Source organism: Diadema setosum, chromosome 17 (genome assembly GCF_964275005.1).
Source record: "Diadema setosum chromosome 17, eeDiaSeto1, whole genome shotgun sequence".
NCBI classification, from domain to species: Eukaryota; Metazoa; Echinodermata; class Echinoidea; order Diadematoida; family Diadematidae; genus Diadema; species Diadema setosum.
In genome coordinates this window covers 21,364,633-21,436,721 of record NC_092701.1, presented here as the reverse complement: position 1 = coordinate 21,436,721, position 72,089 = coordinate 21,364,633, and the positions used below count along the sequence as shown (strand labels likewise).

The 72,089-nt window shown below is 37.9% G+C and overlaps 2 protein-coding genes across 2 annotated transcripts in view; both read right to left on the bottom strand.

Moving 5' to 3' along the window:
- The window catches only part of LOC140240525 (A disintegrin and metalloproteinase with thrombospondin motifs 19-like), a 19,872-nt gene extending 13,600 nt beyond the window's left edge, over positions 1-6,272 (bottom strand). Inside the window, exons 1-5 of the mRNA XM_072320291.1 lie at positions 6,201-6,272; positions 5,548-5,629; positions 3,391-3,500; positions 2,605-2,694; positions 579-694 (exon numbers count right to left, since the gene is read on the bottom strand). Coding sequence (XP_072176392.1) covers positions 579-694; positions 2,605-2,694; positions 3,391-3,500; positions 5,548-5,629; positions 6,201-6,272 — 470 coding nt within the window. The remainder of the gene's footprint in view (positions 1-578; positions 695-2,604; positions 2,695-3,390; positions 3,501-5,547; positions 5,630-6,200) is intronic.
- A 19,831-nt stretch (positions 6,273-26,103) lies between these two features.
- Positions 26,104-65,875, bottom strand: LOC140240923 (cholesterol 7-desaturase nvd-like). Its single transcript, XM_072320695.1, has 7 exons — positions 65,413-65,875; positions 33,795-33,986; positions 30,061-30,245; positions 28,952-29,046; positions 27,851-27,998; positions 26,895-27,068; positions 26,104-26,278 (listed from the first exon to the last, which is right to left on the bottom strand). Exons 1-7 carry the CDS (start codon positions 65,873-65,875, stop codon positions 26,117-26,119), a joined length of 1,419 nt encoding a protein of 472 aa, XP_072176796.1. The 3' UTR covers positions 26,104-26,116.
- Between the last annotated feature and the right edge of the window lie 6,214 nt (positions 65,876-72,089).

The window sequence follows — 72,089 nt, the reverse complement described above, 5'->3', positions numbered from 1 at the left end:
TTATTTTCGGATCAACGAGCAACTAAGTGTGTGTTACGAAGCGAGAAACTTTCAGAAAAACGAACCTTATTTCAATTTGGGATTAAAGGGATGGTACAGTATTGGTGGAGATGAGAATTGGGCTTTAAACTTTTTGCGAGATACCAAGAAAGATATGATACAGTATACAGAGCATACCATTCTAAGAGGAATTCAAAGTTTATTTGATGAATATCGGGTTTGGAATGACTGAAACATCCAAAAACAAAATAAAACAAAGCGATGTAATAAAGTGTGGGTCCCATACTTTATTAGAATCGCTCTTTTTTTTTGGATATCGCAGCCATTTCAAAACTAATTTTCATCAAATAAACGTTGAATTCCTCACAGAATTGCATGCTCTTTCATATTTAATAAGGGATTTCTCATTATCTCACCAAAAATGTTAGAAACTCAAACCAAAACTATTCAATCCCTTTAACTAACCTTCGGAATAACGAACATCAGTCAAACAATATATATATATATATATATATATATATATATATATATATATATATATATATATATATATATATATATAATATAAATAAGTATACCTTGTGACTAGTATGGCTGCATCGTAACTGAGATCGCTGGAAACCTTAAACAGTTTCTGCCAGGAACAAAACTTTCGGAGAGCCATAACTGCATTAGAAGTATTCGGCAGTTCACCCTGAAGACATGATGACGATGACGATCATGATCATGATAAGAATAATAGTATAATGAGAACGAAAATAGTTATGATAGTAATGATGATGATGATAATAATAATAATAATAATAATGATACATGTAATAATAACAATAACAATGATAATAATAATGATGATAATAATAATAATAATAATAATAATAATAATAATAATAATAATAATGATAAATACGTTCCCCACATAAGCCCCATCGCAGTTACGGCTGATGCTTTTTAGTTCTACCAACCCATAGGCAATATGGGAAATTATTATCTATGTTTCATTTATTCAGTTGATTAATTGATATGAATATATATTGGATTTGGTGAGCAAGACTTTTTCTCTAGTATGATAGGGCCTATATAACTATTCCGATCAACAATCTTCAAGCTTCACCTTTTAGTTGGTCACCCATCTACATTCCCCAAATTATTTGTCACTGAATTGTTTCACTTCTTGAATTGCTTTCTAAAGTACAGTGCACCTTGCTTTTTGGATTACTTATGTTGACATTTCTTTTACATTGTGCGCTGTATAATAATAATGTGTCATTGATTATGTTGAAATTGAGGAAAATAAACCTCAACTTAAACTTGATTCGAACTTGAACTTGATACACAAGACGATATTAAATTTACTTGGTGGGTATGCAAACGAAAAACATGCTCTAAGTTTGTTTTTTTATTTTTTTATTGAGGTAATACTAAATTTTATTCACGCCACAAACATTGAATGTAGAGATGAAATTTCGTTGTTTCCAAAACGTTGCTGGTTACCAAGATGTGTTTTTTCAACATGTATAGCAGGTACAGAATTTTGCAATGTTTGTGAAAACACGAGCCATCTTCAAGAAATTCCACTGAGAGAAAGAAGACACAGATCTGCAGGTACCTAAACTTTGTTTTAAGATAATGTCAGTACAATAATCCTTGTCGGACTATTTACACCAAATTACACTGAATCTCCGGTCTTTTAGTAATCTTTCTTACTTTTCTCCTTGCATGTTTCACGCTGATCAAATGATTTTAGACCATTCAAAATTGTAAAAATCAATGTATAGATACAGCGCTCTCTAACAGTCAACACAGATGGAAAATAGTCTGCATATCGTAGAACTTTACACAACTCTCTTATGAAATCCGTTTCTTTTCATCATTGTCATTACCAATGGTATTATATCTATGCTTCGTAAAACGTCGATAGTTAAAGATATAAGATAGTGTGATAAAAAGAGTAAAATATTACGAGTTCAACAGTAAAAATTTGAGTGAAATTGGATAGAAAATAAGGAAGTTATGACATTTTGAAGTTTTGCTAATTTCTGGAAAACAGCTCTTGTACAGTGGATATGAATATGCAAATGAGCTCGGTGAGCTAACCATGTCATAACCTCACAATTTTCCATTGATCGTTGTACAAAAAAAAAGAAAGAAAAAAAATTGCTTAAAAAATCAGAAAGTCTGATACATGATGTTATTCATGGGTGAATAACTTCAGAATAATGATCGGTTAGATATACCAGGATTTGAGCCTCGGGCATAATTGCGTTTGAATGAAAAAACGGGAAATTTCAAAATTTTATGTAGGGCCTATACAAACTATAATGGCAAGTTGTGAGGGGATGACGTAATCAATTTGCCATATTCATATTGACCGTTCAAGAACGGTTTCTTGATAAATTAGCGAAACTTCAAAATGTCATAACTTATTTATTTTACATCCGATTTCAGTCAAACTTTTACCGTTGACTTCGTAATATTTTACTCTTTCTTATCAGACTAACTTTTATTAGGAGAAGCTATTTTACAGTATAGCGTTTAACAGTGTCGTGGTATATCTAACAATGCAGTACAGTACTAATCGAAGACAATTAGAAGTTTTGTTCCTACATGCAGGTCGCGCTGGACAATTATCAGTTTCTTCACGCTGAGAGTTATATTGACCCCTAGGTTCTTGACGTCGCTCCACAACCCCGCTGCCTGATGGTTGAAACAAAAAAAAAAGGATCTTTTAGAAGGACAAAATTTGCGCTCGATATTGCTCTTTTAATATTGCAATCATGATGAAATGATACAATGGAAGAAACATTGTATACGTTGCCGATGAACGAAGATATTATGGCAGAAGAGTCATCAAAATCGGACATATGACATCAAAAAGTTTTGGAAGGTAACTGAACACAACTATACATGTATAGGAAACAAACTCCAGTGTCGGTCGCACCTTGCGCCTGACAGTGCCTGATTTCTTGAATTGCGGTTCATCGTAATGTTTCTTAATAGCAGCAGGTCCATGTTATGGAGTTAATTGCAACCGATAGTTGCGAATAGTAGCAAAAATACATCGCATGCCATGCATGTGAGACAATTTTGTGTCTTGGATCAATATAATCTTATATGACATTCTTTTGCGCTTGTTATTGTGTTCCAGTACAGCTATGAGGCTTCATCTGGTGTCATTTCGGAACAATGTCTGCCAGATGGTGTCTTGAAACTTGTTTGGAACAAAATAATTTATATGCATATGATATTAATGTCTATGCATATAATGATATGTGTTCATCGTCATTACGAAGTCACAGATGTGGAGTAATCATGATCTTATGCATGGTATTACATTGCAGGATAATATACTCGAGATATAACCATTAGCTTTATAAAAACGTGAGTTCTTGCCTGATTCAGGGCGTTCGTGATGTAGTCCGCCGTGCCGTTACCATGGTAACGGCATACGTCGGAATGTACGATTATCAGCAGTTCCACAAACTTCGGCGGTAGGACTTCACCTAAAATGACAGCATGGAGGCATATATGCGTGATCACAGGAAAATGTGCTGGGGTTATTTAAACGCTCCAAGTTACGGATGTGTAATGGCAAAAACTCCCCCGTTTTTTTTTCTCTCTTTATTATAAGGTAGACCCCTGGATGAATTTGACTCAAAAGCAGGCTATATGTCTATCTTTCGTCAGAAATTGGAAGGTTGCTGTCCAGACTATAGGAAGGAGAATGAAATTTTATCAATAAAAGTTCAATAATCAAATTGTGATAGAGAAACAAAAACTTTTTGGTGAAGATTCCAAGTAATTGATCCTTTTATAAACTGTATAGCTTATATTATTCTCAACCATTACTTAGCTGCGAACATGAATAAATAAATATATAAATATATAAATAGATAAAGGAAAATAGATAACAAATAAACAAAAAACGAATGATATATATATATATATATATATATATATATATATATATATATATATATAGTGAAAGAAATCAGACTTGCAGCCTTCATCAGGATGTAAACCGTGTATGAATTGATGTGATGTCCTGCATCCCAGCAAAGAGCTCATCTTCTGTATTTGGCTATTAGGTCCTGTGTGGTCAAGGCTGAGTGTTCTGCTACGAGTCTGAAGTCAAGGAGTTTCACTACATGCTATAATGCACACAATGAGGCACCACGTACGTATATATATATATATCAGCAAAAAAAAAAGAGAAAAAAAAAAGAGAAGAAAGTAAAAACTTTTTCCAGTTAAGATTTTTCGTAGAAGATTTTGATAAAAATCATTGTGTCATATACATGTACCATATTAAAGATTATTTAATGGGCTATTAACCTGGCAGGTTTATACAAAGGGAAACTTTATACGCATGACTTGAGTGAACACATTCGTTTTTTTCCTCCAAGGCAGAAAAGGTAAAAATTGCAGAAATTGACATATTGGAATTCATTTGCAAATGCCCTCCAAGATAGCAATGATAACAAAAAGATCAATTTAACGCAATGAGAGACATGAATAAAATAGCAGAAATAAGTTTCCGTTCCCTCATTTCTCTTTACATTCTAAAACAAAAATAGTGGGGAAACTGAAGGTGGAACATAAGAGAATTTTCTATCAATTCAAACTTTCAATGACATATGACATAGGGCATGTAGGGAGTAAGCCGCAAAGGTGATAATATCGACAGAATTTCTTCATTTCACCTTTTAATTAGGAAATTTAAGAATGCATGAGACAAAATGATTCAAGAACCAAATACTATTTCCACTTTTCTTAATTTGGAATAACATTTCAAATATAACCTTCTTTGTTATCATCACTTTTTCTCTCATGTCTTTTCACTATGGATTTGACAAAGATTCTTCAATTTCATCCATTTTTTTTTTGCCTTTCTTTATCTTTGGAGCGTTACATTGTGTTGAATTTGTCTTTTGTTATCATTGTTATATGGAAGAGCAGTGCACGCTTACAACTTGTCCATTTTTTTCAATTTTTACTTTTGTGCCTTGGAAGAGAAAAATGAATGTGTTCACTCATGCGTAAAGTTTCCCTTTTGAATGACCTACTATGTTGATAGCCAATTAAATTACTTTTAATATGGTATATCAAACACCATTATTAGCCAAAATAGTCTATAGGAAAAATAAACTTGAAAAAATGTTTACTTTCTTTTTTTTTTTTTTGCTGAGTATATGTATATATGTATTATATATATATATATATACATATATATATATACATATATATATATATATATATATACATATGTATATATATATATATATATATATATATATGTATATATAAAGGCGCCAAATAAATCATTTTTCAATGGATTTAGCGCCTTTTGGAAGCAAGCCCTTCATATATATATATATATATATATATATATATATATATATATAACATTATACATACATAGCATATAAAGACAGATAGACCAAGGGAATGGAAGAGAGAGACAGCGAGACAGACAGACGGACATGCATTACAGTCGAAAACATCAAAACGACACAAAGTAACTAACCTGCCACCGAGACGGCAACTCACCTGCTACTGGTGGCGGAATTGCGTGATGGCTTGGCTTCCGTCTGGTGTGCTCCCCTTGCCCCTTCTTTAGGGATATGTTATACTGAAAATCAAATAAAGCAGATGCGGTCAAGATTTGACAACTGTTTATATTGTAGGACTGATTTTCCCTAACTTCCCTAATTCCAAGTTATTTTTGTACGTCATTCAAAGCAGCGTCAAGCTGAAACATGAAAATTGCCTTGTAATTCGAGATGCTGACTTGATGTTCCTTCTTCTTTCTATTCTTACCAAAAGCAATAGAAAATGTGGCTGATTTTCATTGAATTAGAGACATGATGTTAGCAAGTAGCACTTTCCCAAGCATCATCAAGACTTTTAAGGTTACGACTCTCCTTAGTTACTACGCTGAGAGGTACTCAGCTGTATAGAGGACCGTGTTCTAAAATTTTCGGTAATCCCACTCAAATTTACACCTCAGTGTTTGTTCTGTGAACATCAACATGGTCAAGGAGACATCAAGTTTTCAGTCATAACCTCATTTTTCGCATTGATTAAGGAATCAGAACTGAAACTGAATCTTTAATCACAGTGGGCCGCACATTTTGTCATTCAAAAAACTCAATGATAATATGACGCTGTCTTTGATGTGAGGACGCGTGTAAGCTTCTTACCAATTCTCCTTCGGGGATTGCTAGCATTGAGAGAAACAGAACAATGATTTCAGTTGGCAGCAGACGTCTCATGGTGTCAACAAACTTTTCTCATCCGTCGCAAACAACCGTCCGCAGAATAGAGGACTATTACAATGAAAAATCCGTCATTAATCCGTCTTTTCGTTTTTCTTTTCCTCTCACCTCCCTGATCTGACATCGGACGCGTCGCGATTTGCGCACTTCTCTATTTGGAGGACGTACCGTCTGGAAATCCGTCGCAGCATTACAGGGATGCCGCTCAGTTTATAGCAAGGTTCAGGTCTTTAAACTAACCTGTATAGGGATTACTCCCACGACAATATATCCTTGAAAAACTTTGCAATTAGATCGTTGCGTGGGCAAAGATCTTGGTCGAAGTTCTGGCGCTTATATAGAGTAGAAATGGTCGTGGCGAGTGGGCAAGTGTTAGGGTCATAATAATAATGGACATCTCGACCATGTCGACGGATCCGATGCCAAAGGGAAGACGGGACAAATCCCGTCCAGTTGATGATGTCCTCACCAGGTCGTGCTGAATCTCATCACTACCAGATTCCACTCAAGAAGCAGCGATATTGCTGTCTCGCGCAACAATGTTTTGATGTGACTGGCAAACAAAAACAGAAACAAAATCCTCCTTCACGAACAAGATGTAAGATGCAGACAGGTCTTGTGGAAGTGACCGCGTCAGTATGCGATGAGGTTTAAAGGTACCTGAAATTGAGATGAGAAGGAGAGGGGTGCGATCATTGAAAGAAGGAATTGTCGGTGACGTAATGTACAAAAGCTTAAAAAATGGACGACAGTGAAAAATCAGACACCCACAGCACACAAGTCGGTCTTGTTGGCCAATCCATGACAAAAAGATACCAGCACAGCACTGCAGCTCTATAGCGTGTTTTGCTCGACAGAGAGCCCCTGCGTCCACATCTGGGTTTAGCGCTCCGCGAACTCTGTAGCTGACATGATGGAAAATCCTTTCAATAAATCCTAACGCTATATCACGTAAATTTCCATCATATTATTTTGTAGTCCTTTATTGATAAAGAAACCACTAAGATACCCCCCCCGCAAAAAACAACAACAAAAACACCAAAACCAAAGACAGAAACTAAAGGAAGGAGACGAAGATAAAAAACCCCAAGTTTTTATAGGAACCTTCTGAATTAATAAAATCCATTTTTCATGGAGAAGTCGTTCACGGCTCTCTCGCGGCCTATGATAATTCTTTAAGTTTGTGGTGGTAAAAAAAGTGAGTCATACTCAACTAAAGAGAGAGGGCGAGAGAGGGAGGAGATGCAGGGAGAGAAAGTGAGAGATGGATAGATAGAAAGATTGATGGAGAGAGAGAGAGGGAGAGATGATGGCGACAAGAGACTTGAAAGAGAGGGTGGAGAGAGAAGCGGGAATGACGTTCACTCGCTTTTCCTCTGCATTAAACATCACTGTTTCGCCGTGATTTTTTAGCCAATCATCCCCCGGAGGCACTCGCGAGAATGAATAACTTTTCCCGCGCGAATATACTTGAGTCGAGCGTCGGTTCAACCATAGGGATAACAGGGAGAATATTATGCACCCGTTATTTTCCCGGTTCTACTGAGTTCTGCGTTCTCCCAGTCGTTTCTGCTGACGGTGATTTTTGTTTTGTTTTGTTTTTCTCTTTGTTGTCGATGCTGCGGTCATTCTTCAAATAATCATATTGTTTACATAATCGAGCAATTCAGGTTGCGCAAACAGATGCAGGCAACATATCGTTGATCTGAGCCCATAATGAGGCAAGCCGTATTCAAAAAGAGTCCAGCTTTGGATATTAATAAGACAATTATGTCCATAGACAGGTGCAGGAAATGACTGTGATCAGGGCCGACGCAACGGGGTGGGGGGGGGGGGGGGGGGTGGGGGCACTTTTTTAGCAGAAAATATAGGGTCTCACCCTTTTGTCCACCTCCCCCACACTTTTCTTTTGCAGAAAATATAAGGTCTGACTTTTTGCTTGTCATTCGATGTTGGTAGAGATTTAAATTGACAGCCCAAAGTACAAAGACTGTCTTCTTTTTCTTGGCTTGTCATTCGATTTAGTATAGACGAGTGACATCCAAAACGGTAAATACCTCTTTTTTTTTCATAATGTCGGCCCCCAAACAAACGAAAACACCTAGCGCCGGCCCTGGTGACGTCCACAGAAGTTTTTACCTAATTTCTCTCTTTATGTGCTTGAAATTTTCGATGATCAGTGGAATTACGAAACATTCTTGTATTGCTGTCATCAGCTCTGTTTATATTTCCGTAGTGTCTCGTCAGAAATCACCCGCTCGATTCGATAGTTATAGGACAAGTTTACCATTGAGAATCGGGGTCGCGATTTTTCAACACAGTTTTCCGTCAATATTTATTAATTTCTTATAAAATCATGTTTAGACACTTTGTTCTGTAGAGGTCGCCACAAGCATATACAACGTCAGTAAAAAGCATGGACTGTTTCTGATTTTTTTTTCTGTTTGATTTTGTCTTTGTTTTCACGATATTGTCTCCTGTGGTCGATAATTCTTACGAGACAAGATCAAATGCAGTTCATGTCGTATATCTTGGATGAGAGTGGTGTTGGGGTTGAGTACTTAATGGGGAAATTCTGTCCAAATAAGCGTTAGTCTGATAAGAAAGAGTAAAATATTACGAGTTTAACGGTATAATTTTGATCGAAATCGGGTGGAAAATAAGGAAGTAATGACATTTTGAAGTTTCGCTAATTTTTCAGGAAGCAATATGAATATGCTAATGACAAAGTGAGCATTTGATTGTCATACCCTCACAACTTGCCATATATTTTGTACATAAATTGTTGAAATTTCCAGTTTTTGATTCAAAGACAATTATGCCCGAGGCTCAAACCCTGTTACACATAACTGATCACTGTTCTGAAGTTATTCAACCAGGAAATACATCATGTTTCAGAATGAATGAATTTTGAATGACGGAAACATTGAATTTTCATCATTTTTTTTACACGATCGATGGAAAATTGTGAGGTTACGACATGGTCAGCTCACTCTTTTGCATATTCATATCCACTGTATACAAGAGCTGTTTTGCAGAAATTAGCAAAGCTTCAATATTTCGTAACTTCGTAACGATTTCAGTCAAATCCGTTTAATTCGTAAGATTTTACTCTTTTTATCAGACCAACTTATCTTTGGACTGGATTTCCCCTTTAAGATATTTTCGTTGTGTTTTTAATGATGATTTTTTTTTTTTTTTTTAATCCGTAACCTAAACGAAAAGGTCGGGTCTAAAAACTTTGTTACAACAATTGGATCTTGGTTTGCGATTTTAAGCTCTAGAATTCTGCAACTGGTAAATCGAATGGACTATCCAGAATCCAGGAAATGACGCCCTTAAAGGGGATGGCTATGCTGATCAGTGGGAATCAGTGGGAATGCTGGAGGATTATTGTTCCAATCCTCGTGGGATTCATTGAAGAGTACATTATATATCAATTGTTGTGTGAAACTTATTTGCTTCAGAATGGTCTCATGTTCAAGTAATGTGCAGTTTAATGTTTCAAGGTTAGCATGCCTGTACAGTGACGGGGCCTTAAACTGCACGTATACTTGAATATGAGACCATTCTGAAGCAAATAATTTTCACACAACAATAGATATACATTGTATAATGTACTCTTAAATGAATCCCACAAGGATTGGAACGATCATCCCCCAGAATTCCCACTGATTCCCACTGATCAGTTACTAGACATCCCCTTCAATGATGATCTTTGGTCACTCTATGATGATCTGCAAAAAGTGAACATAGGTATAATGCCATATAAACCTGTGCGACGCTGTCTGGCTGCTCTCGAATGTTCAAACGGGTGCACCTCTTGACACCCGCCGACACCCACGAACCATACTGCCCACAAGTCATACAGCCCACGAGTTCGACACTAAGCAAACAAGGCCCACGAGACCGACACATAAGCCCCGTGTTGTAATGTCGAACTCGTGGGCTGTTTTACCTAGTATCAAACTCATGGGCTGTATGACTCATGGACCTTTTTTTTTTTTTTTTTTTTTTTCAATGTCGAACTAGTGGGCTGTATGACTCGTGGGTGTCGGTCTTGAGGGGTAACCTCTGTTCAAAGAGGCCATACTTTTGCAATGAATTAAGATGTATTTCAACATTTTCAGAATTAATTTGGAAGTCTCGATTCGATATCATTGCGTATCACATAAAAGTTGAAACACCCACCTTAAATATTACGGAAATTTGCAAAGCAAAATAAACATGCTGTACAACGTATACTGATGGACGCTGTCTTTGCCCCTGTGTCCGATCTCGATCCGAACTTAAACTTTCACCCTAAACTTAGAAAAAATCTACTTCATAAAGCAGAATTGTTTTGAACATTGTGTTAATTTTTTTTTTCTCCAGCGATCAAAGAAGTGGCATCCGTACTGCCCTGTGACATAAAATTTGTCATGCTCCCCAGCATTTGGTGCTTGGTCAAATGTAGTTGAGATTGAAAGGACACATCAGCCGAACAAGACCGAAATGAGGGAAACGGCTCTTTTGTCAGTGACGATACATGATTACACAATGATTGTCGTCAATGTTCAGACATCATCGAATGAACTCCCTGAAATGCACGTAATCGGCGGTGATTATGATGGGTATGTGATCAAGGAAAGACCTTCGTTCTTACAGTCCATTTGTAGGCGTGATAAGAGTATTACCATTGTGTCGGTATGCTGAGTCAGGGAGGTGAGACGTCTCTGTACCTCCCTGGGATTAGACGAGAAAGCCACGTATCTTTTTTGTGTCATAAGCTGACGCGGGCGTTTAAATGTCTCGACAGCAATTTGAATTCACCTCACTAATATATTTTTGTTTTGATTATCCTTTACAGTTGGAGGCGTATCCTTTTTTTTTTCCTTCAAGGAAATGTATTGATTATAAACAATAAATTGAATGTGAAAGATTTTTCGCTCCCGATAACCCACTGAAAGTATACATTAATAGACCCAATGCAAAAATATTTTGAAGCCAGTAGAATTCTATACCAATGACAAATGATCATCAGACTCACCGGTAGCACAGAAATGTGTTTTCCATGTTTGGAATGAGATGTAAAAGTTGCTGTCCATCTTGGAACTCTTACACAATTCCCACCTTCTGATCTGAGTTGTACATTCTTGTGGGCATGTTGTCAACAGTTTATAGACCCTACAGCTGCTTGTACAACACATGAGTCTTAAAACGAAGCACAAACGTGTATAGGGTGTGCAGTGAATGGGGTGGCGTATACAGTACGTGTACCCTTTGCGTACAGTTTGTAGTTATTCAGTCGTGACAACGATATGAAATACTTCGTATTATGAATCACATTTTTTTTTTCTCCCACAGAGTGACGTCACTGTGTAAATGGATGGAGTTGTTCACACCAGGGAGGTGAAACGAACACCTCCTTGATGTACAGACGCAGGTTCATGCATCAATAGGCCTTGTAATTTTCCACACACGCTGTAACGCAAATGATTCACGTTGGAAAAAGGCCGCAGGATACAGTATCACAGCAAACATGGATTTATATATATATATATATATATATATATATATATATATATATATATATATATATATATATATATATATACTATATATATATATACTATATATATATATACTATATATATATATACTCCTAGATGGGTCATTTGGAAGACATTTCCATTTGTTTTATATGCAAATTTATTAGATACATGTTCAATGGCAGTTTACGCAATGGAGACACGAAAATTGTCTCCTTAATGACCAGTTGTCTCCCTAATGAAGACACTTCCCCCCAATATGTCTCCCTAAGGTGCCAACTGATATATATATACATATATGTATATATATATATATATATATATATATATATATATATATATATATATATACATATATGTATATATATATTTAAATATATATATATATATATAAATATATATATATATGTATATATATATATATATATATATATATGTATATATATACATATATGTATATATATATATATAAATATATATATATATATATTTATATATATATATATTTATATATATATATATATATATATATATATATATATATATATATATATATAAATATATATACATATTATATTTTTTTCAATTTTTTTTCGCAATGCTTACATTCTATAGGAACACGATAACTACTGGAAGTTGCATTCCATGTTATCTGCCATCGGTTATAGGCACTATATCGGTATGGATTAATTTCCCAGCTCGGCGTTGTCTTGTATCTTGAATAAGGGTTGCATTATTTTTTCCCCGCTTGACATGATTGCATGTACGATAAAGTAAGTTTATCGTGATAGGTCATTTGTGTTAATGTTTGATTTGGACCTAAAACAGGCAATGGCTGTCATGCAGGCACACACGATGCTGGACTTTTGTTGTTGTTGCTTTTATTATTATCATCATCATTATTATTATTATTATTATTATTATTATTATTATTATTATTATTATTATTATTGCTGTTGTTGTTATCATTGTTGTTGAATTAGTATGTATCGTGTTTTTTTTTTTTTAGTTTTTTAAAACAAGAAAAGAACCCCCTGAAAATGAATGCCACCATGCTCCCTATACCGACATTACCCTTGCTCTAATTTGCCTGTCTCTTTCTTACAGGTTCCACTTGTCTGCATAATACTTTACCTATCAAGGCCTATACGTTAAAGGGATTGTATTTTTTTTTGGTTGAGATGGGAATTCAGGTTAAACTTTTTTATGACATCATTTGAAACTCCTTGCATGAAACTTAAAAGAGCACGCAATTCGAAGAGTAACTCATTATTTGACAAAAGTCGGTTTGGCAATGGCTGAGCTATCCAGAAACAAAAAGGTCCACATTGGATCACAATGTTTTAATGTGATTTTTTTTTCTTTCATATTTCACCAATTTCGAACCCGATTTTCCTCAAACAAGCTGTCAACTTCTCCCCTTGAATTGTATCCTCTGTAATAACCATTTCATATAAATGGTTTCTAACTATCTTGTAAAAGAATTTAAAACCTGAATCCCTATTTCAACCAAAACTATACCATCCCTTTAATGATTGTTATCATTGTTAGAGAGACAGATAGAAGCATAGACAAATAGGGAGAAAAAGAATCACAATTCCTTTTTTTTTATATTAAAACCTCTGAAGAGAGTTTACAAAAGCACCAAAGACATGCCTCATAGCAACTTCTTCAACTTCAAATCTCTCCCTCTCTCTCCAACTTTCTCTGTATCTATTCCAGCTTTCTTTCTTTAATTCTTTTTTTTCCCTCTCTCTCTGCAGGGGCGGATCCAGGATTTACACTACAGGGGAGACGCCTTCACAAAATTAAAGGGGGTGCGAGAGCCCCCTTTTTTTCTTTATATTTTTTTCTTTGTTTTTAACAAAAAAATAAAGAGGGGGGCGTGCGCCCCCTCTGGAAAAATGCTGGATCCGCCACTGCTCTGTATTTATCCACCCATACTACTATCTATTTACCACTATTTCTCTCTTTGTAGGTATCACAGTCTTTTCAGATTTCAAAGACTCAGCCCACTCTCTCGCAATCTATTTCACCTATCTTTCTTTATATCTCTCTCACTCCTCATCTCTCCATTGAGAATATAGTTTGTGCTCTCTTCTCTTAATCGCCTCCTCTCTCTCCCTCTCTCTCTCACTCTATATATCCACCTATCTTATCTATTTCATCTACTTCATCTATTTGTCTGTTTATCTATCCATCCATCTATCTATTTTATCTTATCTATCTATTCATCTATCTATCTATCTTATCTTTCTATCTATCTTATCTATCTTATCTTATTTATCTATCTATCTACCTACCATATTTTTCTATTTTTCAACCTCTAGTTCTCTCTTTGTTGGTATCTAAGTCATTGCAAGTTTCAAAGACATGTTTCACTCTAGAGCATAATACACAGTATGCAAATGAATGAGACAATCTATCTCTCTATATTATCTATCTATCTATCTATCTTATCTATCTATCTATTTTTCAACCTCTAGTTCTCTCTTTGTAGGTATCTAAGTCATTGCAAGTTTCAAAGACATGTTACACAGTTACACAAGTTACACATGTTACACAAGGCATAATACACAGTATGCAAATGAACGAGACAATCTATCTATCCATCTATCTATCTATCCTATCTATCCATCTATCTATCTATCTATCCTATCTATCTATCCATCTATCTATCTTATCTATCTGTCTATCTATCTATCTATCTATCTATCTGTCTGTCTGTCTGTCTATCTATCTATCTATCTATCTATCTATCTATCTATCTATCTATCTATCTATCTATCTAATCTATCTATCTATCTATCTATCTATCTATCTATCTATCTATCTATCTATCTATCTATCTATCTATCCATCAACCTCTTTGTTTGTATCACAGCCATTGCAGATTTTCAAGACATGTTTCACTCTAAAGAACATAATACACAGTATGCAAATGAAGGAGACAAAATGCTATATAGAATCTAGTGGTCACACAAAAATTGAAATCAATTTTAATGAAATCAAAAGAAATGCAACAGGAAAATAAGCTCTCACAAAGTCATTGGCATTGTAAGCCTAAGCAATGTGGAGGTTGGTGAAAAGGGCATTGAAACTCAATTACGAAAATACTGATGTAGAGTGTATCAATGTGCATACAACCAAAATAGGATATATCTCCTTTACCATATACATATACATGTATCTCGCTGCAAACATACACCAGCATTGGTATATGAATACATACATACTGGTATACTTCCTGGTATACCTGGCCATAGAACAGGTACTTGGCAGCAATATATAACACGCGCTGTCTCCCACAATCTCAGTAGAGTGAGAATGAAATACATATCTCTATGTAATTATCAATACTGGGAGCTTTTTTGTGGGTCAGAAAATAAGTCTATAAAATGTCAAACAGAATTAAAGGTCCAGTTTACCTTTGGGAGCAGTGATTTAAAAAATGTTCAAGATATCACATTTGATGCATATGTGTAGGTCTGTTGCATCATAAAACATCCTACCATATGAAATATTTGCAATAAAACCTAAAATATAAGGAGATATCAGGGTTTTTCTCCATAAACCGTAACTGTACACGGTTTAGTCTGGAAACATTTTTATTATAACTATTGTTCACATTTTGTGTATTTAACAACACTTAACATCGGTTATACGGATTCAAATTTCGACAGTGGTTGTTTCTATCCCTAACTCACATTTTAGAACTATTTCAAAGCACTAATGCTTTCATCTGCAAATGGTAAATTATGCCTTTAATTGCATTTTACATCCTATGAACAAATGTTACCTGAAGTCATGTAAAAAAAAAAGTAAAAAAAAAGTAAAAAAAAACCCCAAACGAAAACAACAACTGAGAAACAAATATGAAAGAGAGAATGAAATAAGTATTTGTCTTTTCATGCCAATAGGTCCTACTGCAGTTCCCACATAAGAGCCTGTTCACATATTATAATCATGTACAATAAATGAATATTTGTTTGTGAACTGGTGTTCAATGACACATGTGACGCCAATCAACATGAAACAGATAATGCTAGTGATTATATAACATAATCCGAACTTGTTAAATACACATTATTTCATTGGAAGAGGCATTTTTTCCCCCTGGTTTTGTGTTGTTTGTTTTATTTTACTTTCTTCCTTAAATAGAAATGCATGTCTTTGTTTTCTTTGTTTTATTGTAGTGTTATTCAATGTACTTAATATAACTTATAAAGTCACAGTGACAAGAGAAGCAAACCGCTTTACCCCTCATCTGGAATAAAGTTAAAACTTTATCAAAGTTTCTTCATGATGTCAAGGCACAACTCTTAATTACATACAGTACTGTCAGACACACCTAAATTCACATTCCTGATGACATTTAGTCAGGAAATTACATTTTACAGGCAAATTCTTACAGATTTTGCTAATTCCAGCAAAGAATGAAATATAAATTGCTGCACTCCTAGAATGCATGATCCCTACTTGCTTTCAACTACTGCACACAAGGGCTGAACATACACTAAGTAATACATTTAATACATTCATGACATTAAGTCATAACTAATCATTGTAGGACACACAAAAATTTGCCATCCTAATCATTCACGACTTTGTAGCTTGCCAATCCACATACTTCTAAAACACATCTCATCCACATCTTATTGCCCAAAAAGAAAAAAAAATAGCAAAATGCAAAAAATAGTAATAAGACAACAATGAATGAATTACTTGTGAAAGACTAAACCCTCTACATGTACATTAAAGTTCAATGACAACCCATGTTAAAAAGGTCATAAATATCCCACTGCCAAGCCTATGAACGCCTCAAAAAAAGGGACACAAGAGGGTTGTGACGTTATTGCTCTAAGGCCACGGTGAGAATGTTCAAGGTCACGTCTATCTACACATACACTTGCTACAGGAACTGTGAAAACATAATAAGAGAATCATCACAAAGTGACCTTTGTACCATTTTGACCCATTTTCAAGTAAGTCCATCATCAGAGAGAGCAACTATTTTTTTTCAGTGATAACTCACTTTTAACATAAGAAGAAATATTCTTAAGGTTATGATTAAATATATAACTTGTATTTTCTTATACTTTCCCCCCTTTTTTAGCACCTTCAATTGCAAATACACGTAAGGTATTTCAACTTGACAAGAATAGTGTTAGCTTGTTTTTCAATAAAACTCCATTCTACAGTGTGTCTGAGTCAGTAGTGTGATCATCCCATACAATCTCTTTCCTGGTGGATATCTGTCTTATATCCATATAGTTTTGTTATCTCCTTAACCTATTTTTCTATGACATGTTCACAATTAAAATGTGTTCTCCATTTCACATCTTGTGGCTTACAGAAATTTACCAAATATACCATGCAAAATATAAGATTGTTCACCACAATTTGCTTCTCTTCTTTTATAAGAACATGAGAATTTCACATTGAAAAATTATCACTCCCTTCAAGTAGGTGGGTGCAATATCACAATCAAGACATTTTCTTGTCTTCTTTTCAGGTGATACTGGGACAAATATTTCTTTCAGTCTCCAATCCACTCCAGTTTACACAACACAGAATCAGGGGAGGAGAGTACACTGTACTAAAAATAAACTTGCAAACTTCGGATATGTGGGGGTACATGGTGTGAACTTTGACCATGCTAGATCACTAATTAGACTTCTCTTTTAAACAGACTGTGAGTATTTGGGGGGGGGGCAACTATAGGAAAGATTATGAGAGAGAGAGAGGTAAAAAAGAAAATAAGACATTTGGAGATGGGGAGGATGTGTGGAAAGGACTGTTAACCCAGTCAAGGTGATAGGATTTAATTACCTGGTACTTCACTCTTGTTCTTAAGACCCCAACCAGGACTTCATTCAGATCTAGTTCTGAACTATTGAATACCTAGGTTATCACAGGTAGGAAAAGAAATCAGGTAACTCAACAAAATATATTGTCATGCAAGCATTGCGTAACATAGTACTACGAGAGAATACGGTCTAAAAACGGCTGAGAATTTGAAGGTGCCATAAAAAAGCTAACATTTACAGAACGATGACTGACAAGATGAATAGTAACATCTCAAAGAAATTCAAAAACCCATTTGCATGGCAAGCTGTCACATAATGCTGGGTCACTTTACAATATGAAACATGACAATGTTAAAACACTGTGGAATGCCAATAAATCACGCTGTGGTTTGTTGGAATATTTCCAATATCAAAGACTTGAACTGCATGAGCGCAGACGCACATGAGAAATATCATGATAAGATATACAGCTTCTTTGGCACGCACACAGAAAATACACCGTGGTCTAACGTAGAGATCTATTTTATCTCAAAATAGAACAAGTGGTGCAGTCTGTCTGATAAGTATACTATCTTACGCAAACAAGCGGATGTCTTGGTACAACTTGCGTGCATCTCGGCATATGTCCCACACAAATCTGCTCCTACAGAAAAAAAAAAACGCCAAAAAAACTAAAACAACTGCCATAAACATTTTGCCATCACTGGCATACACTGGGCTGTCAACACTCATTCATCAAAGTCAGGTTGTTATTCCACAGAGCCATAGGAGAGACATTGGCATGTTGCCTGCATCTATATGGGCAGACTTGACTCCCTGAATCCGGGAGATTTCTCACCTAGACATGGAAGAGATATGAGCGAGCTTCAGATCTGCAATGCAAGCATATATACATATATATACAATATATATGTATATAATGGTCTTCTGCACATGCGTGAGACAGCCGTTTCCGTTGTCCAACCCAGGAGGCTGCATCGTCTCAGCGTTCCCGTCGCAGATCTGAAAATTGCTAGTGCATAACTGCAGGGGAATCTTCCAACGTAGAACCAGGGAGACTGGGCATATTATGTGCTCTGCTCTTGCACTGATCAAGGCTATTGCAACCATGCACCAAATAGTGATGCATAGTTCATTGCAATTAGTACACTGTGCAAGAGAAGTCCTGTTAACTTTAACAGTCTTCATTTTTTTTTTTTTTTAAATATTTTTTAGCATTTAAAGAATAAATCTAAATTTCATGACTGCAGAGAAATCAGAGGAACAGGTCAGTGAAGCGTCACGTCTAATGACTTTGAGCCTTTTACACAGCAGATCAACACCTTGAGTACTTGTCTGATTTTAACTTTCTCTGTAAATTCACTCCGGCAACAGTCTGAGCCCATCTCTTTCATTCCAATGAATCTAATTCTTCGAGGCAAATACCCCCTTTTGCACATCTTTCAACTCTTGACCCTTGCGTTTTAAAGCAACTTCGCTGAATATAAAGCTGCAATCTAGCCATGGCCCATTTGTTACCATATTTCTACTCATGAGATCGTACAAAGCACTACATCCTTTATATTTCCAACAAAGATTGCTTGCTATTAAACAAGAATGAAAGAAAATGTGGAAAAGACACCCTCAGGCTAACCCTTCAGAAAAACAGAATGTCACTTGTATCCCTGTAGAAAATCTTTATAGTGAGGTGGAATGCTATTACGTATGTTTTAAAGCTTGCAAAGGCCAGGAAAGGCTTTACTGAAAAAATAGTAAGCATGGAATGCATGAAAGATAACAACAAGGAGTGACTGTCTTCAAAGTAGAGAAATCACAGAATTTAACGGTACTGGACAGCAAATTAAAAGGGGGGGGGGGGGAAAGGTCGGCTCACCCTTTCTCCATTACAAAGCTTCAGACTAAAGCTCTTGATTGCACTAATACTAACTACACGATACATATTGACATAAAGAATCTTATTTTCCATTTTGCTAAGTTTTCAAATGAGGAAGAAAATATGTACATCATGTCCTCATTACGCAAACATTTTCCATTCAAGGCATTTTGCATTGCAAGACGAAAACTGATCTCTGAAACACTTTGCTACATTTTTTTTTTTCTCCTAAAAGGTGCAAGTGGCTGTCACCATAATACTTAATGATATTGCATCATGCTGTCAAATTGGTAATGTACAGATATTTGGTACTCAAAAACTGGTATCTGCCTAGAGTATCCCTGGTTGTAAACAATAAATAAACAACAAATTTTATCGAGTCTTGTATGCAAGAGAAAAATTTACCATCTTTTATGTTCCTGCAAAGCATCGCCTCTGAAGCATCATTGGCTCATTACAATTCTTGCTTTGTCAACATCACCTACGTGCAGAATTTCAGCTTCCCGTGTCTCTTGCGTCAGTTACTACATCCATATCACGCTCATTATCTGTTCTCGCACTTTGAACTTGAAGTTTGATTGACAAGGCCTTGAATATTTTCAGTGGCACAGCAAACAATTGTGACCTATTACTCGGCTGTCATTCACTCTTTAATCTTATCTATTCTTAATAGCTCCAATTAATTAAGTTTACTTTACAAATATCAAACTTCCCACTTCACTATTTAGTCTACTCACACACTCACCTCTCTTGAAACAAAAAAAAAAAAAAACATTAACGGTATGAAAATAAGGTTCAAGTTTGATGAGAGAGTCAGCTACCATAGGCCGTTTCTGTAATTTATTATAACTTATGGAAAATTCTAGTAACAAAGAATTTCATGTACCTGCTCCCTTCAATTAAGTTCTATAAGCAGGAATTTGCTTAGTTGTTGCTAGGTAGGGCAAACTGCTGGCAAGCGTTGTGGTTGGTATTAAGGGCAACTTTTGCGAACAAAGCATGCATAAAATCCGAATACATTACAGAACTGGTCCACTGGAGTTAGACCATTCCAAATCAATCATGTGCCCACATGGAATAATGCAAACATGATCTTCTTATTGACAGAATGGGTGCAAAATGGAGCATAAATTACGTATGCCATTAACCGTCTCTCAAGCAAATTACAGGATGATTCAAACTATTCACTGATGCTTTCTTTCACTAACTTGGAAGATAAATCTTCAAAAGAAATATGTGCGAAATAACAACTGTAGTTTGGTGTCACAAACCAATTCAGTTTGATCAGTCTTTAACCAGGGCTCGACACTAACGGTGGCCCGGGGCCACCAAAAACGCATAAGCAGGCACAAACAGATTCCGCGACTTCAATAAATTGCCCTTCACATATTTCCAAACGCTTTCAACTGGGTTAGCTACTACTGTTGGTGAACATTTTAAAGAATTCCTTGTTTTGTGTCCAAGTCCTTCATTTGCCACAGGCAAAGGATCTTGTGTGTGTGTGTGTGTGTGTGTGTGTGTGTCCAGTTAAGATTATACTGCAACACATGAACTGAACTGAATATTGTGATGGGTCTACTCTGTGAGCTGTATAGGAAGTAGGCCTATCGAAGGCTAACAAATGGTTTTGAACAATGCACCATCTCACAATCATTGAGAATGAGAGAAAATGTGTTATATCACAGAGCAAGAATATGGTATAATCAAAACTAAAATTGTTGTTCCTTGGGGAGTTGCCCTAAGTAACTAAAAGACCTTAACCCCCCCCCCCCCCTCTTGTTCCACTGCCAACACATTCTGGACATACAGGTTGCTGTATTTCTACTGGGGGGTGATACTAGATTCAAAATGATTCATTACACTTACTTCATTACCCCCACATACATCACTCCCTTGTACGATGAGGTCATGCACAGTTGAAACTATTACGTGCAGGGTGATATGGCACGTAACTTGGCAAACATTTCAACTATGATAAGTGATAAGGATACCTGCTTGCAAAAACGTAGCAATGACAAAATAATCACCATCTGCTGTGGCATTTCTACTCCTTGCCCAATTCTGTCGCTGTGTTAAAAACAACTTTGACGGCATCGCGGCTTTGATTATCAAATGCGCAAATGCAGTCGCTCGACTGCGATATCTCTGGGCGGCATGTTCATGCTGTGCACATATTGGAAGCAGGTCGCCTATCTTCACCTGCCTTGGTTTCATCCGTCTGTATCTTTTGGGGCAAGTGGCACTTGTCTTGTCTTGTGTGTGTGTGTGTGTGTGTGTGTGTGTGTGTGTGTGCGTGCGTGCGCGTGTTCGTGTTTCAAACGATAATCTGTAGCACTTTTTTGTTTTTGGTGCCTCAATTACATACACAGAAACCACCCAACACCAAACTTCGGTCATATATATACATCAAAAGCTCTCTTCTACATCATGTTTTGTTTTTTTTTAGATTCAAATGTGTATGAATGTGTGCATGCATGTACACTATGTATTATATCCATAGCCTACACAGAAATATGAAAACATGTGTCACAAAACCAACAAAAAGTCCCACGCCCAAATTCACGCTAGGACTCAAAATGGGTAAATTCTGTCAACTTTTCAGTCTTTAGTTGTTTTTTTTTTTTCATATTTTCTGAAAGAGCAATTCTTCTTCAAGATAAATCTATAGTTTGGAAGGTAAAAGCAAATATGAAAGGTAAATTCTGCTATTTTAGGAGTTTTTCTAATAAAACAATTTTTTGGTAGAATAATGTGATTTGGTATGTCTTTGAACTCCCTTTTCATTTCCTAGAAACTCTTTACACACTTCCCACTCGACTAACTTTTGAAAGGACGATGCTAGTGCTTTGTAAGTTAGTATTTTGTCATGAATAGAAAGGAAATGCATTATATAGAGTGCAAAACTTCAGCTTAATCTGATACTCTCTTCATTGAGGTTGCTGTGGAATTTTACATCTTATTGTTGTTGTCACTGTTGTTGTTTTTATTGTCCCATTCATTGCACAGAACACAGCACGGTGAGTTTGAATACTTTAAATAGACCCTAAGCTTCAAAGGATGTGCAAAATATCAGCTTAATCTGTTAAGCCCTCGTGATTTCTATTGAATTTTACGTCCTATTTTTCATCCAACTCACCGCAAAGAACACACCATGGTGAAATTGAATAGACCCTAAGCTTCACAGCCCCCTATTTTTTTTCAGTGAAATCACTTTTCCAACACGTGCACTTTCTTTTGGGTTACAGGGAAGCTCATTTGTACTGAGTTATATACATAATTTGAAAGCTAAGAGTCTGCTCTTGCAGAATCTGTCCTGCACTAAAAGCCCATGTCTGGTACCTTTTGGTGTCTTGTGACGCAGGGGCACACATATCATGGAATCATGGAGGTAGCTCCATGCACATATGTTACAATCAAGCACGAGATACCAAGGTAGTTTGACCAGTTCCACATGGGTGGGTATTATGAAAGCAGGCTTAGAACAGGAAGAAGAAGAAGAAGAAGAAGATCCTATAGCTGCATCCTTGACCTTATGCCATTTATTGTCTCGCCCAGACCACCCACATTCCTCCACAAATCCAAACTGCATGCCAGGCCTAAAGTCAAACCAAGGGAATACGACATGCATTCTCTTTCCAGAGCCTCACTTGCAAAGAAAAATATATCCACTGCCAAGAGATCTGCGACGGGTGCAAATCGTATCACCAAGACTCAAATTGGAAGTAAAAATATGAATAAATGAATAAGTAAATTGCAAATGCATCAATTTCCACTGCATCTCATTTTTACTGCAACTGATTGACCAAGTAGTGCTCCTCATTAACGTAAATGAGACTTAAATCTCATTCTTCCGAACTTTCATAAACATATCCATGGCAACATAGGAGGATGAGGCAATCTTCAAAGACTTCCGGTCGAAAAAAATTGAGACACTGCATACGACGTGCTACATTCACGATCAAAATGTACATGTTCTATACATGTACATCAAGTGCTGTTATTGTGGCAATTACAGTAGCAGATGGCTTCAATCTCCAGGGCACATGATTGAAAACCTGCGTTTATGATACACCAAACAAGAAGAGTTCTTAATGAAATGCCACTTCACCCTGACCTTGACCTCTAAATGTTTTACGATCAAAGTTTACCCTAGATTTCGCAAAAGAAAAGAGAACATTCCCCAGGATTTGGGTGAAGTCATTTTTGGTGCACTCACATCGTCAGTGAAACCACAATATCTTGTGCAGTATTTCATATAATCTGCTATATAGGACATTTTAGAGTGCATTAAAAATACGATAAAGCATATCATTGCCTGCTTGATTTTCACTCTGCAATATGACAGCATATTCAATGAAACGCATAGACAAATCTGTTAATTCCCCATAGGCTACCATTGTCAGTGGCTGTGCAATAATACACCGTATTCTGTCTCGTCTGTTGCGCGGGCGCTTGCTGACTGTGCGAATCGTAAGTGTGCAAACTCTTGTTGCAATTCACAAGTGCAAGTCACTCCTTTTCTTTTCAGCGCAGAGTCGACTTCAAAGTTTAGTAGAAGTACAGTACTTTTTTAGTTCATGATTTCTCTAGATTATTATAAAAAATGATAATATAATATTTATATGTTGGATGGCTTTAATCTACAGGATACCAGGGAATATTGAACTCATAAGGGCCAATATTGCACTCATCTTTGATTCACGCAATATTGGCCATAGCTCGTGCACTATTGCCTGGTACCTCACACATGCCATCAAATACTGTATAAGCCATATATTTCGCGAGTCTAGATTTTCGTGAATCGAGACTTCCCGACGATTTCGCGAGTGGTTAAATTCGCGATCGTGGAGTCCTGTCCTGAACAGAGAAATGTGTAAGCGTACATCACGGTCATATCAGGATCAGAGTCAATATTTTCGCATGTTTTTTAATTTTGCGAATAGCAGCTAACTCATGTAAAATACAGTATGATATAAAATACGAATTCATTTACCCAGTGAAATACAATGTGAAATACGGTGGTGGCAATTCAAACTTCACATGAAATGCGCAAAGCAAGATGTAAATGGGAATCACGTGGCAAAATACTGCAAATCATTTGGTGGTGTCAGAGATTCTCATGTGACCCCACAAATTTTGTGTCCTTTCCCGTTGCAGATTTATGTGCTTGCACAATTCTTTTACCAGAAATATTGAGGCATTACATGAATGAGAACAGTATCACATCAAATACTGAATGGTATCTAAATCTGTGACCTTGATTTGTTTTTTTTTTTTTTGCCAGTGAGGATAGTGCAGACAAATTACTTCAGTATTTAATACCACAGCAAATTCACATGTGAATGCTATGCTCCAAGAACAGTGCAATCTGTGATGACTTGGTCTCATACATTCCATTTCTCATCCGAGACGGAATCCTTCAAATTTAATTATGTACAGACAAAAAAGACATACAAGTGGACAGAGATGGGGGTAAAAATAGAAAGACTTCATATGCCTATTGCTCCATCGCACACACACTTTCATCACCAATCTCTATATGGAATGAACACAAATTATCCAAAAAACTGAAACCATTACAGATCAAGATAATGCCCTTCCCCTTATCTTCTTTGTTTGATTTTTTTTCCTTCATATGTAGCTTATATTACTATTCCTATATCTCACACTCTACATTTACTTTGCATTATATAAATATATATATATATATATATATATTCTCATCACTAATAAATATTCCATGTGCGCTCACAAATCATGTGCCATCTCATGTTACAAATCACTGGAGTTTAAGCCATACCATTGCAAATGGCCCATGCCCCTCTCATAAAAAGTTTTCACAAGTTGTTTGCCTCAGTGGCACTGTCATTCAAATCAGGGTTTTGATTTAGAAAAAAAAAAATTACTTCCTTGTGTGCTAATTTCCCTTGGATGTGAAAATATTACACAAAACTTTGGTATCAAATCACATCAAACACATAATTAAAAAAGAAGAAGAAAAACTTAACATATCTATCAAACATTTCAAAAATCAAAGCAAGCCTAAAAGTATCATAATATGCACATCACACTGTGACTACTTTTTCTTCTTTTAATCTAATTTATCACTTTCCTAACAAACACATGGTAAAAATTCTATTGTTCTAATTAAAAATTTATGCACGGCAAAGAATTCCAAAGATGAACAAAAATGCATCAAAAATTCACTTCCATTTTCCATACTTGCAAAAACATTAACATTGTCCTGTGCTTTTTCTTTTTTTTACATGTATTTATTTTATTCTATTTCTTTCTTTTTTAAACTGAAGCTACGATTCTTCTGAGGTTGAGAGGTGGGAGAAATACTTAGAGATATACACAAGCATCCTTCATCAGCAAATCACTGTCAAAAAAATCTTCATTCACTCGACCACAACTCTTGGCTAAGTCTGGGACAACATCCTGATGGGAAAAGGTGAAGAAAAAAAAATCACACTTTCCCTTTGTGTCTTGCAAACTATGACACATATAAAATGCACTGACACATCTCGCTGAGTGCAACTCTCTGAAGATTGTCAGGACGCTTGAGCTCCCCCTCCCCCTCCCCCTACTGCTCCACCCACCCAGATCCCGACAGTCATGACAGGACTACCAGTCCAGTGTCGGCTTCTGGTCATTGAACCGTGGGGTGTGCTCCGAGAAGAACTGCGCGTACCAGCGCCGGTGCTTGCCAATGAGCCTGTCCTGGGCGACCAGAACTGGCTTGTTGAGGTAGGTCTTGTGGTTCCAAATCGTGATGTCACGCTCAAACTGGAATACAAACGGATCACAAATAACATGAGTCACGTGGTATGAGCGCCCTCTTCTGACGTATCTAGCAAATGGAGCACTAGGAAACAAGATGATGAAACTTTGCAAAAAACCAGGGATTTTTCACTACTGTCACCTTAAGAGATGTACCACGAGGGATTTGAGAGTGTCGCACCAACATGCTGGAATTCGTGTGCAACATCCTCAAAAGTGAGCAAAAAAAGCTATGCACCATTCTTGAGAATTGGCGACACGCTCAAAATAAAATGCATCGAACATAACATGTGCAAATTTTGACAAACATCACACTATCAAGAAATTTGTGCGCAAAACGTGAGACAGAGCATCGAAAGCAAGCAACACAATCAGTATGAAGTCACCAAATATTGCACCCTACGAGCTCATTAAGTGCACTCCATGCAAATAATTTCTCCAGTCTTCTCACAGTCACAGCTTGCAACATGCTCAAATTTTGAAGTGAAGGACCACCCTGCTTTTACATGAACTATTCCAACAGATCTATATAACAAGAGGAACTTCAAATCAAATAAGGATGAGGAAAAAAAAAGGGGGGGGGCGTAGACTCCCCTTCCATGTTCCTCTTTGGGTGACTCACCTGAAGATATTCTGCAAAGAGAAAGAATTTGGCCAGCCACCTGGGCACAAAGGCTGTGCTGAAGACCTGCTGAGTGACCTTTTGCACAAGTCCCTCCGCGGGTGTCACCCCTATCGAGATGACAGCCGACCCAAATGGCAGGTAGAAATATAAAAGCACATGGGCTGGTCCATTCTGTAATGAGGAATGAAAGGGCAAACTTGGGGTGATGGATTTTCATCAAGCAAAACACGTTCAAGTTAAAAAAGAGGTGACTCCAAGCTCCTTGTTCACTAGACAGTTAATTGTTTGTGATCAACCAAGTAGCCTTTTGGTCCAGCAGTTTGGGGCATCATTAAATAACAAACAATAATCACTCCCTTTACCGAAAGCACCTCAAACAAGACTCTCACCTTCCACACCCAAAAAGAAAAAAAAAAGCTCTAAAATCAGTCATATATCGGTGACATACAATGAACCACCACTCGCTTGATTTTGCATTACATTTCTAAGGCTTAGAACTTTATCTGTTTTGTTTGCTTGGTAAGACCTATCTTCAGTATTATAGCTTCTTTACCAAGACAAGAGTGATTTGAAGATGGCATTCCACAGCTTTGATTTTCTAGGGAGTCACAATGGTGTAGGGTGCTCTAGAAAGGATGAATCCCTGTTTATTAATCATAAATTCTCCTGTTTCTGATATGAAAAAAAAAAAAATCTCAATATGTGATAAGCTGGCCAGTCCAGCATCCAAATGAAAACGTTTAATCATGAGTACTCATATATGCATGCTTGTCTGAGATGATAGTTTCGATTTTTGGACTCAAACTCTTTCTTTGACGACCAAGATGAACATAACAAGGACAGATGCATTGACAACCCTCCGAAAACAAAGTGCCTCCGACGACACTCCGTGGTGGAGGTCTAAAATTTGAGAGGCAAAGAAGGGAAGTTGGAGAGTGCTCCTTGCTACTCACCTGCCGCGCCTCGCTCTTCGTCTGCGTCATCATGAGCGGGATCCCGAACAGGCTGAACGTGTGGTAGATTGTCATGACACCGATGTGCTTGTCATCCGGGTCCTGTTCCCACGTCCCTCCCCACGAGTGACGCGCCCAGCTCAGCCACCTGTCAGGCGAGGAGTGGTCGTGATGGTGGTGGAGGGATGGAGGTGGGATGGAGAGGTGATGAGGGAAAGGGGATGAGGGAGGAAGGAGGTGGTGATAAGGGGGAGGGATGTAAGGGGGACAATAGAGGAAGGTTGGGGGTAGTGATAGAGGGGGAAGGAGAGGTGTTGGGGGAAAGAGGGGTGGGGGAGGTAAGAGGGGTTAATAAGGGAGGGAAGAATATAATGCACTTGGTGTGTCTCTTTTTTTTTCTAATTCAATGCATGGATTTCAATTTTGTGAAACATTTTAATGTGCATTATTATTACTGCAGAGTTGTAGGTTTAACTGACATAGATTGGATTTTTTTTTGGTTGTTCTTGTCGTTTTTTTTACCCCCCCCCCCCCCCAATATATGTATGCCTATCTTCACTGCACTAGAAGCCATAGGCCCTACAGTATCATCAGCTGAATATCAATCATAGAAACCCCTGCATTTTAGTTATTATAGTATTGGGGAAAAATATATGAGATAATAAATGATAATTGTGTTATACTACTCATAATAAGGTCTTATTTATCCAGGGTAGCCCCTTCAATGTTGCCACTGCTCTACCAGAGGGCCCTGCCATTATCATTACCCTAGTGTTGCCTGGTACCCATACATACACCTTGGTCAAGAGGGACGAGGTTGGTAATAACATCTCGTCAAAGAACATCTGAAAGTACTGGGTGGGAATCAAACTTGATGGGGCTTCCGATTGGGAGCCAGGAGTCTTATCCACTGTACCACAGCACCCACAATGACAACAGCGATGAACAATCACGATCATCGAGCATCAAATTGCATCCAAGCATAGAGCTGGATCTACACCACACACATGTGGACCCCAGACCTCTCACAACTTACAAGCCCAGGACATTCTACTCCATTTGATCCCAAGTAAATCGATCCTGGAATTCGTTCCGACTTACTTGGTCCCCATGTATCTCAAGTCGTTACCGCTGACGAAGAAGCTCCCGTGGACGTACTCGAGGTGATTGCAGTCCGCTCCATTCTCCGAGATTTCCTGGCAGGGAGGACGTTGGGTGAGGAGGTACGTTACATAGTGAAATCACCTGACTGATCCAGTCATGTGACAGAGCAAAATCATCTGACTTGATTAGTCATGTGACAGAATACCGTACTATTTGGGGCTCTCTTCTTCCACAGGAAAGAAGTCAGAGGGGTGGTGTCAATAAAAGTTAGTTTACCTCTACCAAGGAAGTTATGTTTTTGTTGGTTTTGATTTGTTAGTTTGTATGTTTGTCTGTCTGCCTGTTTGCAAAATAACTCCTCTTCTACTTTTTCTTCTATGTTACTGTCCAACACCGCTAAGTAGGGGCCAACTGGACAAGGGGTGCGCTGGTGTTTATAGCATGGAGAGAGAAGCTTAGAAACTAGTTGATTTGCTCCTAGATGTAGTGAAGGGAACTAAACTTTTGAATGGATTGCCCAATTTTTCTCAAATTTTCACTGATATTTTTCATGTACTTAAATTTCTACATACATCTGATCTACATAATATATATGAAGGTGAACTTGTCTTTTAAGGCAGAGTTATACAGAAATAGTGCACGGCACAGTGCATGGTAGTGTACATGCAGTGAACCCAAGGTTTCTTTAGATTTGTGCTGCCTCTGCATAAGTGCCGCAAAGGCGAGTACACAGTGTGCACCATCTAAAGATACCAAACGTACACTGCACTTATGATATTGTTAGTATGTTGTCGCACAATGGGACAAGTGTACTATTCCTTTTATAGAATAGCAAGTTTTTATGAATAACAAATAGAAAAAGGGTAACATAAGATCAAATACACGATAAATGATAGACAAACTTCAGCATGATGTCACAAGAGTGGTATATCACTTGAATATTTAGTGCAACGTCTGCACTCCTGTGCAGTGCACAAAATAAGCTGAATGCCATGTGACACATTTTGACCAATCACCACGCTTGAAATCGAGCGGCTACTTTATACATGCACCGAATATATCCCAATTAATCCTCCTTGCAGAAGAGAGCGACAGAGCCTACATACCTCTATGTGGGCACAGATGGTGTGCTCTGTCTTGCCGTGGAAACGCATCTTGCCCCATTTCTGGCAATCCATGGACTCTGGTTGCCACTGCGGTTCCCGCCCCTCCGCATCGTGCCACACAAACACCAGTCCGTTCTGCTCCAGCATCGGCCACGCCTTGGAGTGCGCTACGTTTGGAATAGGCTCTGGGTGACAGGGAGAATGATCAAAACATGAGAGGATCTTAGAACTATGCGCTACATTTATGCGAGATTAAAGGACAAGTTCACCTTCATTAACATAAGGATTGAGAGAATGTAGCAATATCAGTAGAACACATCATTGAAAGTTTGAGGAAAATCGGACAATCCGTTCAAAAGTTATGAATTTTTTAAGTTTTTGTGCAGTCACCGCTGGATGAGAATACTACTGCAGTGTATGATGTCACATGCGTACAACAATATAAGGAAAATAATAAGAGAATTTCACAAGATTTCATCTTTTGAAAAAAGTACACATTCCCTTGACTTGCTACTGACATATGTTATGGGTAATTTTGTTCCCATTGCCTTTAGAAAGAGGCAAGTCAAGGGCTCTTTATTATGCAAAAAAAAAAAGTGAAAATATGTTGAATTTTCTTTACATTTTCTTTATACTGTTGTACTCATATGACATCACGAGCCTTAGTAGCCTCCTCATCCAGCGGTTCCAACACAAAAGTTTTAAAAATTCATTTATAACTTTTGCATCGATTGTCCAATTTTCCTCAAACTTTCACTGATGTGTTCTACTAATATTGCTGCATTCTCTCAATCCTTATGTTAATGAAGGTGAACTTGTCCTTTAAGTATCACTCTATGTAGCGACAACCATGGATCACTTCTCCAAAAGTGAAGTTTCCATTCACTGCAAAGTTGGACAAAAGAAATATCAGCATCATCATCTACATCATCATCATCATCATCATCATCATCATCATCACCATCATCTCTGAAGCAGAGGCATCCAGTCCTTTGTTCACTAAGTGTATGAAACAATGAATGAAAAGATTATCACGGAAAGAGGACCACAGTCCTAAAAATCTTGAAGTTTCAGCCTATGTAACTCACAACACAAAGTAACTGTTTCCTTCTTTTTGGCCTATGGAAATTGAACAAATGTTTGTTTTTTCTTTCTTTCTTTTTATGGAGTATACTGCATGAGGGTATACAAACACCCAGAGAGCTGTAGCATTTGCAAAGACGTTGTCTTGCAAATAAATCTTTGCACATTCAAATGCCACTCTCCTTCCCTTCAACAGATATGCAAACACAAAAAAAATTAAATGAAAATCATTCTTCCTAGCGGACAGGGAGATTTCATTTGTAATATCATAGAGAAGTTAATGCTGTCTTGCATTTGTGATTACTGGAAAACAATATTATTCAAGCTACAAGTTTATAACATGCTTATCATGCACTGTGAAATAAATGGAAAGTCATTTAATTTTGGCATAATATTTTTGTTCCTTTGCAGTAAAGAGAACACCAATCCTCAGAAAAAAAAAATATTAAAACATATGATGTAGTACATTAAAACTTAAGCTGGTACAACTTGTATTTGGTCATGTATAATGTAGACTGTTTTGTGGAGTGGAAATTTTTGCAAATTATTACACTCAAACTATCAGAAAAAGAAAAACCCGCTGAGATATGAGGTTGTGTATACAAGTCCTTATATCCCTGAAATTTACAAACGATCAAAGTTTACTAAATTTGGGCCCAGTCAGAAGCATTGACAAAGTGAAAGTGTCCTTTCTGTTGACACTGAATTTATTAGAAATCCACCCATTTGTTAGCATGAAATCACTCTCTATGGAAAACAGTCAAGTCTTGTGATTAAAAAATAAAATCAATTTTGTGATGGAAAAATTCAATCTTGTGATAAATAGTATGTATGAGTGCCTATTCATTGCTGCCAAAAGTCATCCAGCACCCTGATTAGTGCATAGAATAGTCATATACAGTCAACCTTGCCAAAGTCAAATCTATTTGGACTGAAAAAATAGCTTCAACTTAGAGAAAGTTCGACTTATGAGGGATTAGAATCAATAGAATGTAAAGAGAAGAGGACATGAAAAGACCTTCAACTAAAGTGATTATTCGACTTATGCGAGGTCGCAAGGTTGACTGTACTAGCAGTGCAGAGAACATAAATATATCTGATTGTTCAACAAGAATAAATAGCACTTTTGTTGAAATTATATCTGCATATCAGGGCATTGCAGGACTGGCAGCACTCATACACCAAAATCAGAGAGGTTTCAAAGAGTAATCACAGAGATAACTTTGCTGTGTGAGAATGAGAAAGGCTTTAAGTTGCAACTAAACCCATAGGTCCAAAATCACGAAGGTGGTACAATCTTTGTCCATGGTTTAAACCGCGGAAAAAGACCGTAGTATTGTATAGGGCGCCAAGTGTTTCATGGCCTACTTTGTTACGAAATCAGTCATCGATGATTTTGTTAATGAAATGGTCATTTCATCCATGGTTTGTCCATGGTTTAAGCCATGGACAAAGATTGTACCACTGTCTTGAATTCGGGCCATTGTGTTCGAGACAACTTACTGCCCTTAATGCCCTTCTTATTCGAGACAACTTAATGCCCTTCTTATTCTCAGCCGACGATGAAGTCGTCGGCTGAGTATGTTATCGCAGCCTCTATGGGCCAAAATGATTCCACATTTAAGAGCATTTTCTGATTATATTTCTAGGCCATTTGGACGATAAAACCCATTTTGAATGAGACATATCACAAAGTGATATGACACACAGACTGTGAATTGCAAAAACCACAGAGACTGTAAAAACTCAACCACTCAGTACTACACTATCTGATTTTAATTTTATCACGAGCTGCTCATATACTTCGTATTTTCGGCATTCATTTCTTCCGCATGTATTGTGGGCACAAATCCCTACAATTATTCTCATAGTCTGGCTCTGCATTAGCGTTCAACTTTCTTCTCTTTTTTCCCCTAATGCTTGTATGTATTGTAATTGAGCTTCTGAACAACATTATGTACACTCTATCATAGAGAGCTAAAATGCCTGTTCTGTACCAAAACTACATTTTCAAATGCCTCATTTCTATGAGAAGCAGCCAGTGGCTGGCCTGTGAGTTCCATCAAAGAGTGCACAATCTTATACTTGTTATACAACAATTACCTCCCCCCCCCCCTCAAAAAAAAAAAAAAAAAAAAAAAAAACACACACACAAAAAAAAAACCACAACAACATAGCTCTATATCAAGACTCAACACAATTTTCTTGCTCTGGGTGGAGTACCAAATGAAAATTTGCTATTTTGTTGAATTACTTTTTTTTTTTTCAGCACTGTACCCTGGGTTACCAAAAATGTGTTGATGTAATTAGCATTATTACGCACAAAAATGTTGGGGGCTTTTCATTTGTGATTATACAACAATTAATGCATGAAAATGATATATTTTTTTTCTCTCATTTACATGCTCTGTTGTACTCTTCACTGTATAAAAGTTGACATGGAAGGAATATTGGCACTGCGATCATTATCGCCATGCCGATTTATGCTGGTGCTGATCATGAGGAAATAGTCGCCACAAGACAACATTGTACAACTGTATTATAATGGACATGAGATATCACTACACAACACCATACAATGTTGTATCCCAGGTTACAACCATACCCCGGGGTACAGCGTGACGAATCATATGTATATCTGAGAGACTTACTATCCGATGGCTTGTATGGGATGTCAACGCACTTTCCTTCCTTGCCCTCAAACTTCCAGCCATGGAAGGGGCACATCAAGCAGTTTCCCTTAACGAGGCCACCGACGGCTATGTTTGCTCCAAGATGAGGGCAGTATGCGTCGAGTACGTGCGCTTCGCCATCTTCGCCACGAAACACCGCAAACTCATGGTCTGTTGCATGAAGAGGGGAAAGAAAAGAATAAAAGTGAGAAAGGATGAAGAATTACCCTTAGGATACAAAACATTCCTTCTAAACTGCAATTATATTCCACAAATATTATTATACAGCGGACCTCAAGTATAAGAATCACACATACTTTTGTGCCTCAAAACTGGGGCTCCTCAAAAAGGTGTTGGCAAAAATATACTCTCACACAAATAAAGTCAATAGAAACCCTGTTGTTTGAGGCTAGAAACATGAGACTATTACATTGGGTAGAGACACTTTACAACAATCAAAGACACAAACTACACTCTCTGTTTTGAAAAATGATTTCTTTCCAAAGGCACAATCATGTTGAGGCCGCACATGGATACATTGTACGTCTGGAATTCACTTATATTACGTCTAAAATATTGGATTATTTCTGGATGTAGTCATCATTTTGAGATTTCATTGAGCCACAATGGCTGCATTTCTGCCAATATATACAACCGCCCAGCTCAAAACCCACAAAAAGTTGCAGAGAAGATTCTCTGTCATGGATGAAAATATATCATGTGGGTTGACCGCCTCTAATTTCCTCAGTCTGTCGTTACCTGGGAGAGTAGTTTTCTTGCTATCTACTGTCAAATTTTAGTGGCTAAAAAACAAAATTGAAATCGAGACATTAAACATTTTTCTGGACCATGTTTTTAGGGATAGGCACTGCTTCAATGGGAAATGTGTATTGCACACTTGAGTGACCCTAATCTTTTTTAAACTATGTAGATGTTTGATATTCCTTTTGGCCTATTTTCTGTAGATTTGGAGCTGGGCGGTCACATTTATATACATGCAGATCAAACAGAGAGATCAAAGACATCCAAAAAATGTTCCAAACTCTTCATTCCATTCAGCTTCTTGTGCTTTAAAACCAGAAATGTTTCACAAGAGCCAAGATTCACAAAATAAGAATGTATGCAGAAGGTCCTGTTGATACTATTATGCATAGAATGCCAGTGGCAATTTGTGGAGATTTCATGCCGCAAAGATATCTCCCTTTGCAGTTTGTTATTAGCTATTATACAGTAGTCATATGATGGAAGGGTTGTTTTCATGAAAACCTTGGCTCACAGCTAACACTAAGTGAACACGCATCTGGCTGATCACTTCTCAGTTTCAACTTCATAGCCCCGGTGTAATAACAGCCACTAAACAACTTTCAGTCTTCTTTTCTTAGTTATGGGTTGACATGAATAAACAACACATCTGGCAAATTAGTCCTCAGAATTAAAAGTCATGGTCACTGCAACACATCCGCAAAAGATTTTTATTTGTTTCTTTTCACAGATCGCAGTTTACATGAGTAAACAACAAATTGGGCTTCCTAATTCTAAGAATCAACGTCATAGTCCCAGCATTGTGTGTAATATTCACCAGAAAATCTAATTGGAATTTTTTTTTTCACTTTCACAAGACTTTAAAGACAGTAACTTCCTTTAACCAGATAAATCTGTCAGAAAGTAATCATGTATGCCTTCTGCTGGTAACTTTCCGAAGCCATTATTTTTAGTGGCTTACTTTGACTGATTACCCATTGAACCCTAAAACTGACAGTGCACCATGTCTATGACAGTCCTCATTTTGATGCATGACATAACAGACTACTTCTGCTTGCATTGACAGTGCACTGTTCCGTTTTGTTTTAGGTTTCATGTTTATTTTTAACACATGTTTTATGCTCCTATAACTCTCCATCATTTTTAATTTATCACTGGTGATAGCCCTTTCTTTGCAGAATACGAAATCATCTACTAGGATGCAAATCTGACCAGGAAGTGAGCACACCAAAAATGAAAATGAAACAAGAGGTTTGGCCAAGTTTTTTTTTGTGTGTGTGCCTAATCTTCAACAACTGAGTCACCATCGCATGTCATCTGCCACCGAAAATCTTTCAGAGACACCACGTAAATGTACATTGCATGTGCGGTGTGGTGTGCACACTTGCGCAGCCAAAGAAATGTCAGCAAGTATTCAATTCAGTTACAGCTGGTTAAAGAAAAAAGTATCTTTTAATGATCGAGCTGAAATGATAGTAAGGTGTCAATAAGAGAGAGCGATAAAGTTTTTTTTTTCAGTCCTGCACCGAGGAGACAAAAAAGAACAACAACATTGAAATTTAAGGTTCGACATCAACATTTGTTGTACAAAGTACAGGAGAAGTTTTATCAAAATCAAAAATATTACTGTCAAGCAAGATTATTTTTGTGGCATGAATTTTTTCTTTTTCAAATTGAAGCCAACAGCCATTTTCGCCACATGAAATTTTTGCCAATTGTCACTGGCATTCAGAGCATTTAGTGTAGACAAGAACTTTCGCATGTAGTTTGATTTTGTCGATCTAGGTTCTTGCAAAATTCTTGAAAATAAAACATGCAATATGCAAACATTCCTAGTTTCACAATACATATATGATGAAAGTTACGAGATTTTCAAGTTCATGTTTTCTTAAACAATACATATATTTCTAAGTGACATTCTCATGTGTCAGCTTAGGAGGTGATGAAGCTGCGCAAGCACCACTGTGACCACGACACAGATATTTACTACCATTTGTATTCCTCTACTGAAATGCAATGAACAAAAATTGTATCATTCAAATTTACACTACTGTTTTGCTGCATTAAAGAGAAAAATGACTTCTAAGGGTGAACAGGTTGTACTGGCTACTTTGCTCAGATGAATGATTTTCATTACATCTTTGTGCACAAAATGATAAGAGACTTCTGAGATTTAGGCATCACAGCATTCAATTTGCACACATGTGGCTGCAACCAATGATATTAATTGTTCTTTGAACCAATGATACTTGCATTCTACTATTACATACTATTGACTTCTTATAACTCATAACTTTTCTTGTCGCTCAATTTTTGTGACTCTTCCATGAGTCCATTCATGATTTTTACTTTACTCCTCAAAGTAGAAACTCATATTTATTATGAAGCATTACACTTGGCAGGATTGCACATAGTTGGAATCGTTTGCCATAAATACAACAAAGAGTGCCCATCTGGTGGAGTCGAGGTAGATTAGTAGATATATCAACTATTAAAGTAGTTTCATCTTCGAGCTCACATGGAGTGTTTGAGAACACTACTCACACCCAACGTTGATATGTTGATCATTAACTTGTTCTACGTTGTCGGGCATCATATTTTTTTTTTCTTTTTCAGTTTTGAATTTGCATCCCACAACTGAAATAGATAAGACGTCATTCAAGTTTATTCCGTTTATCTCCTGAAAACGGGAGGCGATACCTCAAACTGGTCAAAGGTTGTTTTTGAAACATCCAAATTACTGATGTAAGCACTTGGGTGCCAGAACTTTGTAATCTATTAAAAGAACCATCCATGCTGTCAAAACTTAATGAAAAGCCCAAGATTCTGTACAAGCTGTTATTTTCACATACATAGATTTTTATGAGGACGTAATAGATATTTTTGCAATGGATGTTGTTTTCAAGGCTGACTCCAAGGCTGGACTAATAACCTACCGTGTGGCAAAATTTTTATGTGTTGTAAAATTCGTGATCCAACAGCGATTCACAAAATTCATGAAAACTTAACCCTCACAAAGTCAACAGCTCAAGAATTCTGCTTCATGCCACGCGGTGATGACTTTGTTTTTGCCATATATGACAGAGATGCCACTATTCTAATGCTAATAATGCTTACAAAACAAAATAATCAGTCATAAAAGGTCCAATTTTGTCCTACCTCTTCTGTAACCAGTTATAGAAAACCAAAGCCCAAATACGAAAAATGAGAGTTTGTGGAATTCTCCTGATGTTTTCTTTATATTGTCCAATATGCTGCCATGAAGTGTAGTAAAAATAGACTCTTTATCCAGCCACGACAGCATCAAAACTTTAAAAGTTCACGACTATTGAATTTTGACTGCCAAATTCTCCTCAAACTTTCACTGATGTTTTCTACTAATACATGTATTGCTGTTTTTAAACTCAATCCATATTGATACTTGGACTTTGGTTTCCATAAGATTCTGATCACAATACAAAGCTTTCTTGCTTTCTCATGCAAAATCTCTTTTGCTGATCTGTTTCATCCATTTTTAACTTGGTTTGTTTGAAGTAAAACCTCAGTGGCAATAATGGCCTTTGCACTTAAGCAAGACTATTGCTTTCGGACATAAACTTCAGTGATGAACTCAAAATGTTTCACTTGTCAAATCTTTCAAGATCTGCAAGAAGGAATACTTGTTCAAACCCTTCTTGAGATTATGCTGTCTAGTTGTTTTTGTTCCTATCATCTTGAAATCTGCGAAGCTACAGTAATAAATATGCGGAGCTGATGCCCTGTACAGTCTCACTGTCAAGAATATTGTCTTTCTAATTTAGCATGTGCTGTTTGAGATCTTCTTTTATCTGATTGCAGAATAAAGGCAAAACTTGGCAAAATACACAGTTTTTATGATTGTTCCCAGCTCTGTACACAGACTTAAAACTTAATTAAAGGTTGCAAGTCTTATGCGCCAGCCCTTGTAAGCCAAATCCTTCTCGCAGAAATAAACAAAACTATGCCATATCTTTTTTCTCTCCCTTTTTATATTTTGCTCAATACACAACACCTAATCAGTATAGTTTCATTAACTACAGCTCATTTCAAGGCCAACTAAGTACAGTTTGTATGCATGCCTTTTAATATTTGAGTGCTTGATCAAATGTAATATTTCCACGGTACAACCTTGTTCAGACAGACATGCAAAATATATACCGGTACAGACTGAAATTTACATCATGGTAAAAAAGAGAGAGTATACTTTTATTGCATACTATGGGTAGTTCATTTACCTTTTTTGCTCTCACAAATTATAGGCCTAACTATGCCTGTGTTTGCTGAAAGTAACGACTACTGCTTGCCAGAAAATTAACCAATCACATTATAAGGATTTGGTGGTAAAAACCCAAGTGCCGCCAAATTGAAAGAATATTGAGATTTTACTGTCAATGCTAAAAGCAAAATCAATTCTAAGATGAGACTTTAGGAAAAGCAGTGTTCAATGCACTTGGGAAATTTGCCTACTACCTATGCTGAATATACATCACGTTCCTTCACTTTAACCATTAAACAAGCCAATTGTATTTTCTTTTTCTCACTTTCAGCCTTTCTTCAGCTTGTCTCTCTACCAACCAAAAAACATCAACAACAAAACATCAACAGCAGGATCAACAGGACAAAGTACTCTTCCCCCCCCCCCCACAAAGTCATCCCATAAGACCATAACCAGATATGCTTCGTATCCATGGCAACCAACATCTGGAGAACATGCCTCTGAGAATCACTTGAGGGGATTAATAATATCCTGCTGGGCCCATGAGCACAATAAAGCTCCTCTCAATCAGCAAGGAGCTTGTACCTCCTTGCAATCAGTAGGATCACTGCAACTTGGAGTGTTGACTGGAATCTGAGAAGTTTGTAGGTCCAAAACTTCTCTTGTAGGCAGCAGAGAACTTGCAAGATTAGTGGTGCTATACCCCTAAAAGTCTACATAACATTAATACCCACTTAACCTAACAAGAAGGGGGGGGGGGGAGGGGGAGAGGAGTGATCCTGTTAAATGACATTTCATATTTTATGATGGTTTCAAGGCTTTACAATGGACCCACATTAGCTGCCTGTCATTTTATGTGCCCATACAAGCTACATGTGGATCATATCAGCCCATTCAGATCCAGATTCCAAATCTTAATTACTATTGCTATTTTTTATTCATAATATGATCAAACAAAAGTTATTTGAACTACTAGAAGCTTCACAAATTGCACTTTATTGATAGCTTAAGCCCTTGTGATGTTTGCCCTTTTTCTCAGAAAATGATCAAGGAAATACACTATTCTTTGTAAAAAAAAAAAAGGAACAAACAAGCAATAACAATAGTAAAATATTTGAAATAGGAAGAAAATCCAATGTACTTAACTACTGAAAGACTAATTTCCAGGGTGAACTTTGTCTTTAAAACTAATCTGAACATACACACTGTACTTTCTTTTTCTTTTGTTTTGGAAATCTGTGCTCTTTACTTACAGCACTGTATAAAGAAATTGTGCTGCGTGATCATGAGACTACTAGTACTGTGAAAATGCAAATTTTCATGGAGTGGAAATATTTGTGCATATTGTGCCACATGAATCAAGAGCAAAAATAAAATCTGCATTTTTTTTTTTGCTTGTTATATGTAAATACTACATGTATTTTATATTTTGATTCTGCACAATTAAAACGCAAGAGAAATTCATCTTACAGGGAAAAATCCGAAAAAAGAGTTTCCTCAAAACTTTCCATTTCATCAAATGCAAGCATGAAGGTTGTGAATATGGATTGCTTTCATTCATGTCATGTGTCTGTCTGGGATTTCCCATTCATTCCATCACATTGGAACATTGGTTCTACCAAGTCAGTACTGCTTATCACGGAACCAATACACTTTTTGCTGGCACGTGTGTAATGTAGTAACACTGTTGTTTCTGTACCCACCCCCCCCCCCCCCCACAAACACACACACTCAAATTTTATTGCCAGGGTACATAGAATATAGTATATTTAGGGCTTTTTGAAAAGGAGCTTAGGTTCCTGCCAACTGCTGTCAGTGTGCTTCTGGTGCAGAATATTTTCCAAGTGCACACTTCACTTTACTGAGACCGAGACAGGTCACAGGTTATTCGGCTGTCTTGAATACTGAACAAATAACAATCCCTTTATGCACGGCTCAAGACTAACATATTTTTCTGGTGGCAGGTTCAGGCCACTAGAATCTTTCATTCAAATTGAAATTCTTCCGTCGAGATGTTTTTTCATTGTAACTGATTGACAAATTGCCCTACATCGATGTAAATAAGCACTGAATTGATCAGTATTTAAGCAGTAGCCATGTTGGGGCGTACATATTTGAGCAGGATTCGAACCTATGACCTCCTGATCTCCGGGCAGGCGTCATCTCCACAAGACCATCGAGCTTTTGCCCGACAGCAAGTGTTGGTTCTGATCCTCATAGCATGAGGATCAGAACCAACACGTAATTATTTATTATTACTGCGTAATTATTCAAATTCATGAAATTCTTCCATCGAGATGTTTTTTTTGTTTTTCAATCTGACATTTTAGTGGCCCCCAAAAAGAATATTTTGGTCTGACATGTCAGGAAGCATAACAATCCTTTTGTGACTATCCAGATCAAAATCCACAAAAAGTCAAAGATTAGCTTTCTCTGTAACCATGGCCAAAAATATGTCATTTAGGTAGACCCACTCAAATTTTCTAAGTTTGTCTTACCTGAGAGAGTATTCGTTTCTCTATGTACTGTCAAAATTTGGCGACTTCAAACATAACAGAAATGAGATATTAGCAATTTTACTGGACCATAGTTTTTTTTTTCTTCAGACAGGCACTGTTTTCACTTGGGAATTGATAGTTCTGCACAGCACACCTGAGTGACCCTAATCTTGTCGGCTTAGAATGATAAGGGCATTAAGGTTCCACTAGGCACCTTAATGCCCTATCATTCTCTCCCGATGATCTTTTAAATCCTCTTTTCTCACTTTTTTATGAAACTGCACTTTCTGTAAATTCTCTCTTACACCCTTAAGAGTTCCCCTGACACCCGAAGACACCAGACGAAAATTAGCATTTCATTTCTTTATTACTAATTCATCGGAGGGTGAGAGAGACCCTTGTTATAGACTTCCCCGGTGATCTAGTGGGAAGTTGGTATTTGTTTCTATGGAATTCTGTGGGTGGGTGTTTCTCCTCGCAAGAGACGCCCTTTCTCGTGCACACATATGTGCACTCACCCATCACAAACAGCTTGGGTCGCTGGAAGTGTGTGTCGTTTTCACTGGAAGAGCTGTTTTTCACTCTCGAGACCGTTTAGAGTTCCCTCAACAAGTGCAAGTCTTTATCGAAGGGTGCCTTTGAGCGCTCTAAAGCGAACCAAAGTGAACTGAAATGTGCCAGATTTGGAGGGTTTGAGCACTCTTTTGAGAAAGCATACCTCCCAAGTTATTTTTAGAAGGGGTCGCACATTTTGTACCAAAAGAGTCATTCACCAGGCGCGCTTAAACTACTTACAGATGTCCCGAACAAAGAGAATAAATTCTTTGCATTATGACATATATATATATATATGCATGATACGCGCATTCCCACATACAAACTTGGGTCCGCTTTAGGTACCCTTTTGGAGCACATCGAGAAGTGGCCCAATTATGGCTCAGTTCAGTACGGTGTGGTACACTTTAGAAGCATTCGATTGCTCCTCTGGCGCGAGCACGGTATGGTCAAGGAGGTACTCCCTCCTTGGTATGGTACAGTTCACTTAAAGCCAATAAAAAGTTTTGGTACCTCAAAAGTTTCCCTGAATTTCCGTGTTTCAGGTTAAAGTACCTTTCATATAACTAACACTGTGAGACTTATTCGCCCCAAAGTGCTCTCATTTCTTAGTAATCATGCAATTAACTGCGACCAGCAGCCCCATACGCATAGCGACCAGCAGCCTCATACGCATAGCGTAATGGGGCTTCGCATTGTAGCATTCAGGATCATGACAGATTGAGTATCGCGGGTAAATATTAACTTAAAATCCAAACAATTCTTCAATTTGAAGACTTACCAATTAAGTTGAAGTCTTGAAAACAGGCTTCGGGCAACGTTTGGTTCTGCCAATAGTCCCTTTCTGTTCGAATTGATGACTGAATGTGACTCTGTCGAGAGGACCTTGGGAGAGCTACATACACTGATTACTACGGCCAGCGCATACGCACATACCACATGCGAACAAATTTCAAATCCATGAACGGATAAGATGTTTGTGTGCGCATGCGCTGGCCGTCAATTCAGTGTAGCTCTCCCAAGGTCCTCTCGACCGAGTCGCATTCAGTCATCAATTCGAACAGAAAGGGACTATTGGCAGAACCAAACGTTGCCCGAAGCCTGTTTCAATACTTCAACTTACAGTAACTGGTAAGTCTTCAAATTGAAGAAATTTTTGGATTTTAAGTTGATATTTGCCCGCGATACTAAATCTGTCATGATCCTGTAAGCTACAATGCGAAGCCCCAGTTAGCTACTCAGTATGCGTATGAGGCTGCACGCTGCTGGTCGCAGTTATCATGCAATAATGGTTTTGTACAATACGTGTACTACCTCGCCGCCGTAGGGCGGCGGCTCTGGTACGAAACCATTATTGCATGATTACTAAGACATGAGAGCACTTTGGGGCGAGTAAGTCTCACAGTGTTAGTTATATGAAAGGTACTTTAACCTGAAACACAAACTAAGACAAGGAAATTCAGGGAAACTTTTGAGGTAATACCAAAACTTTATATTATCTTTAAGGAGAGCACTCGAACGCACCCTCAGTGTCACCTTAGACTCAACCCAGAGGCATTGTGCTGTGACAAGAATAGAGTCCCCTTACACAACACCTCAGAATGATGTCGAATTGTGATTGGCCAAGAACATGTCACATGACATTCAATAGAAAATACCTATCAAACTCATTGAGAGTGACAGCCATTCAATAGGCCCCTGGCATGGGCCTATTGCATGGCTCGAAGGTACTATAGCACGGCTTCGCGGGGGGCTACTAATGCATGGCCGCTCACAGAGTTCTGTGGCTCACACCCACCCGTAGCAAAGCGCCGGCAAACTACATGTACATTGTACGTGCTGGCCGGTTGCGCTGCGCTGCCGGTAAGTCTCACATACCAGGCGCGGCGGAGTACTGCAACGTTAACGTGTACGCGCAGCTACTTTACCTAGCTAGTTGCATGTATCGCGGCCTTTACACCTACTGCTGTATTTTTACTTTTGACTCTGATCTGCTATACGTGGACCACAGTGATCCCAAAATCAAGACTTCATTTCAAGTTGAGAAACCGTAATTTGATTATTTTTCTGTGTTTTTATACAAAATCATTTTCGGAAATAGACAAAGTCTAACTGCTATACCTACTACTAGATCTACCGACATCTCAGATCGGCCTAACAGTCAGGCCTAACTCGATCTAACGTAAGCGTATAATGGGTATAGACCCTGCGGAGTTTGTGATTCCTGTGACTGTGTGGTCGAATCGGTGACGAGTGCTTGAAAGCAGTACACAGGGTGGTTTACAATTCTCTGCCTGATTGTTACATTTATTTTGGGGCCTTCCTGAGTTGGCGGTCACTAATTCAGTACTGTGATTGTGGACAAGGTGTTGTATAAAACGAATAATTTATGATTTTGTTCGTGCATTGGGGCACGTAATACCGCACTCGGCGCGAGATTCGCCACTGGTCTATTCAACGCGGCGCTACGCGCCTTGTTGAATAGACCAGTGGCTTATCTCGCGCCTCGTGCGATATTCGTGCCCTATGCACTCACAACTCATAAATTATTCGTATAATAACATCATCTGGGGTGAACACGGGATGTCTCTCATTGTGCTGTGTTTTCGGGGACTCTAAGACCCCGTTTACAGTGCGAGGCTCGGCCGCGGCCGAGCCGCGGCCGAGCCCAGCCCCGCTTCAGTGTAAACGCGCAAAAGGCCAAATGCGAGGCCAAAATTGGCCTCGCATTTGGCCTCGCTCTGGAGGTGGTCTCGGCCGCGGCCGAGCCGCGGCCTCTTCTTGGTGTAAGCGCAAACTGGGCCAAATGCGCGGCCAATTGCGCGGCCAATTTTAGTCTGGCTTCCAAACCCTCTGCCTGTATCTTTCGCTATTCAGGATATTAACCCCCTCAACGTCGAAAACTAGTATAGTTTAAGGTGGTTTTGTCCTGCAAAGGATTTTTTTTCCTTCGTCAAAGGCCTTTGCCCGAACGGCGACTTCGTCGCCACGGAATTCATTTGGCAAAGGGTCTGAAAACCAGACAATACCAAATTGCGTTTGTTTGCAAGCAGAGCGCCACTACGACAAAATATTGAAAGGTTTGAATCAAAAGCGCGGCCGAGCCCAGCAGTGTAAACGGACAAAATTGCGAGGCTCGGCCGTGCAATTGAGGCAGGACTCGGCCGCGGCCGAGCCGCGGCCGAGCCCGGCCCCGCACTGTAAACGGGGTCTTCCTGGGGTACTATTTCACTCAATTTTTTAATGGGTTAGGTCTATGGTCCATTCTTAAGATTACTTGTGTTATATCATTTTAAAGCTTTAGTTGCAATAAAACTCTTTTAATCTTTAATAGAGAGGTAGTAAAGTGAAAATTCCTTTCAGCCTACTTTTTGGCATTTTGAGCTGTGCAGTCATATTTTGAGTTTGAATTGCTGGCTTGGGCAACCGCTCTGAATGTTGCATTCTGCTTTGCAAAGATGTCAAATATAAACTGTTGGCACAATAACAAATGAATGTCTATATATATAAATTAACTTTCAGAAATAGCATTTAAAAAAATCACACTTTAGTTTGTCTATACAAAATATAAAACTTAATCCACAGCAACCACTACTACGGGAATTATAAGATACATACAGTGTATTTCCATTTCAGTTATTTTGTGCGTCAAGCTGATGAGGTATGATACCTCCTTGGGTCTACAAATAACTGTGAAAAAAATACCCCAAAATAACAAACTTGTTTAAACACTACTTTTACTACTAGGTGCCTTGCTTCCAAATCTCAGTCTAATGGTGATTACTCCTTTAACACTGAGATAGATATCAAAACACAAAACACATAATAAAATCAGTGTTATTGGAAAATTAACCAGTGTGACAATTGTGGATTTTGCAAGACAAGGGGACACAGACACACTGTCTGTGCTATAAAACTCATGCAAAAATCCAATATACTGTCGTGAACACATGCACATAAAATTCAGAGGGCAAATGAATGATATAAATGGGAAATGTTAAAGGAGTAAACACAAAACACATTAAAATCAGTGTTATTGGAAAATTAACCAGTGTGACAATTGTGGGTTTTGCAAGGCAAGGGGACACAGACACACCATCTACACTTATAAAATCATGCAAAAATCCAATATACCATTGTGAACACATGCACATATGTAAAATTCACAGAGCAAATGAATGATATGAATGGGAATATTGATAAGATTATTAAAGGCTGGCAGAGAAATCACTGGAATAAAACTCATTGTGCGTGGAAGATAGAGAGAGAGATAGAAACAGCTACAAAAGGCGACGAAGGTTTACTTTAAAACTCGTATGGAAACTGAAAATAAATGAGAAAGTTTCATTGTAAGGAGCCTGAAAGAGCAAAGAGGAATGGAAAATCAGAGAAGTGTTCCATAAATTTTCAGCAAATGTTTTCTGATGACAAAGAAAATGTGCTTAATGATGTTTTCAGATTCTTTACCAAACAAACAGGTTAATATGTTAACAGTAAATACATGTACATGTATGATAAATGATACTGAAAATCCATCTTGCGCATGGTTTATTCATCAACTTTACTGCATCAAAATAGAAATGACAAAATGATCTCTAAAAAACAAGAAGATAAAAAGAGATAAATGTAATGCCTTCTGAGGGCATGTTTGTCTTTTAGCCCCACACCCACCCATTACAAGGACCTGCAGGAATCCGGAATTTCTTGGACCACACGATAACGCCCTGACCGCATCATCCCCTGGCTAAATATTAACAGTGTCTACGTGCGAGATAGCATTTGATTAAGGCTTCGAAACTGAAATAGAATTTGTCGAGACCCCTTTACCTCATCACTCATTGTACAATCACCATTATTGTACAACAGTAGAGAAAAAAAGGAACTAAATACAGGGCTACATACTACACTTTTTTCCTCTGGTGGCCCATTTTGGCCACTAAAATCTTTAGATTTTAGATTTTTAGATTCTAAAGATTAGATCTTTAGATTTTGTTGGCCCAAAATAAAAGGAAAGATACAAAAAAAAAAAGAAATCCATTTTGAATCTTACAGTAGTTACTCAACTGGACCATCAAAAGGTTAACCTCTGCAATATGTGTATTTTGAGATGTTGTACATGTGTAGAGGGTCTGAGAATAAGTTTTGTAGCCACTGGACAGAGCTACCCTACCCTACTGAAAAAAAAAATAAACAAACAAGCCAATGTTGAAGTTTGGTGGATAGATATAAATTTTTGGTAGCCCCAGTCCATTGGGCCACCACTAATGTCAAGCCCTGCATCAATACAAATACTTGAGGACCATAATTATTAGGCAGCATTAAATGCACTGACACATGTTGAATAGGTGCCTATATTTGGTATTCCACTCCTACCGCTCTGCAGTACACATTATGATACTGAAAGCTAATGACTACTGAAGATTATGGTACTTGCACACTAGTATGACGCCAAACTAAAAATAGCCATTGCCATATGGCAGACACGTACGGCAGTGCACGCGTTCCGAGCGCCGGCATTATTTGCCATTGTTGAATGTTACGTGCTATTCATGGTTGGATGAATCACAAGGTGATGGATCAGAGGCTGGTAAGAAACTTAAAATTTGGGGACACAATATGAAATTGAAGTGTGAGGAACCAAATCACACTACTTAGTACTACTAGTTACCATCCAATAGCATTAACTACTGGCCATAGATCATACTCACAGACAAAAATCATACATCTATATCATGGAGCTACCTTCATGATTTTACAATAAACATGAAGCTCGTATGACACTTTTTTATCACTCTTTGTCTTACAATAAGAAGGAAAGAATTAATTTGCAAGTTTTAGTTTGAAAAATAAAAGTTTTATGTTTCAAAAAGGCATATGAATACAGGTTTATAATCTCCTACAAATATATAAAAGAGATTTCCTTTCAAGAAATTTCAAATCAATATGATGGTACATGTACATGATACAACTGTTGAGTAATTATTCTCTTTCAGTGGCATCCCACTGATGTAAGAGCTGGGCAGCCTTCCTATTCAAATCACAGCCTCACAGCTTTCAGTCCCATCTTATAATATCTGAATATCTCACAATTCCCGGCCACTGAGAGTTCATAGTCTGAAAGTACACAGTCTTTAAAAGGCAAACTGAATTCTCTCACCTGCAAAAAAATGAATGGTAGGACAACTAAACACAATTACCTGGTGACCTGTACTCACTTGCCAATCTGCATTTCACAAAAATTTTGATACGGTTGAAAAAAAAAAAAAAAACTGGTTGAAAAACTGGTTCAATTGTCAAACAACAAATTGGTGGTTGGCCCTTTAGACCACCTTGACTTTAAAAAGTAAAAAAAAAAAAAAAATGCTTATACCTATTGGCAATCCTGTACAAATGACGTGTGCTCAGTACAACCGTACAAAGGCATCTTTGTGAGTACAAATGTCCACTGTATACACCAAAAGAACCCATTGACCTTCAGATTATTCATGAATATATGGGGGATTAATTCCACTATCAATACCTCTAGAGGCCCTGTTTATCAAGACATGGACAAGTTTCGGTGCTTTTATATGGCTGAAGAACTCATTTACATTTCTGAATGAATTTTGAAATGTCCCATGCGAGTAACAAAACGGCATTGAGTCTTCTTGCCAACTGCTCCCTCGCTGCATTTGCTCCAGCAATCACACCGGTCACTGCATGGTGAATTATAGCAATAATTCAAAATAAGCCCAAGATTTCTTGGAATTTGCCATCATGATGCTGATCACAATAATTTGTGGAATATCTGTGTTCACACGGGCAAAAATCTTGAGATTTTGATAGCGATGCAATCTTGAGATTTGCATCCCCCAAATCTGCCTGTACAGATTGTACGAGTCTACAACATGTAAGCATTCTGTCTCATCAGTATTTCAGAGCAGTTTAACCTTGTTACGTGCACGAGAAAACAGGTTATTATTAAAATCCACTGTGAGAATGAACAGATCGCACAGGAGGTGCCTCAGGAACCATGAAATGACTGTGAATTCTCGAAAGGTGTGGCCTATCCCTTGTTGCCATGTCAACCAGTACGCACCAGTTTTGCATCAACCCACAGTACCATCTATTCATCCATAGGTGCTGGGTTTTATTGGCATTTAAGCGGTTGGAAGGTCATGTATACACTCTGCCTCCCAAATCATGTTATAGAGGTCAAGACTTTAATACACAGGAGAATACGTACTGTGAATTGAGTGATTTTAATTTGCTTTTTATAGCTAGAATTCATCATCTGATGAGAAAATGAATTTGCGATTGTGATTTGATTGGCTAAATGTGTTCTGACAACTGTTTGGGAGTAACGTGGGTTCAAGTGTACATTCAGTCTTTTAAACATGCAATTTCTCAGGTTGTCATGAGGTGTGTTCAGAAACAAGATAATAAACAATTTATATTTTAGGTGTGAAAGCTCTCTTTGTCACTTCTGTCACAGTTGGTTGGTTCTGCAAACTTCAAGTGTCAGGAGTCAGCACTCACTCAATGTCATTATTTCTTCATGATCCTTTCCTGTGTTGGGGGTGGGGGGGGGGGGGGGAGATAAAGATGTACATGTAGTGTGTTCGAATAATTATGGTCCAAAGAGCTTGGCGGGTTGTGATTCAAGTGATTTCGGGCACGTGACACACACACACACACACAAAAAAAAAAAAAAAAAAAAAAAATCTCTGTCTATATTTGCTTTCATTGCAGTGCACATCAGAGTATTTGCTCATTCAATCCATTTCCTGACAAACTATGATAATAATCTTAAATAGCTTTATGATAACGCAATTCATCATTTCAGTCATGTTCAATCAAAGTAGTATGCATTGGTCTTTGTTTTTGTGTTCACTTATAGCTAATAAGATTACTGTGGAATAGACAGCATAACTAAAGTGATTATGACCATCACGGCTACATGTAGGCCTACTGTTTGGTAGAGGGATGGATAGTGACTTGATTGCCAGTTACACTGGCAAGAGATCAAGAATGGTAAAAGATCAAGAAGTTTCAGATCACAAAGTCTTTGCGATCTTTTGGCAGCCAAACTTCTCAATCTTTGGATCGAGAAGTTTGGGTCACATGGAAGAAGACATACACATGTAGTATGCCGCCTGATGGCTAGCGATTGTGATGTAACAATGAATGCCTCATACATCACAATGGTAGTGTGCTTCGAAGGCACCGTCTACAACAGGTGGTGGACTGGTCATGTGACAGACTTCGCGAAGTTTCAGTTGCTAGTGTTCACACTGCCCAAAGATTGAGAAGTTTGGCGGGGGTTTGGGAAATACATGTACACTGTATCTCTAGCTTGAGTGGGAAGTTTCGTGGGAAGTTTGCAGTCACACTGGAAAAACTGAGAGATCTTAACCTTTGTGATCTTTTGCCAGTGTGATCACAGTTGTTGAGCGATTTTCGCGGCAGTCAGTCATAAATTGCCCCCCTACTTGCCAATAACATCTTTTTCTCCTTGTTTTGCACTTCTGTATGAAGCTGCAGCTGTAATTGCTTTTTCACTGTTTGTGTTTAGTTGATGTTTTTCTTTCTTTCTTATGATGTCAGTGATATATGCCTTGCACAGGTATCCAATGCACGAATCAACAACACAAAAGTTTATCTTTAAAAGATGGAAAAACCTTTCAACTCTTCATGTTCAATAGATGCAGCATTACAGATTACATTTGAAACAGGAATGGGCAATAGTACAGAATGTATTAAAGCATGCACCATGTATTTGACTACAATGTACCATTATTTTTACCCTCGCCAAGGGAGGAGGTTATGTTTTCGTTACCGTTGGTTCGTTTGTTCGTTCGTTCGTTAGTTAGTTTGTTAGTTAGTTAGTTTGTCCGTGTGCAAAATAACTCAAAAAGTAGTTTATGGGTTGGGATGAAACTTGCAGGAAAGGTTGAGAATGACACAAGTAACAAACGATTAACTTTTGGTAGTGTGATCCGAGAATTTTTGGGGAATTTATGAAGGATTTTTGATATTTTGGCAGTGCGTGCTCTAGTTTCTGCTGGGGTGAAGCGCGCCGTGCAGCTGAGGGTTTATGACGTAACAATTATAAAGGCTTCTATATTGGGAAATCAAGCAACTTTCAGCACACAATGCTATAAGTACGTATGGGTGGAAATCCATCGAAGAACAAGATCAGTGGTGAAAATGATTTGCATGCTTGGCTGAGGTCTGCGCTCTCAGAGTGCTTCTCTAGTTTAAGGTGTGAAGCTGAAGATCATAATCTCCATCTCCATCTCTTTACAGTACTTTACAGTACTTTTGTCAGTACTGTCGTGTATACCATTTTCTAGTCACGGTTGCGTAGCCTACTAGCATTACAAAGCATGCGGATGTGGAATTTCAAGGTCATCACTTTTAATAATACAGTGCTGTACCCCCACATTTGAATTAGCTTTAACAATATACAGTACATAGAATAAGATGAACAGAAATCAATGGAATTCTTATGCTTCCCATGTTTTCACAAAAGCAATGATGCTATTATTCCTTGCAACCACGACAAACTTGTGTTCGTTTCAATCAAGATTGTAATAATTCAGCAACAATGACTTCTGGGAATAGAGCTTACAGTTGCGACATCATCAGCCAAATTAACATGTTTTCCATGAAATATCAATGTGCCAAATTAATTGGAAAAATTGTGAGGTGATGACATCATATCATCCGGTTTGTGGGTGTGGCTCTGACCACTATATGAGTATATTACCCTCACCTATTCGGTGAAACATCTATAGATGGGCGAGTATTCATGATTCTATTTCTATCATATGTCTGAATGTGATGAAATTTCTTCCATTTCATTTGTCTGATTCTGAATTTACAAAAGTGTATTTGGCCAATTGATTTATTTATTTATTTATTTTTTTTTTTTGGGGGGGGGGAGGGGGACAAGGAAGGGGGTTGCATTGTGCATCATGATGCTGAGCCTACTTTATTTGTCGAAAAAAATATACTGGTACCCAGTGTCACATGATCAGCATGTGCACTTTCCTCATCTCTCTTCATTTGTGTCGCTGTCGACGATATTGCCCGTAATGATGCAGAAATGTTGCATTTGTCTTAAATTGTAATTCTTTAACATTAATTCCAGGCTTGAGGGGCTTCTAAATACATGCACACATTTAGCAGACACACAAATTAATAAATTCCTGGTATTTCATACAGGAAACAGATTTTTCACAAAGCTATAGTGTGTGGACTATTATTTTTGTTTGCGTTGCCAAACTGACTGGAAACATCAAATATCTGTAATCGCCAGCCATGCAAGTGACTGTGGTATTGAAGATTTTGGACAGACAATGGTTATCACAGGAAATACACTACACAACAATAACAAAATCTGCCCTATTCACTTAACCTCCCAATGCATAAATAATCTGCATTTTACACACATAGATCAAGTAAATATCTTGCACTTAAAGACAGTGGCGTACCGTGGGTCAAGACATTGGGGGGCACCACATGGCAGCAACATCAGAATTGCATAACGTAACAATTAAATGCGAGCAAGCAGAGTGAGTGAGCTTGAAAATTTTGACATTTTACAGTCCCCAAACTGCCGTTTGTAGCTATATATAATGATATGTATGTATATATATACATATATATATATATATATGCTTTGGAAATTAAAGGGGTTGCACCGGGTGCAACTGCTGGCAGTAACATCACGAGAATGGCATAACGATTAAATGTGAGCGAGCGAAGCGAGCGAGCTTGAAAATTTTGACATTTTACAGTCCCAAAACTGCCGTTTGTAGCTATATTTTTTCGCTTTGGAAATTCAGGGGGGGGGGGGGGGGGGCGCACCGGGTGCAACTGCTGGCAATTACTGGCAGTAATATCAGGAGAATGGCATATAACGGTTAAATGCGACATTTTATGTTCCCAAAACTGCTGTTTTCAGGCATATTTTTTCGCTTTGGAAATTAAGGGGAGGGGGCGCATCGGGCGCAACTGCTGGCAATTACTGACAGCAACATCAGGAGAATTGCATAGCGATTAAATGCGAGCGAGCGAAGTGAGCGAGCTTGAAAATTTTTGACATTTTACAGTCCCAAAACTGCCGTTTGTAGCTATATATTTTCGATTTGGAAATTAAAGAGAGGGGGCGCACCGGGCGCAACTGCTGGCAATTACTGACAGCAACATCAGGAGAATTGCATTACGATTAAATGCGAGTGAGTGAAGGAGCGAGCGTGAAAATGTTGACATTTTATAGTCCCAAAACTGCCGTTTTTAGCTATATTTTTTCGCTTTGGAAATTAAGGGGAGGGGGCGCACCGGGCACAACTGCTGGCAATTACTGACAGCAACATCAGGAGAATTGCATAGCGATTAAATGCGAGCGAGCGAAGCGAGCGAGCTTGAAAATTTTGACATTTTACAGTCCCAAAACTGCCATTTTTAGCTATATTTTTTCGCTTTGGAAATTAAGGAGAGGGCCTGGGCGCACCGGGCACAACTGCTGGCAATTACTGACAGCAACATCAGGAGAATTGCATAACGATTAAATGCGAGTGAGCGAAGCTTGAAAATTTTGACATTTTACAGTCCCAAAACTGCTGTTTGTAGCTACATTTTTTTTTCGCTTTGGAAATTAAGGGGAGGGGGCGCATCGGGCGCAACTGCTGGCAATTACTTACAGCAACATCAGGAGAATTGCATAACAATCAAATGTGAGCGAGCGAGCTTGAAAATTTTGACATTTTACAGTCCCCAAACTGCCGTTTGTAGCTATATTTTTTCGCTTTGGAAATTAAGGGGAGGGGACGCACCGGGCGCAACTGCTGGCAATTACTGACAGCAGCATCAGGAGAATTGCATAACGATTAAATGCGAGCGAGCGAGCTTGAAAATTTTGACATTTTACAGTCCAAAAACTGTCGTTTGTAGCTACGTATATTTTTTCGCTTTGGAGGGAGGGGGCGCCCGGTGTGCCCCCTGGATCCGTCACTGGTAGTCAAGGGTGTCAGTTTAATATGTTCATGATTGGGGGAGGTATGACCAGCGAGGGGGCGTCGAAGTGACCAAGCGGGAGAAGGATGTCCAAAATCTGCACTTTATATAGAGCATCCCCTAATTTGTTTGTGTTTGTGAGTGTGTGTGTTTCATATAGATAGAAAAGTTTAATAGGAAATAGCCAAGGTCAAGTCTTATTATTGGCAATGCAAGGCATTTTAATATAGACTAGTATGTAAAGCAACACTGCAAAATCAATGATCAAGCTTTGATAGCAAATGTGTACAACCTATCAAACATCACATTGCGCAACATTGCAGCGACTCTTTTTGCCATTCCGATGTTCTGAATACACTGCGCACATCCTGCTTGTATTCAAAATGCCAACCAGGAATCACACTGAATCACAATCTTTTGTCGTCTCCGTGCTTTTTGAACAATGTTTCACTATAATACCTCTTTAATAGTTACGCCACTGCTTAAAGATCATCAGCACGAGGCCGCAACCAGCCCAGCGAGAAAGCTTGCACACACAAACTAGAAATATATCAAACATGAAATTCACCAAGATTCAACACTTTTCTAGCATAATGAAAGAGCAACTGACTAACCGCTTTCAGAAAGCAGGGGGAATAATTGCTACCCTTTATACTGTATGTCAGTATCAAGTTGACGGAATGTGTAATTTTCATGAAAAATGAATTTTTGTGGAATCCCCTTTTACATTTTCTTTATATTGTTGTCCACACATGTATGTCATCATGACATCATAACTTCTAGTAGTCTTCTCATCCAGCGGTTCCAACACCAAAACTTTAAAAATTCTTAACTTTTACATCGACTGTCCAATTTTCCTCAAACTTTCACTGATGTGTTCTACTAATGTTGCTGCTTTCACTCAATCCACGTTTCTCTTTGGGTTTTGGTTTCCTTTAACTACCACTACATGTATCTTGGGATAAAAGCTAGGAAACCTCTTGTAAAACTTGGCGACGGCCATTTGGATTCTGATGGAATGGAATGGATTTCCCTGCCTGTTGTTAAAATACACAGAAGCTGCTACAATGGAGCCCAAAAATTACAGAACATGCTCTTAATACTGGGACTAAAGGGCATACAGTATAGTACATGCTTCATGTACATTGCTGGATCAATACCCTTGGAATCCCAAAACAATTGGTCCACAATGGAGCTAATAATGCTGCTTGTGTGTGTAAGATGAGCAGTCTTGTGTTAGATGACCATCCCCCATGGCTCTGTTTACCTACGGGGATCACTGGCAAACATTGATTGCATAATTGCCTTTTGACTCAGTGGACCTGCAATAATACCAACGCCAGTCAATGAACCACTCCATTCCTCTGGGTCAATTAGTCTATGTCTAAGGAGGACAAGTGAGGAAATACAATTGTACATAATTACTAACTCTGTCATTACGAACTAAAGGAACTCTAAAGAGCTACAACCAAATTTGGTTCAACTCTGCAATGAGCATAAAATGTGGATGCTCCTAACACTCGCTCTCTCTCCCTCTTTCTTCTATCTATCTATCTATCAATCTATCAATATATCAACATGTACAATGGAACGTGAGAAGGGCTCCTTGAAGCTAGACTAGCATAGCATCGCTGATGTTTACTAGTGACAAGTAAATTCATTTTAGGAGGGAGTGAGCTTACACAAGTCGTAGATATTAAAGCAGTACTTCCTATAATTGGAATGCCATCAGGTCTCTGAATGACTGTACATGTTGCATCAATGGAACCTCATTTGACCTCACCTGGAAACCTGTCTTCACGAACAAAGACTATGAACAGGTCTCGTAACCAAGGTGATGAAAATAAAGCATCATTTGTTGCCTCATGAACCAGCAACCTGCATCCATCTTCTATTTGGATGAGGGAGGGATGGGAGATGGGAAAAAACCAAAGAAATTGAGAGAAAATGAGACAACTCCAGATAGACGAATAGACAGGCATAGCATTCTGTAAAACCAGAAATGTTCGCATGCATTTTATTCTCGCAAATTTTGCCAGAGGCAAGATTCACAAAATTGAAATGCACGCAGTAAGTTCGTGTCCTACACTAACCATGGATTTAATGGATTTAATGTCAGTGGCAATTCATGAAAATTATGCTGTGATAAAAAAACGTCCTATTCGCAAAAATTTCACACAGGGAAAATATCTTGCTGAAAGTAGAGAGATAACAGATATAGTGTAGATAGACAGATATATAGATATATAGATAGATAATAGATATTAGTAAAGAGAGATAGATAGATTTAGAAGGACAGACAGATGGAAGGACTGAGGAGGGCCAATATTTGATACTGAAAACAGTAAAGTGTATTAAGTGCATGAATGATTTCTCGGTCACAGGAAACCTCAAAATTACTACGAAGTTGCCACGAAGACCTTGTGTACTTGTGCATGCAGCTATGAAGAAATAATTACAATTATAGTGTACATGTATGTTTGATGACATAACATACTGTACATGTACCACAGTTCTTTGTCGTGACAAAATAAAATTTCATTGTCATTCTGGTATAATTGTGCAATAAGCTTCAGATATCACATTTTCCCAGGGATGCTGAACATTTGCACAATAACTTGGTATCTCTGTCCAGTACATTAAACTGGGTCTTCCAACAGCAAACAAAGCTGCCTCAATATTTTGGTTGATGGTGATACAGTGCCTTTGCTACACTTGCTTCATTGTACTGTATCATAAACTCCCATTTTAATACTTTAAAAACCATAAAGTTCACAGCTTTGCAATTCTTTTCTCACTGCTATTCTTAGTTTGCTATACAACTTTGGTGACCATGATGAATAGATACCTACAATGTAGATCGTTCCATTTAACCCACACTTTCCACAGGGTTATACACTTTCTTCGCTGTTTATTTTAATTTTTTCTATCACACACTCTTCACGGGCATGCTATAGTAATTGCTTCGATTACAGCATACTTAGGATGCCCTTCATACTCTCATTAACACAACCTTGTAAGGCCCAGTGATGATCATTTCCAATGTTGAGTGTGGTTACCCACTGTCACCTTGACATACAGACCAATATTTGTGTAGTGGCTATCTTTGGATGCCACCTGTAGTGTGAAACAAGCATTAATCGTGCATTCAACAATGCTTTGACTGGCACTGGTCTAGCCTGACGGTGGGGGACCGCTAAAAATCACTGTCATGCTAGTAACTTTTCAGGATTTGCCAAATTTACTGGTATGGCATGACCAGTAGAAAAATGTTCCATGTTCACCCCAGATGATGGGGATTCTAATAAAAGGGAGCTTTAGATTTTCGTGACAGGGAAGTTCAGAGGGGAAAAAACCTATTCTGAGCATGCGCAAAATCACCAAAGTCGATCTATCTATAGCTTGTGCGCCTGAGTTTTCACTGCGCGTTCTGGGCCATTTTTACGTCCACTCAATTCACAATGTAGAGAGCTACTTCATGCACCGATCATATGGGGGTGCCATTTTATTTTTTATAGGTTGCGTCTCAGCGTAATCTAAAGCTGCTTTTCAACACGACGCAGGGAAGAGGAGAACATCCAGCTTACGCGTCGTCTCAAATGTCTGCGCAGCAAATCTAAAGCTCCCTTTTACATTGTCCTGCACCACAAAACCAACAAAAAGTCACCAGATATGAATTTTTAGTTAAGGGTAAATTTGCAAAGGGCAGAATCTAAGCTTTCAAATGATACATGTATAACTCAATTCAAATAGACTCTCCTAACCTATCTATATACTGTAAAAGTGGATATTTTCGCGCGACTAATTTTTCGCGCTTGGCCGGGTCAGAAGAGTTTCGTGTGTTTTTAATTCCACGGAATCAAGACATCACCCACAGGAACATATGGCAAGCAAAAATATTCGCGTGTTTTTATTTTCGCGCTAGTTTCTGGTTGCGCGAAATGCGCGAAAATTTCAACACCGCGAAAATTTCCACTTTTACAGTATTGGAGAGAAAGCACATACTCTGGAAAAGTGTGAAGTGAACGGTAGAGAAGAGGCTCTATCAAAAGTGTAGGGTCTATTCAGGTGCTTCAAGCTGAGCTACATTTGTAGCTGCACGATGAATGGGACCAAAAACAGGATTTAATTTTAAAGCACTGTACAAGTGTACCGGTACGTGTAGTAACAACAATGAAGGGATTAAATCAGATTATTAAAGCTGAAATTTAGCATGCCCTATCGACCCATTCTGTTCATGATTAATGCCAACTTTCAAAGCAGTAGCATTATCCTTTCAAAAGTTACTAGAGGTGAAAGTGAGGAGTGTGTGCCTGGATTTTCAAGAAATAAAAAGACATGTCCAGGCTCACACTAGTTACCATAAAAGGGTCCAAATAGAAAAACTGCTGAAAACCTACTTTCCCATTCATTTTATGATACCAAACTTCACAAATAATGTAGAAGAAGTACAGCTCTTTCAGAAAATGTGGAAAGATTAAAATTAACTTGGTTGACCCATTTCACCTTTTTTGAGTCCTCATGTATTAAATCAAGGAGTATGACCTTTTCTTCTTTTTGTTTTTTGTTTTGTGATGCACAGTAACAAATGGTCACAGCATTGTGCCATGACTTCGAGTACTTCTGTACAATGTAAATATATGAAGTATCACTGATGCTCGAGGATAGCAAACTTTCCAAGGACCACTTTGTTATACCGAAAACAAATTGCAGTGCTCAGTAGTACCATAAAATTCTGAGCACTGTGATGTACAATGTAGCACCGGAAGTTAGACCCCTACACAGCTACATAACTGTATGTATTTCCTGCTGTTGACTCTTTGGTAAATTACTTTGGAGACATTCCAAAAGTCCATTTCCAGGCACTGAGTCAATACCTTGTACTACTACACCGATGTGCCCACAACTGATATAGAGGAATTGTCTGTATACCCTGTGCACTTGAATTCTCCTGGGGCAGCTGATAACACCATTTGAATGATGTAAGGCTGTGTTCACATAGAAGTATACGGTATATGGTATTCGCTATTTGCTATACGCTATTTGGGCATGGCGGGTCACATAAGCTAGCACGTGTGTCCTACTATGGTGCCATCAAGTCAACCCAGTACACCATCACCCGCACCATCAACTCCCTATCCCATGCAGGGAGGATTTCTTCCTCCTACACAACCATCCCAGCAATCTTATTAAGAGTTTATAAACTGAGATTACATTGGAACGTACCATTTTTGTTACAAGAAAGCTATAAATTGAGTATAAGAATAATTAAAAAAAAACTGACCCAACTCCATCCTGGGGTCATTTTTTTTTTGGGGTAAATCAATTAAAACTGATTATTTTTAATTTGTTGAATAACATTTTATTTGATCATGATATACAACACTGCATCAGAATATCAGTCTACATGTTTATTTTTGCTAAAGGGCAAATCTAGACCAAAATTTTCATCATTTCATAAATAAGAGATGGTATGCGCTGCACGAAAATCGAACAAGCACGATTCCCACTATACTATGCTATACACAGCTGTACGGCATTTTCCAATAGTGCCCTCTTATGTGACCCAGTATTAGGAAATCCTATCGTTCGATTCAAGCTATTCGCGTGCCCTTGAAAACGTGCACCGTATACCCGAATAGTGTACTCCAATGCCCCCAGCCTAATGGACACAGTAGTTATGTTTACACGCTGTTCCTAAACTTTAAAGGTAGGGGATACCTTTTACAGACCTCCCAAAATGCAGCAAAACATTAAATATGAACCTCAGGGGACTTGTTTAGGCCACTGCTGAGAAATTTGGAAGTCAACAATCTACAATTTGAATAATGCACAGAACTCAACTACTCAGTAGTTCTGTGTGTCAGCCACACTTAAGCCTTTTTGTTGCAGTATAAACACAAATCTAAAAGTATAAGAGCTGATGTAATAACATATAGAGTGTGTGGCAAGAATGTATATAGAAATGTTTGTAAGTTTTGATGAACTTTCTTCACAAAATATACGTGATGGACACACATGCAGTGCATGGGTCTGCAAAGGTAGCCTATTAATGTACTGGAATTTACGGTTAGCCCCGAAAAAAATTCAATTCAAAATCTAACGGTCAATAAAAATGTACTAAATGTTACCTTCCACTTTCAATACTTTATGGGAGTTTCTAACATGATACTCTCTTCAACATACCACTGTATTTATACAACTCTTCATTTGAGGCATGCAAATGGGATTCCCTACCTTTAAGTTTAGGTTGAAAACTTAACTCTTGGTGCTCAGCTTGAACTTTAGCATGAACCTCGGCTTCTTCTTCGTTTCCGGGTCAACCTCCAGCTGTGCATAACGTGACCATGCTTTAAAGGTAGGGAATCCCATTTGCATGCCTTAAATGAAGAGTTGTATAAATACAGTGGTATGTTGAAGAGAGTATCATTTTAGAAACTCCCATAAAGTATTGAAAGTGGAAGGTAACATTTAGTACATTTTTATTGACCGTTAGATTTTGAATTGATTTTTTTGGAGGCTCACCGTAAATTCCAGTACATTACTAGGCTACCTTTGCAGACCCATGCAGTACATGTGTGTCCATCATGTATATTTTGTGAAGAAAGTTCATCAAAACTTACAAACATTTCTATATACATTCTTGCTACACACTCTATATGTTATTACATCAGCTCTTATACTTTTAGATTTGTGTTTATAGATAAAAAAATACAGAAGACTGCAACAAAAAGGCGTAATGGTGGCTGACACACAGAACTACTGAGTAGTTGAGTTTTGTGCATTATTCAAATTGTAGATAACTGTTGACTTCCAAATTTCTCAGCAGTGGCCTAAACAAGTCCCCTGAAGTTCATATTTAATGTTTTGCTGCATTTTGGGAGGTCTGTAAAAGGTATCCCCTACCTTTAAAGATTACTGTTTGTCTTTGCTTGCACAAGGAATGTGATTGTTGTTTACTGGCACTATCTCTTGAGGGGAATGAGTCTCTTCTCCAATTGCAGGGGGTGAAGAAGATGTTCTGAAAGATGATTTTATGTCACTGTCTTCACAGATGCATTCTATTTTAAACTTTCATGTTTCCTGTGTCCTGCAAAGTGAGATAGTACTTTATATAATTGCTCAATGGGTCTGTACAGTACTGTATACGCCAAATATTTCACAAGGTTTTTATTTTTGCGAATTTTTTGCAAGTCAGCTGCTATTCGCGAAATTAAAAACACGCGAAAATATTGACTCTAATACTGATATGAATGTGACGTGCGCGTATACATTTTCTCCATTCAGTACAGCACTCCACGATCGCGAATTTAACCACTCGCGAAATTGTCGGGAAGTCCCGATTCGCGAAAATTTAGACTCGCGAAATATATGGCGTATACAGAAAGTGGAGCTACACGTATACATGTCAGTGTACAATGTATCTGTGCTGACCTTCAAAACACTGCAGAATTTAAAATGTAGCCTGCAATGTACAGTACTTGCACAATGGCTCAGGCTACTAAAACAGGCATCTGGGCACAAAAGAGAAAAGTAAACAAAGACCCTCGATCATTTAACAGTAATAATGGTCCAAGTTCAGTACATGTAGGCAAGTACCGGTATGAAAAAAAAAGAAAAGAAAAAAAAAAGGAACCCATTATACATTGTATGCTTATTTGAGTTGATATTGGTGTTTATTATGGATTCCACGAGACAAGAACTTGGAGTGTACCTTCTCTCCATGTAGAGGGCTAGCCAGTCTCTCATGAACTGAATACTCTTACATAAGCTCACAGTCCAGGGGTGAAAGTGACATCCAGCTATTGTTCGTCTTCTTCTCACTGGGATTCCTTCTTTCAGACGGAACAATGAGATTGCTAGGCAATACTCCACACAACTAGAGTCAAGCTCCACCGGGCACAAGGATGGATGGGTGCACCATGTGCAGGGTCTCACACCTGAACGGTCAATCGAGAGGCAGAAGGAAGCATGGCCCCATTCATCACCAGTTTCATCTTTCTGCCACACAACTACAGTGCTAACAACGTTCTGCATCTGACGAAACTTGGGGAAACACTGTCCCCACAGAGACATACTGTGGTGTTTGGCGTTTGAGAGAAAAATCACGATTTTGAAAAAAACAAAAACAGTTGACTGCGCTAAAAGTTAATACTTGTTTCATGCTTGGTTTCCAGTACGATTACAGAAGATTAATTTGCTTTATTTCAGTACTAACATAAATTCCAACAGTCCGAAGTGAACATTTTTCATGTAACCTCCACATGTGGGATCTTAATCTGTCATACTTCATTCTCTCTTAATCAATTATGACAAGTGTTGTTGGTGGCACACAGATATTACATAATGTTTGTACACTAAGCAGCAAAAATGACAACACAACTCTTTAAAGGACAAGTTCACCTTCATTAACATAAGGATTGAGAGAATGTAGCAATATTAATAGAACACATCATTGAAAGTTTGAGGAAAATCAGACAATCCGTTCAAAAGTTATGAATATTTTAAGTATCTGCAAAGTCACTGCTGGATGAGAAGACTTCTACAGTGTATGATGTCACATGCGTACAACTATATAAGGAAAATAAAAAGAGAATATCACAAAACTTACTTTTTTAATAAAGTGCACATTTGTTCGACTTGCTACTGACGTACCATATGTTAAGGGTAACATTATTCCCCCTGCCTTCTGAAAGAGAGAAGTCGAGTGTTCTTTTGTTATGCGAGAAAAATTGAAATATGTTGAATTTTCTTTATACTTTCTTTATTTCGTTGTACTCATGTGACATCACAAGTTTACTTACAAGTAGTCTTTTCATCCAGCCCTGACTGAGCAGAAACTTCAAAAATTCATAACTTTTGAACGGATTGTCCGATTTTCCTCAAACTCTCACTGATGTGTTCTACTAATATTGCTGCATTCACTCAACCTACATGTCTATGAAGGTGAACTTGTCCTTTAAAATTTGAACTATATATATATATATATAGTATTTCATTGGGGACAAGATCTCACTTAAAACCACAATTTAAACTACAACTCTTCTTGCTGTAACAAACTGGTATCCCTGGTAGTATGGTACAGTGTGCAATAATACTGTAATCATCCTTGGTCCTAAAATCTATTTAAATGGATCCCGATTCCAATACATATTACACACAGGTGGTGGAATTACAAATCTACAATGTACACCATGGTACTATTGTAGCTGGCAATCGACACGAGTTGAAGATTATTGCCGTAAAAACTAAAGCTCATAGGAAATAGACAAGTGGTATCACAATCACTTTTCAAGCATAACCAGTTATAAGTAGTTTAAGTTGGTAATGCAATGACAGATAAATTGCCTTCTAATCCCTACCCCACCCCCAAAAGAAAAAACAGTATTAAAATGATACTGAAGAGAATTTTTTTCTCTCTTTCTGAAAATGGATAGAAAACAACTGGTCTAAATTCTGACGTACTGGAATTTTCATTCAGTGAATTGCGAATTCCTGCCCTAGTTGTACGGTAATGAAAGCTCTCATTATTGCAAGAACAATGCAATGAATGGACATAATTTTGTTGATGGACACCACAAACTGGCTGTTCAAACTCCCTTCACTCATACAATGTATGTGATGCAAAGTCAAGAGAATGACAAATTTTCAACTGCACAGCAAGAGCTATTTATATTCCTGTGTTTGCTGGAGTATGTTTGCGCATTCTCTCTCTCTCTCTCTCTCTCTCTCTCTGAACTATGAATTTCTGATGAAATTAATGTTTCCTTGTCAATCATTCTCAGCAGCTACGGACTACCAATTTGCATCAAGCAATCAAGGCTGCATAAATATCAACAGCTTCAAATTCTGCAGTGCTCAGCAATATTACGTCTAAAGTGTATTGTACCATCAATCAGCCCTAGTCATAATTCTGAACATGAAAGGGGGGGGGGGGGGAATAGAGGAGAAAAAACAACAACAACAGAGCTTCAGCAGAAGTGTTAAACTCAGCCACTGGGATGTTTATTCAATGCACATAGCAGACCTGGTTGGCTCATACTTGGAAATGGCCTGGTTTTTATAATTTATTGTTTTGGGAAGAGGAACAAGAAATTAGAAAATTTATATTGTCACAGAATGTAAATCCTATCTGGAAAAAAAAAAAATGATGAAAAAAAAAATACAGTGTATATATATATACTAAAATTATATGAACATTCCAACAAGAGCTGGATTCCATGGTTGAAGAAACAAATAGATACAAATATGTAAGCATTTAAAATACTGCACCACAACTGGATGGCAAACCTCTTTGTAATTGAAAAATCAACATTACAAAAATAATTTGGGGACAGACTTCAACAAATTGACAGCAGCCATGCAAAAGAAACTAATCATTTATCACCTTTCTATGAAAAAAAGAAAGGAAAAAGAAACTTCTAGCGAGGGAGAAAAAATACAAGTACGCTCATCAGTGGATGCCATTTCACAGACCAATGTGAAAAGTTCAGAACACTTTGCATTCAAAGTTTGCAGTGACATATTGCCGCTTTATATTGCCAAGGCCTTTGTTGTGGCTGAATGCAGTATACACACAGTAGACTGCCAGTTCAGTTGTGTTTATCATGCACACTACACAGTGCAAAAACTCGCAATGTGTCACATTACAGTCAATCTCATAGATCTACAGACTGTATAAATGTCAAAATCTAAAGGGACCGGACAGCTTCGGAAATCCTTCTACCTTGATGCAAATTTAACGAACACAATATAACCATTTTATCCACAGAGGGTAGAATTTTTCTTCATCTTTGCCAATCTTTTGACTTCAATGCAAGGTTGGCTGTGGTGAGGTTGATTGTATATTTTCAAACTTCATACGTTTTCTATCTGATGTGACTGGAATGTTCAAACATCACATCATCTTGTTTATTATTCTCCAATATGCAAACAGGCCTCATAGCATAATTTGAAAATACTGAACGTGAGCAATCTACAGCTGGTGTAGAGGTAGAGGTTCCATGCCTTTGGTCTGTGCATACTGTACTAAAAGTGGAAACTTTTGCCGTGTGGAAATTTTCACATATTTTGCATGCATGACCAGGGACTTGTTTTATGAAGAGTTAAAATTGATTATAAAGTTGATTTCAACTGTAAGTCCATGGCAGCCTGCGTGGTAAGGGAATTTAAAATCAATTTTATCTTTTGATAAAAGGGGCCCAGAAAACAGCGGAAGAATATTTTTGATTCTTTTTTTTTTCTTGGCAGATCTAATATTCTGTAATGTCTTGACTCTGTGAAATTAGAAACATGCAAAATTCATCAAACTCCATAGAGCAAGAAAACTTACTTTTTACACTGTACAGCCTAACTAAAAAAAGCATGATGACACCTCAACAGCCATACTTTTGCTTTTTAAAGGGAAACTACTGTTTTTACTTTGATCATCCAGCACAGCTCAGTCCAGCTTATCATGTGAACTGCTACATGAACTACTTCTTAAGGGTCTGGCTATCAAAATGATTGCCAACCCAAACGACAATGTCCACAATGGGATGCTTACCAAAAGCGCTGATGTACTCCACATCTCCTTTCTTCAAGTTGCATGATGCTATTAGTGGGATCCATCCATTTGGGAAGAGTGGTGGCAACTGCCCCACCTTCCTTCTCCTCCGGATTTCGTTCACAACCTCACTCTTCCTTTTACCATCCAAAATGTAGCCGACATCTCCAGGTCTTCGAATAATATTCAAGGGCAAGAAGAAGACACCATAGAGATACTTTGCAACGTAGCATCCCACTGCAAATACAGCTATCGTGAGGACAGTTTGCGAAGCGACAAACCTCACAACATTCGTGATCATAATCTCAAGCCAGTCTCCCAGGGGCATATTGACGACTTTCAGGTTGTCTTTGAGGAGAGACAGTGTCGAGGTGGGAGTGCTACCAGCAAGAGCCACTGCTAGACTAAGCCCGAGTATCAGGAGCAGAGCCGGCAGCACCTTGGAGACACAAACTCGCGCCATGTTCACGCACCCACAAGATCAAGAGCGAGACCGAAGTGAAGAGCAGACGACTAGCGGCTATGATGGGGTATACGCGGGTAATTCTGGCAGATGATTTCACTGGCAGCTTTTTAATTAGAACTCTACCAATCCAAAATTTCATACAGCGACAAGCAACATGAGCTCGGAAAGTTCGAGTGTTACTGTTAAAACGTGCAGCTGGAGTCAGAGTCCACGATCCACGCGAAATTAGCCGGCGTTGCTTTCAGTGGATACCGCCCGCGCCCGTCAACTGCATATTAGAGCTATGTCAACAAACCAAACCGAGCAACTCGGGAAACTCAGCGCATGGGACCATTGATCAATGCAAGTACGACTTACGAGAACGTCGTTATGCCGCGCAGAATCTGGATTAAAGACGTTGAAGACATATCACTGAGACACTGGGTAGAAATATTTAATTCCTCACAAGATAAACCATTTAGAGCCGTGAATCGGTCCTACCCTGGAGCCCTGGAAGTTGTTGTAAAATTTACATACAGTAGGGGTCTATAATATATTTTATTATAGATACGATGTATCGAGGCAAAATACACGAGGGGATGCACCGCCGAGCTGCTGTTCAGTTACTGAGTTATGTAACACTGTTACTCACTCAAGTCCAACCTGTTGAGTGTCGGGTACCATGCTGTGTAGCGTTCCGTTTCGAAATGGTAAAGATTGCGCTTATCACGATTACAAGTTGGTCTCAATTACAGGTTTGGCAACATCAAGCCCACATGCCCACACACAGCACAGGTTTTGTAACCCACTGGCACTGTAGATCCGGTATCCCGGTTTTCACACGTTACTAGAAACCCTATCTAACAGTGTACAGTTACACACCTGTTCATTCAGCGGGGGATGGGACAAATCTCGAAAAATTGCATCAACGGGGAATGTTAAAACGTCTCGCCGGGAGATGGAAAAATGTTCAGTTTTGCCGGGAAATGTAAAAACGCTGCCGACAAATGTAAAAATCATGTATTTCCACCGTATTACGGATACATGTAGATGATGAATATTCATGATGAAGCGGGACGGGTGCCCAAATAGTGCTTACCGCGCCGCATGGAACGGCTAGTTTGGAGTAGGACGTCGCTAACTATGTGGGCGGAGTCTGGCGGAGTCGTCACAGCAACGCACGCGGGAGCCGCCCATAGAGCTGTACTTAACTATGGAGCCGCCATACACAAGTTCAACATGCATGCCCGCCGCCATTTCCAAACCTCCACGACGCGAAACACTAAGGATTTATCAAGGAAAACAGCCGAAAGCATGAAGTAGCGATTTCTTTTACCAACTGTTTTTACAATATTATCATTAACCAACAATACGAACTGATATCTTATTTGCAAAGAAAGTAGGGCAAAATAGAAGGAAAAGAGAAAAACATGCAAAAGCAAACACCTATACAAGCTTATACATTCCCACTATCGTGCGACCACTACGAACGACACGATTGCCCATTATGTTGCCATCGTAGATTTGTGTGTGTGTGTGTGTGTGTGTGCATGTTCATCACAATTTGTGCCGCTTTGTATCGAAATCGTGGTCCTAAACTCGTGGAGTAGACATGGTGATCTTATCGGATCTTGAGGTCAGTCGTAACAATCGCGTTAACCGTCCAAAACTTGTCTACGATAAATGCGATTGCTATGACTGCATGCCTGCAGACCTCAAGATCTAAATAAGATCTGAAGGTCTCCACGACTACATAGCTATTAAGACCACGATTTCAAAAGTGGCGCAATTTGTGTTATTATTATTATTATTATTATTATTATTATTATTATTATTACTATTTTTATTATTATTATTATTATTATTATTATTATTATTATTATTATTATTATTATTATTATTATCATTATATTATTATTATTATTATTATTTTTATTATTATTATTATATTATTATTATCATTATCATTATTATTATTATTATTATATTATTATTATTATCATTATTATTATTATTATCATTATTATTATCATTATTATTATTATTATTATTATTATTATTATTATTATTATTATTATTATTATTATTATTATCATTATTATTATTATAGCTAGTTTGTATAAATGGCCTATATAACCTGATAGCGTATTTCACACTTGATAAGTATCTCAATGCGTTATACAGACTCTTACATGAACCCCGGTCACTGGATATTTCCCAACCGGCACTGCAGTGCTCATAAATCTTTAGATACCTCAGCAAGTGGCAGCATCGAACCCCGATCATCAAAGACACAAAGGCACCTGTTTTAAACTAAAAGTGCGCAGACATTTTCGGCGGCTTATTAGAACCACCTCGTTTCGGTCCATTCTATGACTCTTTGCTGAGATTTCCCCTGTATCATGTTTATAGATATTACTCGATTTGCTTCTTTCAACACGGAAAATAAAAAGCAAAATATACCTAAACTCGACACGTTTATAAAACATAACCAAGAAATGATATTCTAAAGTTTTTGATGCTCAGTGCTTGTTTCTTTTTCTGTGTCAGAGCACCTGTTGTCCATCCAAACTCGATCAGGCCTTCTCCAATACTATGAAATGACTACTGAAATCAATATGTCCAATAAACCACTTTTTCTTGATGCTTGATGTGGTGCTGTCTCTTTTTATTACGATATTTCGTCAAATATAATCAATCTTACCAGCTTCATCCAGTCTGAGTATAATTAGGCCTATCGCGGGTCAAATTTGTGTACCAATGCATGGCTCGTCTCTGCAACAACACGACCCTTTCAGGAAAATAAACAGCGCCATCTTTAGCCTAGTTATATGTACAACTCGGTACAACTCTGAGAGCTGGTCAGAAGACGAGCGCTTCAACCAACCCCCCGTTGAATTAAAGGGTGCTATTCGTTATTCCGAGGGTTCGATATTCCGAAGGTTCGTTAATCCGAAACACGCAAATTCCCTATACCTAGAGGTTCGTTAATCCGAAAATGAAAAAGGGTTCGTTAATCCGAACATTTGTGGCGTTATTCCGAAGGTTCGTTATTCCGAAGATTTGTTCATCCGAAAATGAAATTCGGAAAAACGAAGCTTTGGAATAAGGAATCTTCGGACTGAAGAGCCTTCGGAATAACGAACCTTCGGAATAACGAGCTGTAACCGAATTAAACTTCATAGTAGGTTTACTTATCAGTGTCGTGTACGAGGCTTAGTGCTTCAGCAAATGGCGGGCTGTACGTGGATCACCCAGTCGTTTTTCTTTGCAGACACAAGGGCTATAGTCCATTCTAATAATGCATACGGTTTTCAGTCTTTCTTTGCACGTCTCTGCATAATATTATTTCTGTTTGTTAGGTCCTCGCTGATCTTTTTATGGGATGGGGGGGGGGGGGGTGGGGTAGTTGACAAGTAACGCATTGCCCCTTGACTAAATCACAAGTAATCTACCCCCTCCCCCTCACACCCCTTCACACACACACACACACACACACACTCTGAAAAACGTTTCTCGATCATTGGGATATAATAGGAATCCACTTTAGACTGTACATGTTGACCTCTATTGCTACCTTTTGGTCTGTACATAACCAAATCATTGAAGTCAATTATATATATATATATATATATATATATATATATATATATATATATATATATATATATATAGTCATACATTCGAGACAATGTAATGATGACAAAGGATGTCGCATAAATCCGGCTGTTACGAATATAATTCTTCCTAAGATGACAGAGGCGTACGGTACGAGTATTATCGCACTATAGTTATATATACATATAGGCCTGCATATATATATATATATATATATATATATATATATATACATATTATATGTATACTATTCTGTTATTTGAGTGTAAAGTTTATTTCCAAGTTCAACAATAACATTTAAAAAAACTGACTGTGACTTGCCACAAGGCATTTCAATGACAATTCATTATGCAGTAACCACCCCACAGAATAGGTTCACCGACCTGACATATCCAATCTCAACTTGTATTGCTAATCTATGCTCATGCATTTGAACTGCACGCTGTTTGTCCACATTCTATGCTGTTATGACATCTCTATAGCATTACGAGCACCTGCTCACATTTAAATGTACTTGTTTTGTCCGACTACTGTACTCGCCTGACATGCCTGAATTGGCCGCACAGCTCGCCGAGTCGACATACTTATTAGTAGTCAGATGTTATTTTGGCTCCCTTGTAGCGCTACCTTGTCATTAATTTTCGTTAATAGTCACATCTCCCTGATCATGTACATTAATGGTTGAATGAGTTTCCTTCAATAGCCATGCATTATCTGATGTCCATACAACAGCGGTACAGACTCTGTCTGAACTATTTTTACACTGGTTCCGTACCTTTTGACTTTCTTTTTCCTATATTGTTTAACAAAAATATACCAAAAGGTGTAGGCCCTATAATATAATTTGATATCTTCTACAAACTCGTCATTAGAGTAAACGCCATGATTATGTATTATGTTACTCTTCTGCCATTTGCTTCTGTGTATTTTTGCTTCGGAAGCCCACAGAGACACTTGATTTGTTCTTGTTATTGTGTTGTGTGTGTTGTATGTCACTCTCTGTTAATGCCTCTGTACATTCTCACTTACCTTATTCTGCTTTTTCTCGTTTCACGTTCTTCTTCTCCGCAGCGATCTTCTGCTTATCGTGATTTTGACGTCGTTTATGCTGATAGATTACTCCAGTGTATTGCCTCTTTCTGGCGACTGGTCATTTTCTTGTACCATCCACTTATCTACGGTATCCTAGTTTTGCTAATATCGCAGACTTTTGTAATCTCGTCTCGGTTTTTTTTTAATTATGGCTAATTTTCTTAATGCTCCTTTTAATTCCGTATCGAATGATGATTTTTTTTTTTTGAATTGTTTAGGAACACCAGTTTAGACTCTGACCCTGTTAGCGGGCTAACCAGCACACGACCCACCCCTTATGATGATTTTGTTACCGAAAGCCTGAATACAGCAGCTAGTGAATTGCCTCATGATTTTAGTAATGATCTCACTCAAAATATGTTGTGCAATTATATCACAGTGAATCAATACAAAGATTATGATTCACAACTTCTCTGAGGATACGTTTTCTTTATTACACTTAAATATAAGGAGTTTGAATAAACATTTTGATGATTTAAAGTTTTTATTAGAATCTGATGAAAGTCAGTCGCTATCGGTTATCGGATTAAGTGAGACATGGTTAACTACCAATGCAGGAAATTCTGTTGCAATCGATGGTTACAACTTATTTGTTAATAATAGGCCTGATAAGAATGGTGGGGGTGTTGCATTGTATATCATGTTGCTTTGAAACTATTGTCCATGAAGGTATTTCTAGAATGGACAATGCTGTTGAATCTTTGTTCATAGAAATTCTCATCCCAGGATGTAGAAATCTTATGGAAGGCATTATATACAGACCTCCTAACTCAAACGCCAATGATTTTTTAACGTATTACTCAGATTTGGCAAATTCACATGTTTTCCGAAATAAGGATTGCTTTTTGCTCGGCATTTTAATATTGATTTGCTGAAATCTGAGCATGATAATATCTCTAGTGATTTTCTTCACACACTTCTATCCTCATCCTTTCTCCCGCTTATCTCCAAACCGACACGTATTACAGATCGTTCTGCCACCCTTACTGACAACTTTTTTTTTTTTGGTAATATTTTACCCTTCCCCGATTCTTTCATAATTCTTTCAGATACTACCGATCATTTTCCAATAATGACGTACTCTTAAAACATCATCTAATATTAAACCTCTGTCATCTCTTTTGTTTAGTCGTAGAGTTTCACCCGAAAAGTTAGCTAGTTTTGATGTGGCTCTTGAGAATGCTGACTGGTCAGGAGTGTTTGGCAGCGATGATATCAATATATCTTTTCATAACTTCATGGAAATATTTAATCACCATTTAGATGATGTAATTCCAAAACAAAACAAAAAATAGAACAGACTATAAAAAAACACCCATGTTACCTTGGATCTCAAAATCAATCCTTCGTTCAATAAATAGGAAAAATCGTTTGTATTATAAGTATAAGTTGGAAAAAACTGAGCGATCGAAAAATAGATATACATCATACAAAAATACTTTGACAATGATTTTATGTTCTGAAAAGAAAAGATATTACTTCAAGCAATTTTCGAGATATAGGTTTGATATGAAAAATACTT

Bases quoted from the DNA above. Each gene is read 5' to 3' on its own strand.
- LOC140240923 (XM_072320695.1), bottom strand. From the start codon at position 65,875: ATGGCGCGAGTTTGTGTCTCCAAGGTGCTGCCGGCTCTGCTCCTGATA. The intron at 27,999-28,951 runs GTAAGTCGGAAC...CTCGCCTGACAG, and splicing joins TTGAGATACATGGGGACCAA to GTGGCTGAGCTGGGCGCGTC. The intron at 27,069-27,850 runs GTGAGTAGCAAG...TCCTCATTACAG, and splicing joins CGAAGAGCGAGGCGCGGCAG to AATGGACCAGCCCATGTGCT.